General features: G+C 45.3%; 3 protein-coding genes across 3 annotated transcripts in view; 1 reads left to right on the forward strand and 2 right to left on the reverse strand.

Moving 5' to 3' along the window:
* Positions 1 to 247: 247 nt before the first annotated feature.
* LOC141197793 (uncharacterized) lies at positions 248 to 30,067 on the reverse strand. The gene is made up of 7 exons (XM_073662876.1): positions 30,054 to 30,067; positions 27,366 to 27,576; positions 27,057 to 27,236; positions 26,850 to 26,973; positions 26,669 to 26,766; positions 26,380 to 26,470; positions 248 to 594 (listed from the first exon to the last, which is right to left on the reverse strand). The coding sequence occupies exons 1-7, from the start codon at positions 30,065 to 30,067 to the stop codon at positions 536 to 538; spliced, it is 777 nt and encodes a 258-aa protein (XP_073518977.1). The 3' UTR covers positions 248 to 535.
* On the reverse strand, positions 13,911 to 18,545 carry LOC141197785 (uncharacterized). Its single transcript, XM_073662868.1, has 2 exons — positions 18,505 to 18,545; positions 13,911 to 15,488 (listed from the first exon to the last, which is right to left on the reverse strand). The coding sequence occupies exons 1-2, from the start codon at positions 18,543 to 18,545 to the stop codon at positions 14,255 to 14,257; spliced, it is 1,275 nt and encodes a 424-aa protein (XP_073518969.1). The 3' UTR covers positions 13,911 to 14,254.
* Positions 30,068 to 48,979: 18,912 nt separating the features above from the next.
* LOC141197794 (uncharacterized) overlaps positions 48,980 to 72,089 on the forward strand; it is a 25,165-nt gene continuing 2,055 nt past the window's right edge. The window contains exons 1-6 of the mRNA XM_073662877.1: positions 48,980 to 49,066; positions 52,908 to 53,042; positions 53,172 to 53,351; positions 53,442 to 53,565; positions 53,649 to 53,746; positions 53,945 to 54,035. Of these exons, the coding sequence (XP_073518978.1) occupies positions 52,965 to 53,042; positions 53,172 to 53,351; positions 53,442 to 53,565; positions 53,649 to 53,746; positions 53,945 to 54,035 (571 nt within the window). The 5' untranslated portion in view covers positions 48,980 to 49,066; positions 52,908 to 52,964. The remainder of the gene's footprint in view (positions 49,067 to 52,907; positions 53,043 to 53,171; positions 53,352 to 53,441; positions 53,566 to 53,648; positions 53,747 to 53,944; positions 54,036 to 72,089) is intronic.

The raw sequence follows: 72,089 nt of genomic DNA on the forward strand, positions 1-72,089 counted from the left end.
GCTCTTTTGTTTGGTGTTGACAAGGTGTCAAACAGACCCTTTCATGACCAAACCTAATTAAAGTAAAGTTAAATAAAACACACAGAGTAAACAGTTTATTTGAAATACAACAGACACGTTCTTTAATCATTTAAATTATATACTCACCCCAGTTCTCACGGTAATCTGTAAAAAATACTTATTTTCGTATAATTTTCTATCGAGGACTTCTTATTAGATGTGATTGATCAAAAACTATATCACAATATTATTATGAAAAAAATGTATTGATTTATTCTCGGATTCTCCATTAAAAAGAATGATTGAAATAGTTACAAAGTGATTGTCCATTTGTCCATAATTAGCTTAATTGTTGAGAGTCACCCATCTTTCCCTGGGATCCTGGATGGTAGATTGCGTCTGTCTGTGTCCAGCACAAGTGTCCGGATAACACCATGTGTCCGGGTAAAGAACGTGTCTCCTTAGGCCTACATCAGCAGCTGTTTTCTTCACACATAGATTCTTGTCCTGTGAAATGGCAAGATCCCCCCTCTCTCTAACATGGGCTTTTATAGCTGGTCATGTAACACCTGTTCTTCTGCATATGGCACTGAACTAAAAATACACAAATAGCACGTCATCTAGAAACCCTAGCACGATGGCTGATGGAATCTTATGCAGTATATGGTACAGAATTCAGAATAAAATGAATATCCGTAATTAATATTTAACAATTCCCCCTTTTAGAGGATGACAGACATCAACTGAAATCCTCAAAGTAGATAGGTTCATCATTAGGATAACAGGATCATTTTTCTTTTCTTCTTCCTTGGCAATATCATTTAATGTCCATAATAATAATATTAATATCAATATCAGTTTATTGTTATATGTATTCAATAGCATAATGATATGAATTCATGTTATGGTAAGCCATGACTAATATTCATTTAATATGTATAATTATACTTCCCTAAATTTAAATCGAAGCAATCACGGGTCCCATCGTCATCATCTGATGTCATCGGGTCGTCGTCTCGTCTTCTTCTTGGTTCTTTTATAACACAGTCTTTAGATGAAAACTCCTTTGAAATAAATTATAGCGTGTAGCTATTGTACAGTCCATAATTGTATTCATTATTGTGCAGTCTATAAACTGTTCTCTTTATTAGAAAGATCATGTGTCAATTGATAAGAAAACAAAGTCCATGGATGAAATGTAGCTTTAATATCTGTGCAGTGTCACCTGGACTTACGTTGGATTGTCTTTGGATAATTCTGGAATCCTCCGTGTCATCCGCACTGGTCTCGTGTCACTTTTGGAACAGATGTGACATCTTTGGTCAGCAAAGCAAGGGTTAGCTTGACACTTCCCAGCTTTATATAGCACCATAACCAGTACTCAGTCCTTAATGTACAGGACACATGTCAGGCTGGCAGCTTTCTGACACTCCTTCATTATTCAGCAGCTTTCATGTGATAGGAAACCACTGGAACGTGATGAAAACTTGAACACAACCCAGTTCATATAAAATCATCGTCCTCTGTAGTCGTGGTTATCAGTGGTGTGAATGCAGGGGCGTACATAGAAGTCATGGGGCCCCATAGCAGAAGCTCTAATTGGGCCCCCCCACCAAAAAAAAAAAATATTTGTCTGTGTCACAGAAGAGCAGATCTCATAACTTTCCAGCCTTTACATAGTAATTTTCCTCCTTTTGAAGTAGTAGATTCCTCTTTCATTGCCCCATAAAGTATGATGCCAACAAAAGTGCCCCCCAAACACAGTATGATACACCCATGGTGCATTCCTCCACATTAGCCTCCATACACTCTCATGGCCCCCACACAGCTCTCCAAACAGTATAATGGACCCCACACACACCTTCACACTGTATAATTGCTTTCATACAGTATAATGGCCCCCCCACATAGCCCTCAAATATTATAATGGCCCAACATAGCCTTCCATATAGTATAATACACCACCGATAATCGTCCATATAGTATAATGCGCCCCCATAATCCTCCATATAGTATAAGGCTCCCCCATAATCTTCCATATAGTATAATGCTCCCCCCATATAGTATAATGTGCCCCCCATAATCCTCCATATAGTATAATGCTCCCCCCATATAGTATAATGTGCCCCCCATAATCCTCCATATAGTATAATGAACTTCATATTGTCCTCCATAGAATATAATGCACTGCCCATAGTCCTCCATACAGTATATTACTCACCCCATAGGGTAAAATGCAGCCCATATAGTATAATGCCACAGTCCTGCATTATTATGGGCACCACGTACTCACTGATTTTAAAATACTGTATATTTTAAATAAGCCGACCCGAAAATAAGCCGAGGCCCCTAATTTTACCACATAAAAATGGGAAAACCTATTGACTTGAGTATAAGCCTAGGATGGGAAATGCAGCAGCTACTGGTAAATTTCCCCATCCTGGTATGTGTGGCCCCCTCAATCCCACAATCCCTGGTATGTGTGGCCCCCACAATCCCTGGTATGTGTGGCCTCCTCAATCCCCAATCCTGGTATGTGTGGCCTCCTCAATCCCCCAATCCTGGTAAGTGTGGCCTCCTCAATCCCCCAATCCTGGTAAGTGTGGCCTCCTCAATCCCCCAATCCTGGTAAGTGTGGCCTCCTCAATCCCCCAATCCTGGTATGTGTGGCCTCCTCAATGCAAGTATCCTGGTATGTGTGGCCTCCTCAGTCCCCAATCACTGCACACATAAAACAATAAACACTTATACTCACCTTCCTTCCTCACCTCTGCTCCATCGCTGAGTCCTGTCTGCAGCAGCTCATGTCGGCATCTGAGCAGCGCGCGCTCTCAGTTGCTGAGGTGAGCTGCTGCTGCTGCCGGCACATTCACTCCTCTCCACGCCGGGACTATGTGCGTGAAGAAGCGTGAATATGCTTCCTCTTTAGCAGCGGGCACTGACAGGAGCCGCGGCTCAGCGCTCCTCCATGCCCACTGCTGAAGAGGGAATATTCATGTTCCTTTAACAGCGGGCACATGTAGTAGCTGCGGAAGGGGCTACTGCGTGTGCCCTGCTCCTCCACTGCCGCAACCCACTCCTCTGCCGCCGCAACCTCCTACTCATCTATCCTCCTCGTTCCCAGGCTGCTTGGGGAACGCCACTGTGTGAATGTATTTGACACAGTCTATTATAACACTCAGCATTCACAACATCTTTAACTTCTGAGATTTCTGGATATCGGTTGCTTCTTCTTGTAACTTTTGAGAGTCTCTATGATTTTTAAATATGAAAGTCTTTATTAAGATAGAATTCATAATTGCGATGTCTTGATTGAAGTCTTCATTCCCTAATCTGATACCAAATCTGGCAATTTTCCTAACCTATAATATCACAGCGTACCATAGCAATCAATAATATCCATCTAATTATTATCAAAAGATTAAAATAAATTATGTTAGGAATAATAAATAATTCATTATTAATCAAGTTCTTAATGTGATAGAATATTTTTGTGCCATAGGTGTAATTACCTTTTCCAACCCATAGGTGTCAGTGTGTTTTGAAACAACAAGTGTTTATATCTTTATTAAACCAATAATACCAAAGAATGTATACTCATGAACCAAAATGAATAAATATAAGAATGAATGAATGCAAGAATGACTTGTGTTTACTCAGAAAATTGAAACATTTTTTCTTCTTATATTGGAACCATATCATTGTATTTAATGAAGCAATATTCTTGTACTAGGCATTACTTTATTAAATATTAATGTGCTTTCTCAATTGAGATATTGAGCTGAAATAAAATCAAAAAATGAGAATTAAAAATGAAAAATGGAAAAATAAGAAAGTAAGAATAAAATTTAACAATGAAGATTAAAATTAAGACTAAAAATAATAATAATAATAATGCCTTTTTATGTTACAAATGCAGAGTAATTATATTCTCCATAAAAATACTCTTATATTTCAATTATCTGGATGATTTCATATTTGTCATAACCTTGTATTACCAAAAATGATTAAATTATGCAGCTTTGCATAAAACCCCTTCTTTGTTATACCATTGTACCTTATTACTATTTTTCCTTTATTAAAAATTTGTGAGAAAAATAAGTATCGATCAAATGTGATTATGTAATCAGGATCAAAAACACATTCCCCCTTAATGCCAAAAAATATTATTTTAGAAAATAATTTATATATCAGAACCAAATTAAAAATAATTATTCTTCTATAAATATTTTTCATAAATTTCATATCAATGTGTAGCATATATTTGTCTGAAGAGATGTGTACATATTTAGGTAACCATTAAAAAATAATAACCTTGAATACTATAAAATTATCATTTGGAAAAATTATTGTAAATATAAATTTGCTTTATAAACCATTTTGATGTGTGGTTGCCCTTATCCACTATTAGCTAAATCAAGAAATAATAATTACCAAAGAAATATAGAAATGTATATATATATACAGTACAGACCAAAAGTTTGGACACACCTGCTCATTTAAAGATTTTTCTGTATTTTCATGACTATGAAAATTGTACTTTCACACTGAAGGCATCAAAACTATGAATTAACACATGTGGAATTATATACTTAACAAAAAAGTGTGAAACAACTGAAAATATGTCTTATATTCTAGGTTCTTCAAAGTAGCCACCTCTTGCTTTGATGACTGCTTTGCACACTCTTGGCATTCTCTTCATGAGATTCAAGAGGTAGTCACCGGAAATGGTTTTCACTTCACAGGTGTGCCCTGTCAGGTTTAATAAGTGGGATTTCTTGCCTTATAAATGGGGTTAGGACCATCAGTTGTGTTGAGCAGAAGTCTGGTGGATACACAGCTGATAGTCCTACTGAATAGACTGTTAGAATTTGTATTATGGTGAGAAAAAAAGCAGCTGTAGCGCTGGCGTCCCTGCCCTCTGCTAGGCAGGGACGCTGCTCCCCTCACCGCTCTGCTCCGTGCCCGGCGTCCTCTCCCCGCTCTGCTGTCAGAGCGCGCTCCTTCCCGGCGTCCTCCTCCCGCTCTGCTCTCAGCGCGCGCTCCTTCCCGGCCCCTGTGCTTAGGGCGCGCGCGCGCGCGCTCCCCTCCTCTTAAAGGGGCCGCGCGCGCCGTCCTAAGGAGTCCCCGGCCAATGGCCGGAGGACTTCATCATATATAAGGCACCTCCTCCAAAATGGAGGTGCCCGAGCAATGTTGTTTGCACCTGTGTCTCACCTGTGCTTCAGCCCTCAGGTCCCGTTGCCAGTTTCCTGCCAGTTTCCTGCCTGATTCCTGCCTGAATACTTGTTACCTGTCTGCCAGTCTGAGGTCCGACGGTCTGCCTTACTACTCCTGTCAGTCTGTCTAAAGGACCAGCCTGCCCGCTCACCTGGGAGCGCACATCAGCTACCTGCCTACTTTCCTGAGGTCCGACGGTCTGCCTTACAACTCCGGTCAGTCTGTCTATGGACCAGCTTGCCCGCTCACCTGGGAGCGCTTCTCCGTTACCTGCCTGCTTGCCAGCCCGGAGGCTCCGTTGTCACGTGCTGTGACCATCAGCTACTTCAGACTCTTGTCCGCTCACCTGGGAGCGCTTCTCCGTTACCTGCCTGCTTGCCAGCCCGAAGGCTCCGTTGTCACGTGCTGTGACCATCAGCTACTTCAGAGACTCTTGCCCGCTCACCTGGGAGCGCTTCTCCGTTACCTGCCTGCTTGCCAGCCCGGGGGTTCCGCCGTCACGTGCCGTGACCACCTGTTATTCCAGAGACTCTCGCTTGCTCACCTGGGAGCACACATCTACCATCTGCCTGCTAGCCTACCCGGAGGCTCTGCCATCACAGGTCGTACCTACCCTTTACCCAGAGACTGCCCTGATCACTTGCCGTATCTCCCTGTCCGTTCATCCAGAGACTGCCGCCCGCTCCCTTACAAGGGCCGCCCCCTTGTATAGTAGCTCAGAGGTTCCGCCTCCCAGACCCGTTACAGTTTGCTCGGGCCATGGAACCCGGTGGCACCCAAGCTCCCTCGCTCTCGGACCTCTGTCTTGAACTGTCCCGTCAGAGGTCCCAACAGGAGGCCATCCTGGGTCACCTGCGGAATGTTAATACTCGCCTGAACACTCTGTCTGATCCACCAACAACCTCCGCCAGTGCCATATCTTGCAATCCGGCAGCTCCGCTGCCCACTAATACTATGGTATCCTACCCCGGACCCCGGCTTTCTGCACCTCCTCGCTTCGGAGGCGACCCCGTCCAGGCTCGGGGCTTCTTAAATCAGTGCACCCTGCATTTTGAACTTTTGTCCTACCAGTTTAACTCCGACCGGGCCAAAATTGCCTTCATCATGTCCCATCTCACCGGGGAGGCACTGGTCTGGCTGAATCCTCTATGGGAGAGAGGAGACCCCCTGGTGTCCAACTTGCCTGCTTTTCTCACGGCTTTCCGGAAAGTCTTCGACGAACCCGGACGGAAGACCTCATCTGCATCATCGTTGCTACGCCTCCGTCAGGGGAGTCTCACCGTGGGCCAATATGCCATACGGTTCCGTACCCTTGCCTCGGAGCTGGCCTGGGATAACGACGCTCTGGTTTCCGTCTTCTGGGAGGGTCTGTCCGGCCGTATTAAAGATGAACTTGCCGGTCGGGACATTCCTACCACTCACGATGACTTAATAACTCTTGCCACCCGGATTGACCTACGGTTCCAGGAGCGTGCCAGAGAGGTCACCCGTGAGAGGAGGTTACCACGTCTAGCTCCTACTTTTCAGAAACCCGTCACTCCTTCTGTCTCTAACCAGGTACACCCTCCTGAGCCTATGCAGGTCGACCAGACCAAGATGGTCAAGACCCGTCAGGACTTACGCCGTGCCGAGGGGACCTGCTTCTACTGTGGCAGTAAGGAGCACCAGATCCGTGCCTGCCCGGAAAGGTCGGGAAACGCCTGTGTCTAGGTTCGCTCAGAGAGGTCCACCTAGACAAGAATAAATCCTCTCCATCCCTGCTGTTGTCAGTTTCAATCGTCTACGGGGAGAACCGTTATTTCGAACTAGCCCAACTGGACTCTGGAGCAGCCGGGAATCTTATTTCACAGTCCCTGGTAGAGAAATACCGCATCCCCACCAAACCTCTGGCTGTACCCTTGTCTGTGGCTGCCGTGGATGGGGGGCTCTTACCACGCCCCATCCAACTCATCACCGAATCCATTACTCTGCAGGTGGGAATGCTGCATTCTGAGAGTATCTCCTTTCATGTTCTGCCTGGACTCTCTCACGCCCTCTTGCTAGGTCTGCCTTGGCTCCAGAGACATGCACCCGTGCTTGACTGGCAAACCGGAGAAGTCCTTCGCTGGGGACAAGACTGTCATAAGACCTGCCTGGTTCCCGTCCATCCCGTCCGTCCCTCTCCTACCCCAGCTAATCTACCTGGACTTCCAATTCCTTATTGGTCTTTTGCTGATGTCTTTAATAAAAAGGAGGCAGAGACATTACCCCCTCATAGACCATACGACTGTCCCATCGACCTGTTACCCGGTACTACTCCTCCCCGTGGGCGTATTTATCCTTTATCCGCTGCTGAGACCCGGTCAATGTCCGAATATATTGAGGAGAATCTGGCCAGGGGATTCATCCGGAAATCTACCTCCCCGGCGGGAGCAGGCTTCTTTTTCGTTAAAAAGAAGGACGGCTCTCTCCGTCCCTGTATAGACTATAGAGGCCTAAACCAGATCACGGTGAAGAATAAGTACCCCCTTCCGCTCATTCCAGAATTATTTGATCGTCTGAGGGGGGCTAGAATCTTCACCAAACTAGACCTCCGTGGGGCGTACAACCTGGTTCGTATCCGTCAAGGGGATGAATGGAAGACGGCATTCAACACCCGGGACGGCCACTATGAATACCTGGTAATGCCCTTTGGTCTCTGTAACGCTCCTGCCGTCTTTCAAGAGTTGGTCAATGACATCTTCCGGGACCTTCTCTACTCCTGCGTAGTGGTGTACCTGGACGACATCTTGGTCTTCTCTCCGGATCTCCAGACTCACCGGAGGGACGTTCGTCAGGTCCTGCTCAGGCTCAGGCAGAATCACCTCTTCGCTAAATACGAGAAGTGCCTCTTTGAGCAGACCTCGCTTCCGTTTTTGGGCTACATTATTTCTCAGACCGGCCTACGAATGGATCCAGAGAAACTGTCTGCCATCGAGAAATGGCCTCGACCGGAGGGGCTGAAGGCCATTCAGCGGTTCCTGGGCTTCGCCAACTACTACCGCCTCTTCATACCACACTTCTCTTCCCGGACTGCCCCAATTTCCGCGCTCACCCGTAAGGGTACTAATCCCAAAGAGTGGCCGCCCGAAGCAGAAGAAGCCTTTCTTTCCTTAAAACAGGCCTTCTCTTCCGCCCCGGTGCTGCATCGCCCGGACGGCAACAAGCAGTTCTTCCTGGAAGTGGACGCCTCATCCTCTGGAGCTGGAGCGGTACTTACTCAAAAATCTTCTTCCGGGAGGATGGTAACTTGCGGCTTCTTCTCTAAACTCTTCTCCTCCTCAGAGCGCAATTATTCCATAGGAGATCGAGAGTTATTGGCCATCAAACTGGCATTGGAGGAGTGGCGTTACCTGCTTGAGGGGGCTCTTCACCCGGTAATAATTTACACTGACCACAAGAACTTGGCTTATCTCCAGCATGCCCAGAGACTTAACCCGCGCCAAGCCCGGTGGTCCTTGTTTTTTGCTCGTTTTGATTTTGTCCTTCATTTTCGCCCGGCTGACAAAAACGTCAAGGCGGACGCCTTGTCTCGATCCTTTCTGGTATCTGATCTCGAGGAAGATCCGAAACACATCATCGATCCCGCCAGAGTAATGCAGGTGGCTCCCGTGAGTCTAAATCGTCTTCCTCCCGGAAAGACGTTCGTATCAGTACCTGATCGGGAGAAGATCCTTCACTGGGGTCACTCGTCTAAACTGGCTGGCCACGCTGGTCAGAAGAAGACCCTCCAGCTTATTTCCCGGCACTACTGGTGGCCTACCCTGCACAAGGATGTAATAGACTTTGTTTCTGCCTGTGTGTCCTGCGCCCGCAACAAGGTTCCGAGACATCTGCCAGCCGGTCGCCTCCTTCCGCTCCCAGTACCTGCTGCCCCCTGGCAGCATATTGCAATGGACTTCATAACTGACCTCCCACTCTCTGCCGGTTGTACGGTCATTTGGGTGGTCGCTGACCGCTTCTCCAAGATGGCTCATTTCGTTCCCCTGCCAGGCCTCCCGTCTGCACCCGAGCTAGCTAGAGACTTTATTCGTCACATCTTCCGTTTTCATGGCCTGCCCCTCCACATCGTGTCGGATCGTGGGGTACAGTTCACCTCACGCTTCTGGAGAGCCACTTGTAAACTACTAGACGTCTCCCTGGACTTCTCTTCCGCTTACCACCCACAGTCCAATGGTCAAGTGGAGCGGATCAATCAGAACCTGACCAGTTACCTCCGGCACTTCGTTAATGCCCACCATTCTGACTGGGTGGATCTCCTACCATGGGCCGAGTTCTCTTACAATAATCACGAGAGCGAATCCTCCTCCAAATCCCCGTTTTTTGTAGTCTTTGGTCAGCATCCTCGGATTCCTTTTCCTGTCTCCACCTCGGTGGACAACCCGGCTGCGGAATCTCTCGTTAGCAAATTTTCCTCCATTTGGGAGAGTACCCGATCCGCACTCCTTCAGTCTTCCGAGCGTATGAAAAGACACGCTGACAAAAAACGTCTGGACCCTCCTCAATTCCGTCCTGGGGATAAAGTCTGGCTCTCGTCCAAATATGTCCGGCTCAAGATCCCTTCCTATAAGTTAGGGCCTCGGTTCATCGGCCCACTGGAGGTCATCAGTCAGATCAACCCGGTGGCCTATAAATTGAAACTCCCGGTCAACTTACGGATCCCTAACTCCTTCCATGTATCTCTCCTCAAACCTGTGGTACTTAACTCTTTTTCCAAGTCTACAGGTACGCCTCCTGCTCCGGTTTCTGCTGAGGACGAGTTTGAGGTAGAGAACATTCTTGCCACCAAAAGGGTAAGAGGAAAGACCTTTTTTCTGGTAGATTGGAAGGGGTTTGGTCCTGAGGAGAGAACGTGGGAGCCCCGGGAGAACATCCATGCCCCTCTCATCCTAGCTAAATTTCTGTCTGGCCTAAAAAAGGGGGGGCCTAAAGGGGGGGGTACTGTAGCGCTGGCGTCCCTGCCCTCTGCTAGGCAGGGACGCTGCTCCCCTCACCGCTCTGCTCCGTGCCCGGCGTCCTCTCCCCGCTCTGCTGTCAGCGCGCGCTCCTTCCCGGCGTCCTCCTCCCGCTCTGCTCTCAGCGCGCGCTCCTTCCCGGCCCCTGTGCTTAGGGCGCGCGCGCGCGCGCTCCCCTCCTCTTAAAGGGGCCGCGCGCGCCGTCCTAAGGAGTCCCCGGCCAATGGCCGGAGGACTTCATCATATATAAGGCACCTCCTCCAAAATGGAGGTGCCCGAGCAATGTTGTTTGCACCTGTGTCTCACCTGTGCTTCAGCACTCAGGTCCCGTTGCCAGTTTCCTGCCAGTTTCCTGCCTGATTCCTGCCTGATTCCTGCCTGAATACTTGTTACCTGTCTGCCAGTCTGAGGTCCGACGGTCTGCCTTACTACTCCTGTCAGTCTGTCTAAAGGACCAGCCTGCCCGCTCACCTGGGAGCGCACATCAGCTACCTGCCTACTTTCCTGAGGTCCGACGGTCTGCCTTACAACTCCGGTCAGTCTGTCTATGGACCAGCTTGCCCGTTCACCTGGGAGCGCTTCTCCGTTACCTGCCTGCTTGCCAGCCCGGAGGCTCCGTTGTCACGTGCTGTGACCATCAGCTACTTCAGACTCTTGTCCGCTCACCTGGGAGCGCTTCTCCGTTACCTGCCTGCTTGCCAGCCCGGAGGCTCCGTTGTCACGTGCTGTGACCATCAGCTACTTCAGACTCTTGCCCGCTCACCTGGGAGCGCTTCTCCGTTACCTGCCTGCTTGCCAGCCCGGGGGTTCCGCCGTCACGTGCCGTGACCACCTGTTATTCCAGAGACTCTCGCTTGCTCACCTGGGAGCACACATCTACCATCTGCCTGCTAGCCTACCCGGAGGCTCTGCCATCACAGGTCGTACCTACCCTTTACCCAGAGACTGCCCTGATCACTTGCCGTATCTCCCTGTCCGTTCATCCAGAGACTGCCGCCCGCTCCCTTACAAGGGCCGCCCCCTTGTATAGTAGCTCAGAGGTTCCGCCTCCCAGACCCGTTACAGCAGCTAACTAAAGAAAAACGAGTGGTCATCATTACTTTAAGAAATGAAGGTCAGTCAGTCCGAAAAATTGAGAAAACTTTGAGTGTCCCCAAGTGCAGTTGCAAAAACCATCAAGCACTACAAAGAAACTGTCTCACATGAGGACCGCCCCAGGAAAGGAAGACCAAGAGTCACCTCTGCTTCTAAGGATAAGTTTATCCGAGTCACCAGCCTCAGAAATCGCAGGTTAACAGCAGCTCAGATTAGAGACCAGGTCAATGCCACACAGAGTTCTAGCAGCAGATACATCTCTTCAACAACTGTTAAGAGGAGACTTTGTGCAGCAGGCCTTCATGGTAAAATAGCTGCTAGGAAACCACTGCTAAGGACAGGCAACAAGCAGAAGAGACTTGTTTGGGCTAAAGAACACAAGGAATGGACATTAGACCAGGGGAAATCTGTGCTTTGGTCTGATGAGTCCAAATTTGAGATCTTTGGTTCCAACCACCGTGTCTTTGTGCAACGCAGAAAAGGTGAACGGATGGACTCTACATGCCTGGTTCCCACCGTGAAGCATGGAGGAGGAGGTGTGATGGTGTGGGGGTGCTTTGCTGGTTACACTGTTGGGGATTTATTCAAAATTGAAGGCATACTGAACCAGCATGGCTACCACAGCATCTTGCAGCGGCATGCTATTCCATCCGGTTTGCGTTTAGTTGGACCATCATTTATTTTTCAACAGGACAATGACCCCAAACACACCTCCAGGCTGTGTAAGGGCTATTTGACCAAGAAGGAGAGTGCTGGGGTGCTACGCCAGATGACCTGGCCTCCACAGTCACCAGACCTGAACCCAATCGAGATGGTTTGGGGTGAGCTGGACCGCAGAGTGAAGGCAAAAGGGCCAACAAGTGCTAAGCATCTCTGGGAACTCCTTCAAGATTGTTGGAAGACCATTTCCGGTGACTACCTCTTGAAGCTCATCAAGAGAATGCCAAGAGTGTGCAAAGCAGTCATCAAAGCAAAAGGTGGCTACTTTGAAGAGCCTAGAATATAAGACATATTTTCAGTTGTTTCACACTTTTTTGTTAAGTATATAATTCCACATGTGTTAATTCATAGTTTTGATGCCTTCAGTGTGAATGTACAATTTTCATAGTCATGAAAATACAGAAAAATCTTTAAATGAGAAGGTGTGTCCAAACTTTTGGTCTGTACTGTATATTATATAGATAATACTTATTTATGTATCATAATTTTCTCAGAATTAAATATATTTGTGTACCTTCACATAAAGAAACATTTTTTTTCAAACATACATGAAATGAGGCCTCTGTCACACTTAGCAGATGAAGTAAATGAGCAGCTGCTATTTCACTCTGACATATTATTTGCTCAAAGTTCAAAGGCTGCAGCTGTCACACACGTCATGCTGTAAAGTTACTTTAGTTATAAAGCACAAATAATTCATGCACAAAAAATATTAGCAGCACAAAAGATCTAATTAATAAGTGTTACACATAATATAGTTCAACTAGTTATGTTATTATTTTAAAATGTTATACACATAAAATCATGCAATTTTTTCCAACTTCCTGTGTGAATAAAGAAATAAACCAATTTTAGAGTTGTTTGATCAAAATCCTGCTTTGGAATGAAAACTCTAAGGGTACATATAAGATAATATTAAATATCAAATTCATGCAGAAACATAATTATTTAAATATCTTATGCATATATTGATTCTAATGTAATCCAAAATATTGCCGCTTTAATTTATATATGACGTTCTAATTTATTAATTTATTTTTAATTATTACAATAAATATATATAAATACAATTATATACAATCTCTACTGTATACAAGTGTATATATATATATATATATATACAAAAATCTATATAACTTCACAATTTTACTGTATAAAATAATAAATAACTAATGATACATTGTAACACTTTTATACAACATATAATTACAGTTTTTCCTTAGCCACTCCCTAAACCAATTATGTCTCTTGTCAAAAATCTCCAGAAAAGCTCTATTTAGAAAAGACATTTTTCTATCTTTTAAAAGCTCAGATAATTGCCTGTTCTTCAGTCTACATTCCATGATGTCATTGTGATCTGGTCGTCTCACCTGCCTCTGTCTGTCTATTTCGGCCATTTTGTTTTTTTAGAGAGAAGTCATAGTTTTGAATTTTTAACTCTTTCTGAAGAAATTGACTTTTGAATCATCTGATATGGCTTGTAACATATATGAAATCTTCTACATATTTTATACATTTCATTTTGAGGATGAGTCATTGCACGCGGCACCCCCGCCGATCAGCTGTTATTGGTGCCGGCAGCGGCTACCGCCCTCCAGAAGTCCTTACCTGTGCCGCTTGGCCGTCCATCTGTAGTGGCCGCCGTGGGGTACTTCGCATCCGCCTTCCATTCAATTGAACGGGAGGCTGATGTGCAGTTACAAGCGGCGGCCACTACAACTTGACGGCCAAGCACTGCAGATAAGGACTTCCAGCCGGCAGCAGCCGCCACCTGCACAGATAACAGCTGATCGTCAGGGGAGGCACGTACGGGACCCCAACCAATAATACATTGATGCCCTATCCTTATGTGTGCCCCCGGAACGCAAGTTGTGGCACCAATGGAACAGTGCCAGATCGGGACCTGTATATGAGTGTTTTTATTTTAACAAGGCCAAACATGAGGAATGAGAAATAGTTGTCCTAGTAGTGGACAAACCCTTTAAGAAGATACAATTTTCGGTTAAAAATGAAAAAGGCTTCTCCCCTGTGTGAGTTCTCGGAAGTTTAATAAGAGTTGATTTCCGTGTAAAACATTTCCCACATTAAGAACATGAAAATGACTTCTCCCCTGTGTGAGTTCTCTGGTGACTAAGAAGTGATGATTTCTTCACAAAACATTTTCCACATTCTGAACACGAAAAAGGCTTCTCCTCTGAGTGAATTCTCTGGTGCTTAACCAAATCTGATTTCTGGCTAAAACAGTTTCAACATTCGAAACAGGAAAAAGACTTCTCCCCTGTGTGATTTCTCTGATGTCTGATAAAACGTGATTTCAATTTAAAACATTTTCCACATTCTGAACAAGAAAAAGGCTTCTCTCCTGTGTGGGTTGTCTGGTGGTTATCAAGATGCACTTTCTGTTTAAAACATTTTCCACATTCTGAACAAGAAAAAGGCTTCTCCCCTGTGTGACTTCTCTGGTGATTAACAAGATTTGTTTTCTGGTTATAACAATTTCCACATTCTGAACAGGAAAAAGGCTTCTCCCCTGTGTGGGTTCTCTGGTGACTAACCAAATCTGATTTCTGGATAAAACATTTTCCACATTCTGAACAGGAAAAAGGCTTCTCCCCTGTGTGAGTTCTCTGGTGATTAATCAAATCTGATTTCTGTTTAAAACATTTCCCACATTCTGAACAGGAAAAAGGCTTCTCTCCTGTGTGAGTTCTCTGGTGCTTAAGCAAATCTGATTTCTGGCTAAAACATTTCCCACATTCTGAACAGGAAAAAGGCTTCTCTCCTGTATGAGTTCTCTGGTGATTAACCAAAGCTGATTTCTGGATAAAACATTTTCCACATTCTGAACAGGAAAAATGCTTCTCCCCTGTGTGAGTCATCTGATGTCTAATAAAACTTGAATTATCTGTAAAACATTTTCCACATTCTGAACAAAAAAATGGCTTCTCTCCTGTGTGAGTTGTCTGATGGTTATCAAGATGCACTTTCTGTTTAAAACATTTCCCACATTCTGAACAGGAAAAAGGCTTCTCCCCTGTGTGAGTTCTCTGATGTCTGATTAAACTTGAATTATCTGTAAAACATTTCCCACATTCTGAGCATGAAAAAGGCTTCTCCCCTGTGTGAGTTCTCTGATGTCTGATTAAACTTGAATTATCTGTAAAACATTTTCCACATTCTGAACAAGAAAATGGCTTCTTCTGTGTGTGACTTCTCTGGTGATTAACAAGATTTGATTTCTGGTTAAAACATTTCCCACACTTGAAACAAAAAAATCTATTCTCTGCTGTGTGAATGTTTTGATGTGTAAGAAAAGACTTTTCAAGGAAAAAACTATTTCCATATTCTGAACAGAAAAATGGCTTCTTAGCTTTAGGAGCAGTTTGTTTAATACTTATTTCGTGACTTTGATTTTCCTTAGTAGTCGGTAATGAATCAGAAGACAGGACCTGTTTCAAAGTATCAGATGACTGATCTTTGCTGTGAAGGGATGATGGTGTATCTGGAGAAATGGCATTCACTTCAATTGTATCCTGTGTGATCTCAAGGTCATCTGACTTAAAAATTGAAGATGTCAGCTGTTCCTCTGATCTCCTGGTACAGTCATCTGCCAAGAAGAAAACCAAGAAAAAAATCAGCCTTACTAACACCAAATCAGATAACAAATGCACTAGCATTTTAGTGTTTCTTGCGTGTACTGGGGTGTCTGTCTATGTGGGGTGCACTTATATAGTGCTAGGCAGCCCTCCTGATCTAATAGTATGGGCAACATCACTAGTCACCCTCCACAAGGAGAAATGTTACCCCTTAGACCTCAGTCCAGAGCCTCTCATCTATCCAAATCAGTTCTCATACTTTGCACTGACGAGGGCCAACAGCCCGAAACTCCGCGTCTGCAAATTAAGATTCTGATTTGGCTTTTATCCTAAGTCATATTGCACGACTCGTTAAAGGGTTGATTGCGACTTGTAAGATTGCTGCTTCCAATAGGTGGCGCTATAGAGTTCAAGTCCTCTTTTTCTCTGAAGAGGCAATTTGCATATTAAATTTCCCATAAGAGCATTGCTTGGTGAATAAGCCTCCTTACCTTGACGTGCCAGAGCTGGTATCTCACTCTCTGCAAGGAGAAACATTACCCCTTAGACCTCAGTCCAGAGCCTCTCACCTAGCCAAATCAGTTCTCATACTTTGCACTGACGAGGGCCAACAGCCTGAAACACCATGTCTGCAAATTGAGATTCTGATTTGGCTTTTATCCTAAGTCATATTGCATGACGTGTTAAAGGGTTGATTGTGACTTGAAGGATTGCTGCTTTCAATAGGTGGCGCTATTGAGTCCTAGTCCTCTTTTTCTCTGAAGAGGCAATTTGCATATAGGCTAAGCCAGACACTGTGCATCAAACCTGCCTGTGTGACTGGCGTCCTATGCAAGCTTCATCTGTGTGCATCTTTAATACTAAGTAATCACCCTCTCCATGAATTGGTAGGTTTGTGAGTAGTTGCTCCATAAAGTATTTTGCACCTGTGCTGCCCCCCACACCCCTTTATCATGGGGGTCTGTGGCATCCTGCTAGTGCATCTGTTATATGATTTGGTGTTGGTAAGGCTGTATCTTTTTCTGTGATTTTTGTTATATTTTGCCTTATGTTAGCCGTCATTATTCACCAGGACAATAACAGTTCACAGTCTAATAGAAAACCTCATAAGATGAACCAGTAGAGCCGTGGTGTTCAACTGTTTGTTCATTCTGTCTCCCAAATATGGAATAAAAAGCCACCAAACAATGTTATGTAGGTGAAATAATATCAATAAAAACTTCTACTCATCTCACAAAAAACAAGTCCCCACTCAGGTCCATCATCTGTCAATGGAAAACCAGAGGTTTCCACATTATTAGTGGCTCAAAGGCTTTTGAAAAGCAACATGGCTTCCATAAACCAATCCAGCAATATCCGCTCTCCCAAAGTCAAATCTCCCCCTCGTTTCTGAGCCTTGCAGTGCGCCCAAACCACATTTAGCCTCCATGTATTTGGCATTTCTATAGTGAGAAGAACCCACTTAATTTATGGTGTGTGTCTCCTGGAGCACAATCTGGGCACTATGTGTTCGGTAATGAAATTATATATTTGTAATTTTCACTCTCCATCATCCACTGCGTGCTAATTTCCGGAAAGTGCCTGTGGAATCAAAATAGTCACTACTTCTATAGATTATTTCACTGAAGGTTATAATTTCCAAAATGGAGTCACTTTATGGGAATTTGTACTGTTCTGGTTTTCTGCAATTTGGTCACATTAGGGCTTCTGTAAATGGTGGGTCCCATCTCCTCTGGGATCTGCTGCTGCGACGTCAGCTTCTCTCACCAAGAGCTGTCTTATTCATCCTGCAGGCGGCGCTGGTCATGGAGGAGACGTCAGAACCAGAAGCTACTAGGCGGTACAGCTTCTGTCCAGCCACTAAGATTAGGGTATCTGGGACCTGTAGTACCATCCAGTCTGGCAGTATGGGTGTGTGTGCTGTCCAGCTGGAGTAATCTGCTCCGTGCTTTAGCCAATTGGAAAGCACCACACCCTGCTAAAGCTCAAAGCATATTGCCGGAAGCTAAAACACAGCCAAATAGGGCAGCAGTGTGTACATGCCCAGATCTTCAGAACTAAATGCACTACCAGGGTGCTGCAAACCCACATAAAGATGGCGGCTACACAGGTGCAGAATACTAATGAGACAATCACTCACAACCTACCATTTCATGGAGGGGGTGACTGCGTAGTATTTGAATTGCACAAGAAAAGGCTTGTATATGGAGCTGTTCACACTTGGATAATGCACAGTATCCGACTTACAGCCTATTAGTTACGGCCATACTATTAGATTAGGTGGGCTGCCCGGTACTATCCAAGTGCACTCCATGAGAACAGACACAGTTTACAATGCCCGCACTGATGGGCCTGGCTGCACCCTGGGATAAAAAAGTGCAAAAATGCATATATATAATATATGGATAGTACCGGGCAGCCCGCCTAATCTAATAGTATGGGCGTAACTAATAGGCTGTAAGCCGATACTGTGCACTACCCAAGTGTGAACAGCACCCTATACAAACCTTTTTGTGAGTAATTCAAATACTAAGCAGTCACCCCTCCATGAAATGGTAGGTTGTGAGTGATTGTAGGTTGGTTGTGAGTGATTGTAGGTTGGTTGTGAATGATTGTCTCATCAGTATTTTGCACCCGTGTAGCCGCCATCTGTATGTGGGTATACTGCACCCTGGTAGTGCATTTAGTTCTGAACATCTGGGCAGGTAAACATTGCTGCCCTTTTTTGCTGTGTTTCTTCCTGAATATTGGGGGAATTTTAATTCTTCTTAGTGTGGCTTTGCTTTTTGTGCATATTACCAGAAGCTGCCAGATACAGCCCTGTTCTCCTCTGGTTCAGTCCTCTGTGCTCAGCTCCCGGCTTGTGTATTTGCTTCCTGTTGTGACCTCGGCCCATTTACTGACTACTCTTGTGTGATTTTCTATTTTCATTGACCTCCATGTTGTGACCCGGTTAAGTGACTATTCTTCTTGCCATTTCACTCAATAGAACAGCAGGAAACACTGTGGCCCAAGCCTAGGGGTCTCTGTCTAAGTCCAAATCCATGTAGAGGGGTTAAAGGGTGATGAGCAAGGCAAACCCTGAGATCTGGAAAATGGAGTAGATGACGCCAAGCCTGTTTGTGGTAGCCATCTTTTGCGCTGCCAGGTGACCATGAACAGTGTCCCCAATATATTGTGTCTGCAAACTATTCGAGCAAGATCTATATTCAAATAGCTAAATGTCGCTCCTTCCCTTCTTAACCTGCCATGTGCCCAGACAGTAGTGTGCAACCGTATATAGGGGATTGTCGGATTCAAGAGAAGTTGGAAAATAATTTGTAAGGTCCATTTGTTTCCTATTATTCTTTGTGAAGAATTCCAAAGTTATCACCAGATAAAGTGACACATGTCAGATTTGAAAAATGGGCCCAGATAGGAACACAAAACTGGCTACAAGAAGGGGTTAAATCAGAGTATTTTGGGCACTAACTACTGTAGTCAAAACTGTGACTATAGACAATAACACATCTACTGAAATGATCAAACTCAACAGTCTCCATCAGTAAGTAGTGAGTAACTAGCGGTGAAACCTCTCTCTGGTAATTGGAGTATGGGGCTCGGTGGCTCTTGAGAATCTAAACTCTTGTAAGGGACATTATTTTCTGTCAGATGAGTTTCAAGAAGAAATATTAGACACTCAAAGAGAACTTTTTATAATAATGCAGAGCTGAGGCGTCTTAAATTTAGCTTAGAGATATATCATGGCACAGGTGTAATGTTTTTTTGCTTAGTTTGTCACAATCCTGTTTGAAGTTAGTTTTAAAAAAAATTGAAAAGTCAGGATAAAGGGAAACTCTGCTGTTATTGTACAGAAATTCACACTTGGCCTCACCGCACATTTAATGTTGTCGATCATAAAAGTGAAGTTTGGCCAGAAAGACTGGACCTGGTCTTGTAGGGACCATATGAGGACATTCATCAGCACAGAAGGGAGAGAAGGTAGATTCATCCAATAAGATATCAGGGTTCTAGGAAGCCAACAACATCATTACCCTCCGCTTTCTCTTACAGATCCATCATAATATTTTACTTCAAGTGATTTTCTAACTTGTCATCAGGTAACGGTCAGCATCTTCTAATCCCAGGGGGGAGGTGGATCCTCCAGGTTGTAAGTTCTATAGAAAAGGGCTTTCAGTGCCCAAAATCATCTGAACAGTTTTGGGTGGAGGAGAATGTTGTGGTCTAGAGGCAAAATGGTGATCACACGATTGTGATACAGCCGGACTATACCACCGATAAAGCAGCCACAGCCGGTGACTAAGAAGAATCTGTGACTTCTCTGCATTTAGTGTTTACTAGTGATGAGCGAGTACCGTAATATTCGTAATCGCTATACTCGCTATATATATAGTACTTTGTAATAATTGCGTATTCGTTCAGAATAGCGAGTACAATGTAAGTCAATGGGAAATGCGAATAATTTTCTGCTGGACCCTACAAAGGGGCCTGAGGAGAAGATGATGGGAAAGTGAAATGGATGGGAAAGTGATGAAACAGAATGGGAAGAGCCTGAATGTGCCTGAATGCATTTCTGACTCACATATGGTTTCTGGGGATAAGTTTGTCGCAGTGTTACACCACTTTTACAGACACACAAGAACAACTACCAAACTTAACCTAAATAAGGCTAAATAAATCAGAGAAACCAAAAAATACCCCTTTTAGCGTTTGTTCACACATACTGTTGTGGCTTTTTTTTTCGCCTTTTATAATTGGGAGGGCCCTGACTTATACATTTTGTAGGTCCGTCTGTCATACATCATCTTTAGTGCGCTATTCCCCAGCACTTTACAAGCACAGCTAGAAAGTATCAGTATGTATGTAGAAATTTGACCTGAGAGGCCTCAGGTGGCTCTGTAACATGCGTTTTGGAGGGACAGCTATTACTTAGACATTTGGGCGGTCCCTCCATCATTGACAATCAGATAGTGGAATACACATTCCATAGCAGTTTACAATATGTTCATTGCAGCATTGGGCTTGACCCTCCTCCTCCACCACCATGTGAGACTCGGGCACTAAATTCAAATGTTCAGATCGCCTGCAGTAAGCAGGAAAGCTGAGTTTTGTGAGAGCCCTTGTGTGGCCCTGTAACAAACATTTTGAAGTGCCCTCCTCTAGAAATTTTGGAGTTGCCTCTTGTGTACACTTGAGAGTGCCCTCACTTATTCATACTGTAGGGCCCTCATTATTATTTAACTAATTTAAGGGCAGAGACTACAGAGAAAATGGCCAAGATACATGGAGTACTAGAAGGTAGCAGTGAGTGCGGACTACGACCCTCAGGTATGGCTGAACTCAGTGAACCGTAAAAATAAAACTGCACTAGTCAACTCGATGACAAGCTCAAATATATCACTTGTGCAAGTCACTGGACAAAGTATTTATGGTGCCCCCCCTCCAGGATGGGTTGGTGAAGCTTCTTAGAGATTGGCTTAGAGATTTTGATTGTCAATATTCCCCAGATTATATAGCAGGAGAAGACTTATTGATACTGTACTACTTGGTCCAGTAGAATGTGCATCGTATTTCCAAAAATTACTCCTGGGGCTGGGGGCTGTGTCATAGGTGCAGGAAGATTGCATGACAAGGGCCTCCCTTGACAAACATTACCTACGATGGAGTATTGTAGTAGTTGTGATCCTCAATTTAAGTTTTCAGAGGGCCATCAGTCGGTCATCAACAATCAGTGTAAATTTCTATTGAATATGTATCCCCTATCTCACAATGTGACACAACCTGTGAGAAGGGCCTCCAATGACAAATATTAGTTTGGAAGGACTACTGTACATTCCAGATTTGTCCACTGCACAATGTGCATATGGTTTGTGAAAATTAGGCCTATTGGCTAAGTCATGGTTGACGCAGGAAGCCACCATCCCAAGGGCCTCCAATCACAAATAGTAGTTAGGTTGGAGTAGGAATACTGTCCTGGTTTGTCCACGGCACAATGTACATAGGATTTGTAAAAATTGGCCCTATTGGCTGTGTCCCGGTTGACTCATTATTTTGGCTGTGCCTTTGACAGCTAGCTTGGCTTGTGCCATCAACATCTGAAAATCTGTCAACAAAACCCAAAATGCCAAAAAAGCCTGTTGTTAAGGGACGTGGACGTGGTGTTGTCAGTGGTGCGCGAGAAGCCACTCAGTCTGTGTCAGGTCAGAAGAAGCTTGATGCATCCACAATGTTCCTGGAAAAAGTTCCCGGTCTGGAACGTAAACATGTGTGGAAGCCACAAGAGCGAGAGCAGATTCTGTCTTGGATAGCAGACAAGGCCTCTACGCATTTGTCAAGCAGCAACAAAACTTCCACGACCACACAGTCTACTGTGGATACACAGAAGGCTGGCCCTTCCAATCCTGAAGCTGGTTCTCCTTCCTCCCACCATTATCAGTCACAGGAGACATATGACCCCAAGCTTGGCCACTCCGAGGATCTGTTTGGTACGTATCCTTTGGTTGGCTCTGGCCTATCACCATGCAGCATTGAAGAGGGACAAGAGGTGGCGGCGTGCGTTGATGCTCAAGTATTTTAGGACCTACAACCAGAAGAAAGCCACTTGGAGGAACGTCATTTACTGTCTCCAGAGGCGGAGGCTGATGATGATGAGACACAGTTGCCATCAGGTCAGCCTACAATATCAACTGGGAAGGACGATGAGATAGAAGACGAGGTGGTCGATGATGAGTCCACTGATCCGACCTGGACCGTTGGCAGCAACACAGAGGAAGATGGACCAACACAGGCACCAAGGGGTCGTGGTTTGCCCAGAGTGAGTAAAAACTGGGTCAACTGTTCCCAAGAGCACCCCCGCTGTGCGCCAAGTCAGGGCAAGAGGGCGTTCAGCTGCTGTGTGGAATTTTTTTTTCTAAAAGTCCTTCAGAGAAAAACATTGTTGTCTGTAGCATCTGCAATACCAAGTTGAGCAGAGGCCAGGGCAAAGGCAACCTGAGCACAAAGAGTATGAGAAACCACATGGCAGCCAAGCAGCCGAGTAGGTGGACGGAACACCAAGGTACCAAATCTGCGTCTGCGGGTCAAACCAATAATAATAATACTCTTTATTTATATAGCAACAACCTATTCCGCAGCGCTTTACAATTCAGAGGTTCATATTCAACAGTCATAAGTAACATAGCTAAAGATAATATAATAATTAAAGGAAAAATAATGATGACCCTGCTCATAAGAGCTTACGATCTACAATGAGGTGGGGGGTGACACAAAGGACAGGGACTTATTTACAATGATGGTCCAGTCATCTTGAGGGGATGAGGGATAGACAAAGGTTGCATAAGCTGATCACCAGCCAGTATCTGTAGTGCTTTTGGGTTCCGTGGAAACTTATGCCATGTCGCCTGGGCTATGTCCTTCAGAATCTGCTGTTCAAGAAGTAGGCGCTCATACCTCCTGCCCACAAGCTGCAGTTGCTCACACGCAACAAACATCAACCACATCCACTTCCTTGTTCCAGCAAAGTGTCCAATTGTCCGTGCCTGAGAGCTTGGAAAGAATGCGTAAATGCCCAGCCACGCACCCACAGGTACAAATACTAAACTCGCACATTGCCAAATTGCTAGCTATGGAGATGTTGGGCTTGTGGGAACACAGTCTTCCATGATCTCTTGGCTGTGGCTGCCCCACGATACAGTGTTCCCAGCCGCCACTATTTTGCCCGATGTGTCGTCCCTGCGTTACACAAGCACGTGTTAAACAATCTGAACCATGCTCTCACCAACACCGTAACCGGGAAGGTCCACCTAATAACAGACACCTGGACAAATTATTGTGTACAGGGATGATACATTTCTGTCATGCCACACTGGGGGAACCTGGTGGAGGGTGGGACAAAGGCGCAAACTGGAACATCACACATCCCACCCACGCTAAGAATAGCGGTTCCAACTTCTGTCAGGGTCTCCACCTATTCAAATTCCACTTCCTCTCTCCCCTTCTCCTGCTCCTAATCCTCTGCTGAATTGTTCTCCCCATCACTGCCAAGCTGGGACCTGTGCAGTAGTGCATCGGCAAAGTGGCAAGACGCTCTGCTGAAGCTGATCTGTTTAGGTCAGAAAGCACACACTGCAACAGAGCTGCGACAAGCTGTAAAACAACAGACCAATCAGTGGCCTCCGGTCGTCTGCGATAATGGGCGTAACCTGGTGGCGGCTTTAAAGATCGGCAAGCTGGTACACGTGCCATGCATGGCTCACGTGCTGAACATAGTTGTTCAGAAATTTCTGAAAACTTTCCGTGACTTCCTGTACCTACTTGAGAAGGTGAGCCATATTAGCGCCCATTTCCGCCATTCCTCTACTGCTTTTGCTGCTTTTACAGTGCTGCATAAGCGGTTGAATTTGCCAAGTCACCGACTCATTTGCGGCCTGCCCACGCGGTGGAACTCCACCTATCTTAGGTTTGCGAGGATTAGTGAACAGCAGAGGGCAGTAGCTGAATACCAGCTTCAGTATACAGGTCAGACTGAGAGTCAGCCACGACACATAACATCTGTTGAGTGGGTGTGGATCGCTGACATTTGTGAGGTTGTTGAGAACTTTGAGTACTGCACCAGCCTTGTGAGCAGCGATCAGGCTATTATCAGCGTAACCATCCCGCTACTGTGTCTCTTGAAACAATCACTGCATAATCTCAAAGAGAAAGCTTTAAGTGCCCAGAATGTTGATATGGAGCCAGATTTCCCAATGGGTGATACTACCCAGCCCAGCCAATATTCTGAGGCAACATTTGGTGAAGAGGGGGAGGATGAGGAGGGAGAGGACTTGTTTTTCTGTGCTACCGAGGGGTAATGCTACAGAGGGGACACCCAACCCAAGCTTCATGTCTGCCCAGCCTGGATGGGCTGAAGAGGAGGAGGTGGTGGAGGAGGAGGAGGCGAGTCAGCGTGAGGAGAGGGTGGGTACTGTTTCTACTGTTGGGGACACAGAACATTTGCCTTTTTGCAGCTTGACCCACATGGCACAGTTCATGTATAAGTATCTGTGGCAAGACCCTCGCGTGATACACATTTTATCCAACAGTAATAATAATAATAATAATAATTTTTATTTATATAGACCAGCACAACAGTAAAGGCTATCTGTGCCTGTAACAATGCCAAAGAGGAATAAGTTGCAGAACATGGTCAAGGGGTACTTAAGTGACCATCCGTGCGTCCTTTCTGACACTTCAGTTCCCTTTAATTATTGGGTGTCTAAGCTAAACACTTGGCCGACCTCTCCTTATATGCCTTGGAGGTGCTGGCCTGCCCGGCTGCTAGTGTGGTGTCTGAGCGTGTTTTCAGTGCCGCTGGGGCAATCATCACTGATAGGCGCACACGCCTCACCACGGAGAATGCAGACAGACTTACTCTGATTAAATTCAAAAAGGACTGGATATCTCCACAGTTTGTAATCCCTCCAGATGAGAGCAAGCCAACCTAAATTCACCAAAAATGCAGATTCATGCTACTGCTGTTAACGTCAACCCCTTCCCATAAGAACCCGTTTCCTTCCTTCGTCAACCATGACTCAGCCCATAGGGCTAATTTTTACAAACTCTATGCAGATTGTGCAGTGGACAAACCAGGACAGTATTCCTACTCCAGCCTAACTACTATTTGTGATTGGAGGCCCTTGGGATGACGGCTTCCTGCGTCAACCATGATTCAGCCCATAGGGCTAATTTTTACAAACCCTATGCAGAATGTGCAGTGGACAAACCAGGACAGTATTCCTACTCCAGCCTAACTACTATTTGTGATTGGTGGCCCTTGGGATGGTGGCTTCCAAAATAGTGGTTAAAATGGCCTGGTGCGTGCTTTATAGCAGGCGGTAGGAAAAGTTTGGACTACTGCTTTGTGTAGGGCACAAAATGCTTTTTTAAGTGGACTAATATGGACAGAAGGCAGGCTGACACCCCAAAATAGCGGTTAAAATGGGCTGGTGCATGCTTCTTTTGTAGCAGGCAGTAGGAAATGTTTGGACTACTGCTTTGCGTAGGGCACAAAACACCTTTTTAAGTGGACTAATGTGGACTGCAGAAGCCAGGCTCTGACCCCTAAAACAGCAGGGAAAATAGACCGGTGCTAAAAAAAAAAGGCAGCACAAAATGCTAGTTCTGTGTGTGCTGGAAAAATATTGCTTTGCCTCTGACAAGAGCTGTTTTAAGATGGACACTGAAAGAACACTAGCTAATACACTCCCTACCTAATACACAATCTCTCCCTCCCTGTTCTCTGATTTTGTTGTGTGCCTTCAGCTCTGAAAAGAGCTATTTTTTGGTGGTATTATAGAGCTAGTGAGCGGCTTCTTTAAACACAAAACTAGTATACACTGCAGGTAGCCCTTAAAAGGGCTTTTGTTTTATCAAGAGGCCTAAACACTCTCCCTAGCAGCTCAGCGATCTTACCATAGGCTATTACAACATAGGCTCCAGATGCAATGTGCACAAAATGGCGGCGGTAGGGCTTAAATGGACCCCATGACGCTGGGCAGCCAGCCAATCACAGTAATGCCACAACCAAGATGTCTGCGGCATTATTGTGATTGGTTAAGAAGCCCAGCATGTTTAGTGGCAGCAGAGAAGGCGCCAAAACTGCAGGGCGGGACATCCGAATATAGCGAGGCGAGTACACAAATACTCGCAGAATAACGAGTAACCCGAATACCGTACTATCAGTGTGAAAAGCGAATATTAACAAATACACTCGCTCGTTACTAGTGGTTACTACTCACCTGGGTAGTCATATGTAGGAATCTCCTCCTTACACCACTCATCACCCCATACATATGTCTCTGTAGTATTAATATGGGTCTGATCTTCACCCTGAAACAAATATTGTAAAAGTCACAGACAGATGGAGAAGTCCCATCTATGATCAGCTCTAATCCTGCCATCTCCACCGTTCTCATTACACAAGTATAAAACGTATAATACTGGTGGATAAAACAAGACTGAACACAAGACCTTCAAAGCCATCTACACATCATAGGGGAGATCTCATGACACCTTCTCTCCATCTACCTGATGATCCTGAGGAACATTGGGATCTTCTTGTTTACAGGCATGTTGAAGAAGAGGACGGGGACATCTGTCTGGTGTTGTCCTCTTACTGGATAGATCTGGAGGAAACACATACAGGGACTGAATTAATTCTTTACATACAGATAATTATAGGCCGTGTGTATTTAGTCCTGTCTCTTACGTGGAGATGTGAGGGGCTGGGGAACCTCCATCATGATGTCTTTGTACAAATCTTTGTGTCCTTCTAAATACTCCCACTCCTCCATGGAGAAATAGACAGCGACATCCTGACATCTTATAGGAACCTGACACATACAATGCTACAGTCATCCCCCCGATCCCTTCATAGCGTTACTGTATAATGTCCCAGCATTCCCAGCTGTGTCACCTCTCCAGTCAGCAGCTCAATCATCTTGTAGGTGAGTTCTAGGATCTTCTGGTCATTGATGTCCTCATGTATCAGGGGGTGAGATGGAGCCCCGGTGATTGGGCTCTGTGGTCTTCCCCATCCCTCAGACACAGGGGCCTGACAGCGCCCACTAGAGGTCTTCTTCACTATTGTGTAATGCTGGTTATGGAGAGACAAATTATTAAATCTCACTACAGACATTTCCAGAGTCCTCACCTCTCAAGTTCTGTCCATCTGTAACTCCCATAGATAAGAATGAGGTAATGTGACGTCATCAGAATCTCTCACCTCTCCAGTAAGTCGGAAGAGGATCTCTAGGGTGAGGCACAATATCCTCTCCGCCATCTTGTCTCTGTCCATACCCATCTTTGATGGGTCCATAAGGAAAATTCTCTTAAATAGAAGATCTTCACTGAGAGCATCCGATATTGTAGGGACCTGAATGAGAAGATGATTAGCCAATGTAACATCATAAAAATACTGTGTAATTACACAATTACTGGAGATAATAAGGGAAAACATATGAGGAGATATATCATTTTACAGTATTTAGTTTTCTTCTTTACATCTAGTAATAAAACCTATATATTTTAGGCCACAGACAACAAGCAGTTTCTTCCTTGGAGTCTGTAGCTGAACTCGTTTCTCAAAGACTCATCTTCCATAATGCTAATTCTCATCTCATTTACCGACACTGCAGTCGGCATTAGCAATACTGCAGGAGATATTCATTACACGTGACATGAGAAATAATTACTTCATGAATAGGACGACATCTTCATCTTCTACTACGGCTGTAGAAAGATATTTGGCTAGAGTGCTTTACTGACTACATCTCCACCGGTCGTCTATATGAATGTTTTCCGTCTTCCCCGGACTGTAATCTTCTATCACGTTAGATCTCATGTCTGATTCACACACAGAAGTTTGAGGCTTTCACACATGGTAAGGTTTTTAATATTATACAGAGTAGGACTATCTCGAATGGGTGCACCTTGCTATGGTGGGATAGCTTTCATGCTATTTTTGATCAAAAACAGTGTTGATAAGAACCCTAATTTATTTAAATGCACTTTTGCTTTTTATTTATTTATTTACAGTAGGGTTTATGATAATTTTTCTTTATAGTTTTTTTCTGATTTATGGCCATAGTAAACATGCGTCTATGTGCTGCATGGATATCAATTTAAACCAAGCTCAAAATCTGTGTTTTTTCACGGGCACCATAGTGGCCGTATGGGCCGACGCTATGGATGATACACCCCCTAACTATCCAACTATCATTTGGTAAAAATCTCATAGGTCCTGGATTCATTAGTACCTGCACCAAGAATGGGGCTAAGTGAGTATTTATTAAAGGGAATCCACTTAAACGACTACCCCACGGCTGATTAAAGGGAATCTGTCACTCACTGGGACTTATCTGACCTCTAATGTGGGCATACAGGTGATAGAAATGTGAATCTATACTTACCTGTATGGCCCATATTAGAGGTCTGTTTGCTGTGAAAAGGCTTTTTATTCAGTGAAGATTCCGATGCTTGCGGGCCGGGAAGAAATGCCCTGTGACGTGTAGTCACCATGTCCAGGTCCCGCGCACTTCACTTCTTGCGGAAGGCACAGTGGTACTGTGTACTAGGCAATCATAGTGCTGCAGGGATCTTGTGCACAGGCACTGGCGAGTCATGGTGACTTCCCGGCGCCTGGGCACAAGATCCCTTCAGTACTATAACTGCTTAGTACACAGTACAAGTTCGTCACTACCGTAAAAAGCGCGCAGTCGTGGGATCTGGACATGGTGACTGCACGTCACAGGGCACTGTGACGTGCAGGGGAGGTGGGAAATATTTTAATTAACACAGTAGGCGGGGATTTCTTCCCGTCCCCCAGCCAGCAAGCATTGGAATCTTCACTGAATTAAGAGCCATGTCACAGCAAACAGACCTCTAATATGAGGCATAGATGTATAGATTCACATTGCTATCACCTGTATGCCCATAGTAGAGGTCAGATAAGTCCCAGGGGGTGACAGATTCCCTTTAATCAGCTGTGGGGTAGTCATAAAACCAGATACATATCAAGGTATTGTAAGGTGGCTAGTGGTCGCATAGTCGATGGGAGGCATGTGTCACAGAAATGGCTGGTCTCTGTGATGTAACCCGGAGTGTTTCTCTAGGGCACATAAGCACTAAGAGGATTGTTCGGTGCACCTGGGAGCTGGGTTACGGGTAGCTAGGAGAGAATGGGCGGGTCCAGCTACCCACATACCTCACCTCTGGGTGTGGTTAACAGCCTATAAAATGAAGGTTGTTGTTTGGCACATGGTCTGTGTGTTTGGAGGGAGAAGGCCTCCTGTGTATGTTTGTCTTCAGACCAAGCCAGGATACTAGAAGCTACCCCAGCTTGTGTGGCACACAGGCCTGGCTGAGCAGAGACCTGCTAAGGACATTTACTTTGTTTGCCTGATCTAAAGGCTATTTGCTTTTCTGTTTGGCTTCTGGGTTTATGAAGCAATAAACCCACATGAACTTTTAAAGGAACATGCCTCATATTTTCCTCCCGTCGCATACAAGTGAGTAAAACCCCTACTATATGTATAAAGAAAAGGGTATGGTACGCAGAAAATGTTTCAATAATCCACCTCAACGCATTTCCCCCAACAGGTTCATCAGGAGGCTTGATACTGGAATGATAATTCATGATGTTCAGCATAGTGTGTCTAATAGCCAGGTGTCCATGTTTAAATAGCCCAATTCATCCAAAACCCCTCCCAGACTAGGAGACCCATTCCCATTCCTAGAGGTGAATTGTCACAGGATATACAGAATGGAGTCTGTCTACAATAATGTACTGCACCTACGCTACTTCTCATGAGCTAGAGGACCGATAATGTCCATCCCCTAGTGTGCATGTTGGGAAGTGACGTGCTTTACACTGAAATGCCAGATAAACTGATTGCGGCCGCGCCACTCATACCTGTGACTGCGCATGGCCGTAGTTATAATTCCACACCGGAGTGCATCTAGGATCATTGTCCACGATTGCGCATGCCCAGATGTCTGCACTCCACACCGGAGCACATATGATATTGGATTGCATTCCACCAACAGAAAAATCCTATCTCTGAGATCAGCGTCATGGGAGACTAAAAACAAGTATTGCACATCCTCCCATCATGTAATAGGCATGTAGATCTACTTTATCACTACAGAAAATATGGGATGGTGGCCCACAGTAAATTCCTAAATGGTCAAATTTAACCCCCATTACATAATTAGACATACACAAGGATCACCACACTTATTAGTTACTTAATAGTATAAGTGGGATATAACTGATAAGAAATAATTCTGATATAGAAGCTCAGATCTCTTGATGAAGTAAAACAATATGTGAACCATATTCACAGGGACTTGAGTAGAAATGGGTAGAGTATAAAATCCAAAAATGTAATCCAGAATGGGTCTGTATTCATACAAAACAGGCATAGGAAATTTGTTCATTCAGTCCCTTAGGGGCTAGTGAATCCAGTCTGGAAATCCACTCACTTTCCTTTTTGACTATACATGTATTGTGATCACCTCCTCTCACATTGGGTTTAACCATCTCAATGATGCAAAAGGAGATGTCTCTTGTTTCACCTCAATGTGCACTGTTCATGTGTCTCACTAATGGGGTGTCCCAACCATGGTGTATTTTGCCCAAATGCCCCCCACCTTCCTCCTATACTAACTCTTGGTCGTGCATACATAATCTAGGGGACAGGTGCATGTGGCCACATATAAAAGTCCTGAGGTTTTACAGTTGGAATAATCCCTCTGGAGAAAGATTTTACCTGTAGAGGAACTCGAGAAATATTTACATGGTCTCATCCAATTACATATACAACTTTCTCGGGGTTCTTCTATCCAGCCAAGTCCACTTGGGTGCAGGTTTTTATCGAAAATATGCACTAAACAGTCCCTAATTGACCAACCCTTTCTGAAACTTATTGTGGGAGTAGATCCCACAGCACCCTCAGGTCCAGGTCGGCCAGGGTTTTCTGAGGATATTAAAGATATGGTCACTCTGATTCTTTTAAGTTCCTATTACTCGTGTTATCCCATCTTTTTCTTGCTCTCTTGGTTAGCTATAGAGGAATGTCTGTCTCTCCCGATTTTCTGCAAACAATGGTACGGAATCCAAAATGTACTGTTGGTACCCTTTTTTCATGAATCTGGTGTTCATGTCTATTGCCTGTATATTAAAATCTGTGACATTAGAGCAGTCTCTTCTCAACCGTAAAAATTGGCCCTTGGATATTGCTTTTTTTTAAGGAGGATGGGGTGGTGACTATCCCACTTCAATAGTTTATTAGTGCTTGCAGGTTTTTGATAGATGAGTGTCCCTATGGTCTTATCCCGTACTTTCTTGATTGGTACATTCAGGAAAGGCAACTGGTAATAGTTGAATTCTGATATAAATCTCAGGCCCACTCTATTGACGTTGAGTTCCCTAACAAATTCAATAAACTTTTCACTCGTCCCTGACCAGATTAGAAAAATTTTGTGAATATATCTATACCATACCCCAATATATGGATGCCACCACTTATGATCATCCCTGAATATTGTGGATTCCTCCCACCAGCACAGGAATAGATTAGCATACGAGGGGGCACAGGGGCTCCCCATCGCAGTACCCCTGAGCTGGTGGAAGTACTTCCTGTCAAAAAGAAAGAAGTTATGAGTAAGAGTGAATTTTAGAAGATCCTCCATGAAGTCATTATGTCTGCTACACTCTATTGATCTCGATTTCAAGAAACGTCTTGCTCCTCTGATACCATCCTCATGCGGTATATTACTGTACAAAGCCTCGATATCTAGTAAGGCCAGCTCCCCTACATGCCTGTATACATGCTCGAGGGTATACATGGAGGGGAGCAGGAAAAGGGAAAACCAACTCCAGAGGGATTATTCCACATGTAAAACCTCAGGTGGTACTGGGGGAACATTATACTGTGGGGGGCATCATACACACTGCATAAGGGGCATAATGGGGGCATTACACTGTGTGGGGCACCATACATACTGCATAAGGGGCATAATGGGGGCATTACACTGTGTGGGGCATCATACACACTGCATAAGGGGCATAATGGGGGCATTACACTGTGTGGGGCACCATACATACTGCATAAGGGGCATAATGGGGACATTACACTGTGTGGGGGCATCATACATACTGTATAAGTAGCATAATGGGGGCATTACACTTGTGGGGGCATCATACATCCTGCATAAGGGGCATAATGGGGGCATTACACTGTGGGGCCAGTAAAGGGGCCCTGTACTATGAGAACAATATGTTTCCTCCCTTCTTGTCTCCATAGTTGGGTCGTATGTATCTATTACAGGAAACAGAACAAAAACCTTATGATTCTTATAAAGGGGCAACACAAGACCCAAAAAGAGTCTCTGTGCTGAAGGTGTTAATGCCCCCTGCGCCCAATAATGGGGAATCTCCACATACCTCCACCTGCAGAGCCGCCACCACATATATGGCTGCTCTGTGCGCACAGGAGCTGTGATGAGGTCACAGGAGGGGAGGAGTCAGGGGTCACATGATCAGGGGCCTCAGTGGATGCAGGACTCTGCTGTGCTGGTTGTCATGGTGCTGGATGAGCTGAAGTTTATGTGTGGGGTCAGGAGGGGTTTACAGTGTGGATGTAGCAGAGCCGCGTGTGTACGAGGTGTACGGAGCAGAGTCGCGTGTGTAGGAGGTGTACGGAGCAGAGCCGCGTGTGTACGAGGTGTACGGAGCAGAGCCGTGTGTGTACGAGGTGTACGGAGCAGAGCCGCGTGTGTACGAGGTGTACGGAGCGGAGCCGTGTGTGTACGAGGTGTACGGAGCGGAGCCGCGTGTGTACGAGGTGTACGGAGCTGAGCCGCGTGTGTACGAGGTGTACGGAGCGGAGGCGCGTGTGTACGAGGTGTACGGAGCGGAGCCGCGTGTGTACGAGGTGTACGGAGCAGAGCCGCGTGTGTACGAGGCGTACGGAGCGGAGCCGTGTGTGTACGAGGTGTACGGAGCAGAGCCGCGTGTGTACGAGGTGTACGGAGTGGAGGCGCACGTGTACGGAGTGGAGGCGCGCTTGTACGAGGTGTGCGGAGCGGAGGCGCGCATGTACGAGGTGTGCGGAGCCATGTGTTTGAGGTGTATGGAGCGGAGCCGTGTGTACGGAGCGGAGCCGCGTGTGTACGATGTGTGAGGAGCTGCCCACTTACTAAAGACTATGATACTTTTCCATCACTGTTACAAATATAAGGCTTACATTGGAGTAAGAGTACAGTGAGGATAGGAAGGAAAGCAATATTGAATTGTGTGGATAAAACAAAAGCTTGTTTAAGGTTTATTCAAAAGTGGTTACAAAATAAGGAAAAAAATAGTTGATAGCACAGAAAGAAGTATCAGGTTATAAGAGAGAAAACAACATTCATAAGTTCTTAAGTATACAGCATGAGATGGTCCTTGGTGGAGATTCTCAAGGTATGAGACAGCTGCCCATTCATGTCTGGCTCTCCTTATATACCATCTCGCCTCATAGACATACATTGGAGATTATTTTTACAGTTTCATAACCCAATATGGCGGCTTTCAGGTATATTAGTAACTTCTACCATGTTAGAACAAAACTAGTAACTCATGGAATAAGCCTTTTGGCTACGTGCACAATTACTTTATGTTGGTATATTTTAAACATATGGCTAGTGACCTTTAAGGATCATTAGTTATCTCCAAATAACCCATATTGACAAGAGCCCTATAGGTTTGACATACAGAACAGGTGTCTCTGCCAAGATCTTCAAAATAACCCCTCAGTCTCGCTCTAAAAATGTTTAAAACTGAATATGGTTCGAACCAGAGCTTCAAAGTTTCTTATTATGTATTTATTTTATCATTAGAGATTAATATTTTACAGTCCCCCCTGATTATGATTTAAGAAATATCATAATCAATCCTAAACTCATTCTCTCACCATTCGTATCACATTCATTCTTTATTCTGAAAACCTTGTATCAACTCCTGTATTGAACGTCATCTGAGTTCCCAAAAACTTCTAAATTAAAAATAAAGACCATCTTCCTTTTTCATTTCTGTCTTTATCTTTTAATATATTTTCTTAATTTTACACATAAAAATCTGATAAAAAATGCACAGCAAGATCAAAATAAATATGATTATGATTGGATTTGTTAATACGCTTCCTGCAGCCATTTTTGCTGAAGACTGTGACCAACTAGTTACTGATCTTCCTAGATTTTTCCACCAAGATGAGCCTGACATACTTGTCCACTCATGTTCAATATCATTTAAATGACCTTGTTCATGTCTGAATACAATTTCAGCTTCTTTTAGTTGTTTTGTTAACAAATTTAACAAACCTTTGTCTTTATCTCATTTGTCCACATATCCCAAGGGAAATTATATACACTGCTCAAAAAAATAAAGGGAACACTCAAATAACACATCCTAGATCTGAATGAATGAAATATTCTCATTGAATACTTTGTTCTGTACAAAGTTGAAGGTGCTGACAACAAAATCACACAAAAATCATCAATGGAAATCAAATTTATTAACCAATGGAGGCCTGGATTTGGAGTCACCCCCAAAATTAAAGTAGTAAAACACACTACAGGCTGATCCAACTTTGATGTAACGACCTTAAAACAAGTCAAAATGAGGCTCAGTATTCTGTGTGGCCTCCACGTGCCTGTATGACCTCTCTACAACACGTGGGTATGCTCCTGATGAGGTTGCGGATGGTCTCCTGTGGGATCTCCTCCCAGATCTGGACTAAAGCATCCGCCAACTCCTGGACAGTCTGTGGTGCAACGTGACATTGGTGGATGGAGAGACATGATGTCCCAGATGTGCTCAATTGGATTCAGGTGTGGGGAACGGGCGGGCCAGTCCATAGCTTCAATGCCTTCATCTTGCAGGAACTGCTGAAACACTCCAGCCACATGAGGTCTGGCATTGTCCTGCATTAGGAGGAACCCAGGGCCAACCGCACCAGCATATGGTCTCACAAGGGGTCTGAGGATCTCATCTCGGTACCTAATGGCAGTCAGGCTACCTCTGGCGAGCACATGGAGGGCTGTAAGTCCTTCCAAAGAAATGCCATCCCACAGCATTACTGACCCACTGCCAAACCGGTCATGCTGAAGGATGTTGCAAGCAGCAGATCACTCTCTACAGCGTCTCCAGACTCTGTCACGTCTGTCACATGTGCTCAGTGTGAACCTGCTTTCATCTGTGAAGAGCACAGGGCGCCAGTTGATACTTTGCTAATCCTGGTGTTGTGTTCTGTGGCAAATGCCAAGCGTCCTGCACGGTGTTAGGCTGTGAGTGCAACACCCATCTGTGGACATCGGGCCCTCATACCACCCTCATGGAGTCGGTTTCTAACCGTTTTTGCAGACACATGCACATTTGTGGCCTGCTGGAGGTCATTTTGCAGGGTTCTGGCAGTGCTCCTCCTGTTCCTCCTTGCACAAAGGCGGAGGTAGCAGTCCTGCTGCTGGGTTGTTGCCCTCCTACGGCCCCTTCCACATCTCCTGGTGTACAGGCCTGTCTCCTGGTAGCGCCTCCAGCCTCTGGACATTAAGCTGACAGAGCAAACCTTCTTGCCACAGCTCGCATTGATGTGCCATCCTGGATGAGCTGCACTACCTGAGCAACTTCTGTGGATTGTAGAGTCCGTCTCGTGCTATCACGAGTGTGAAAGCACAACCAACATTCAAAAATGACCAAAACATCAGCCAGAAAGCATTGGTACTGAGATGTGGTCTGTGGTCCCCACCTGCAGAACCACTCCTTTATTGAGGGTGTCTTGATAATTGCCCATAATTTCCATCTATTGTCTATTCCATTTGCACAACAGCATGTGAAATTGATTGTCAATCAGTGTTGCTTCCTAAGTGGACAGTTTGATTTCACAGAAGTTTGATTTACTTGGAGTTATATTCTGTTGTTTAAGTGTTCCCTTTATTTTTTTGAGCAGTGTATTTGTGACAAACTGAACTGTATAGGAAGGATTTTCAGATTTCTTGTCCCTATTGACGTAATATTAATACTTCCTTCTTGGAGATAGGTTTATATTGTACGGAGGGAAGTGTGAAAACTATGGTCAGATTTTCAGCATGTACACAAGATGAGAAGAATACAGAAACAACTTCTTTTTCTGACATAACTTGGAAACAAATTTTGTTTGAGCTTATTGGAGTCACCAAGTCATGTATCGTGTGCACATTCTCAACCCTAGCGTGACATGAGGTATGATTATGGAAACACAAGTTATAAATGACTTTATCCTGTCCAGGTAGACACATTACCTTAGAAACAAAATGTAAGTATGAAGAAATGTCTAATTGTCCAGTGTTGGTACCATCAAATGCAAAATCTGTGTACTGTAATAGATAATATAGTAATTGTGTATTACCAACAGGAATGCCCAGAACAGTAATAGGAACCATGGTTTCTTCTCTTCCCGATATTGGGATTAGTGTTCCTATACAAATGTTCTGTTCACATCCTAACCACTTATTTACCCACAAATCTGTGTGATTTAACGCAAAATTATATTCTGTAGGCAAATTTCACATTATTCCTAAAGGTGTAATTCTACTTTGCAATGCCTGTGCAATCATTTTCAGATTGGTGGAGTATTCAATCTGAATTTCTAGACATGCTCCGGCCACTTGGGATTCCTGTTCACTTTCTATTAGAGCTAAAGTAGCATCTTGTAGATGTGACACTGAAGATCCCAACACAGCAGCAGTGTTCAAAACCATCTTCTCAAGGAGTTGATGCAAACTTTTCAAATTTTTTACTCCTTTGCCTCCAATATACCCAATATTTTCTAAATCTGATTTAAGTGTATGTATGTCGGATGTCCATAGTGTTAATTAAACTTCCCACTGTTCCTAATCCCCCCAAAATACCTTCTAATATCCCCCTCTTACTTCTAACCTGTGTTGACGTTCTTCTCCCAAACCATTGTTCTATTCCCATTTCCATGTTAATGAGATGTGATTGACACTGGGGATATCTGGATAAGATTTTCCAACTGGACATGTTAAAAGTCCAGACCATAGTCATCAACACTCCATCCCTTAATAGAGGTTTAGATTGGAATTGATTGATTTGGAAAGGAGTAGATGGTTGAAACCTTGTCTGTGTACATACATTATCTACTGCTGACCAAACATTTACATCTTTACATTGTTTGTAATTATTTTTACTTAAAACACAACATTGGTAAAGTCCCGAATCCTTAGGAGATGGATTATCTAGAGAAAAATCAAAATTCTTATGCAACCATCTCACATTCCCGTATTGACTTCTATGTATAACATTTGTTGGACCATTTGAAAAACTTCCCAAAAATATTTTGTTTCTGGTCCATGTTAACAAAGACTCGGGAGGTAACTCTAACCTTGTGTTGCATTTCAATAAAAGAGACGACATATTTTCTTGACTATGTACTGCTTGTGGTGCAACCCTTACTTCTGGAGCGATAGTATTTGTTACTGTAAAAACTACAGATACTTGTACTTGTACTGATTCTCTGGTTATCTGGAAATTCCATGTTTTTAACCAATCTTCATCTCCTTCTGTAATAGAAAGTAATGAAGGATAAAAAATTTCCCCAAAAGTTGTGTCTTTAACATAATCTCTGTTTCGGATGTTCTAACTTTCCCTTTTGTGATCATATCATTAGGAATATCACCCGACCACACAGCTTTCTCTTCACCTCTTATCTCTATATTCCAGTATAACACATCTGTAGGATTACATTCCCATATGCCTGTCATGCCATGTGATACATAATGTATCTAATAATGTATCTAATCTCCTTGTAATTGTTTAAATTTAGACTTAGATCCTATGGCGGCATGTAATATTAAGTGTCGTGTATGAAGTGTAGCTCAATTCAGCATTTTACATCATAACCCATGCAAATGTTCCCAGTAATATCTACTGAATCGTCTGGCTTATCTTCATCTATTAGATTTTGTATACTTGATCCTCTTGGTTTCCGTGAATGTAAAGTTCCTTTGATATGTCCATTCACTTCACTAGTATTTGTTCCATGATATAAAATGTCTTCTGTGTAGATCAGAATTGAAATAGTACAAAGTAGCAGAAATGTGGTTCCCATCAGATAGTAGCTTTTCCTGGGAAACCTTTTCTTTTCTTGAAGGATTGGTGTTGAATCCCTTCCATCAAGGACATGGTATTCCGTATTCCAGCTCTTATTGGAATCCATTTCTTCCTAAAAGAAATGCAGTATCATTATTTTGCAATATACAATTTGCATTGATCAACGTGTACCCACAATTTTTGTTGTCTGCGGATATTTTTAACCATGTTGGATGCTGGTTGCACTAGGATCATAACTTGTCCCATGGTGTCGATTATTTCAAAGGGACCCTCCCAGTTACTTTCCCAAGGTCCACTCTTCCTGAGAGATTTAATCATGACTAGAGCCCCTTTTTTGAATTTGGATTCATATGGTGGCTCCATCCTCTGCATTCATGTGGAAGAAAGGTTTTCAAGTTTTCCTGCAACAATTGCAACCATTTGGACCTTGGAACAGCATCTTTTTGAGGTGTGGACAAAAATGGTTCATGTGGGAAAATCAATGGCATTTTCCTTCCTGTCAATAGTTCAAAAGGAGTAAATGGAGTTGTGGAGGAAGTTGTTCCTCTAACACTCAACAGTACAAAAGGCATCCACCCAAGTATTACCTTTGTCCAATAACATTTTGGCAATTCTGGATTTTATTGTCCTATTCATCCTTTCCACAATACCAGCAGACTGTGGATGGTAAGGTACATGAAACTATTGTACCCCTAGAATAGTACAAACTGCTCGCATGATTCTTCCTGTGAAGTGACTTCCTCGATCAGAGGTAATCTTTCTTGGGATCCCCCAAGTACAAAAGACACGATTAACTAATGCTCTAGCTATAGACAAAGCATCATCTTTCTTGACAGGTAAAATTTCAACCCATTTAGAAAAAACATCTACTACAACCAATGCATACCTGAGACCATTTTTACCTGATGGTAATGAACCAATATAGTCTATTTGTAACGTAGACCATGGACCATCTGCAGGTGCGGTTCGCAGTATTGGCGATTTCTGTCCTTTTTGTCTTGGATTAATTTGGGCACAAATGAGGCATGATTGAATAATATTTCATACAGTCTCTTCCATCTTTTCCCAGTAAAATCTCTCTGAGAATGCCTAACAATTTCTGTTGGCCCAAATGACCCAAGCTGTCATGATTATATCTCGTGAACTCATCCTGTAGATGTTTTGGTACAACAGGATGCAAGTCCCCATTTAGGTCATGACACAAAACCCGGGAAGCAACAAGAGTTGTATCTTTTTCTTGTTCTTCCGCAAAAGAAGGGATATGCGTGTCTGTTCTTTGAACTGCTGAAACCTCGAGAGGTTCAGGCTCAAACACTTCTATCAGGGCTGCCTCTTTGGCTAACGTATCTGCAGTTGCATTTCCAACAGATCATCATCATCAGACTTTTTATGGGCATGAACTTTGACAATTGCAAAACCGTTAGGGGTTTTTGAAGCTATCTCAAAAATTGTTTTCAGTGTGTCACTATGTACAAGAGTCTTGTTAGAAGAATCTACATAGCCTCTTTTTTCCAAAACTGACAGGTAATCTGTCAATGATCTCACAACATAGGAGCTATCACTGTAGATTACAATGGGACACTGATCTTCAGCCTCATTCAGCTGTAGCACCATTTTTACTGCTTCTAGCTCTACCCTCTGAGCTGAAAATGACTCAGTAACTTTTGTTTTACCACCTGTCTTCTTGTGGGATAAAAAATGGCATATCCTGTATAATAGTGCCCATCTGAATAGAATCTGGAACCATCTACAAAGACTTCTTCATCTCTTACCTCGGCCTACCGTCTGAAAAGTGATAGAATCGGATCCTGAAAAGACTGGAGACAATCATGAATTTGCCCTTCATATTGCATCAACTGAGGAAGAACATATTTGGCCTTATAATCTACCTCAATTTGATTGGAAGACAATGACAGTAACCAATGGGCAAATCTCTGATGTGGGATACCTGGGATATTTTTCTCAAAGAGAAGCTTTAGTGTAGAATGAGGAGTTTGCAGAATGATTTGGTTGAAACCAACAATGTCTTCAGTTGCTTTGACTGCAAAGTAGACGCCTACCAAGTGTCTTGCACAAATTTCAAAACCTCTTTCTACAGATGAGAGAAGCTTAGAAAAATAGCCCAAAATTCTCCACTCTTCTCCCTACAATTGTAACAGAACAGCAGACACCGCTGTCTCTGATGTGTGAACTTGCAAAGCAAATGGAGCTGAAGGATCTACTGTGGACAAAGCAGGTGCATTATGTAAATTCATTTTCAATTGTTCAAATGAGGTTTGTTGTTCAACATCCCGAGGACCAAAGTAATCATTATTTTCACCTTTCAAAAGTTCATACAAAAGGCCTGGTCTTATCAGCAAAACCCTCAATGAAATCCCTAGAATAGTTTACAAGACCCAAAAAATGTCACAATGCCTTGTGTGTGGTTGGGATTGGGAGAGAAGCGATTGCCTCTATTCTTTCCAGCAATGGCTGTCTTTTTCCTGGACTCAACAACACTCCCAGAAACCTGAGCTCAGTCTGCATCAGTTTGACCTTTTTAGTGTTAAATTTCAACCCTGCGTCATACAACAGTTCAAACAATTCTGTCAAAAGAGAAACACATGACTCCTTATTCTCAGTAGACAACAGAATATCATCCACATATAGCAGTATGCAATCAGGCCTAGAAAATCTGGATAATACCTTTACCAACGCCCGATGAAAAACACTAGGTGACAAATGTGCTCCTTGATGTAACCTGCAAAACAGATATTGTTCATCCAAGAAAGTGAATGCAAACTTGTACTGACAGCTCTTTTCAAGAGGTATACTGAAAAAAACATTACTGATGTCTAGTACAGAGAAATATTTTGCCTTTGCATTTAGCCTTGCCATCATGTCATGAGTATCAGCAACAATGGGAGCAACATTGGGAGTATGTTTATTAAACATCCCCAAATCCAATATCATTCGATATCTACCATCTGATTTCAATACACCATAAAGGATTGCTACTTACAGAGTTAGCCTTAGGTATGACACCTTGAGCTAGCAATTCCTGTATGATCTTATACATAGAACCAATTGAATCTGGAGGCAATTTATACTGACGCTGTGGAGGAGGATCACGTCCTTCTACATTCACAATTACATCCTTCATTGTACCCACCTCATTCCTGAACTGAGCCTAAAGAGAAGGAAAACATTGTACAATTTCAGTCAGTCCCTCATCACCACCAGTTTCAGGCCACAAATGATCTGATGACACAAAACATCATTCAAGCAAATACTTCCAACATGGCTATATTCACTAGGGTCAATGACTACAGGTTTACGTCCATTAGAATCTTTCCAGATCACTTGATTCCCTAGATCAATTACCCATCCAAATTTCTGCATAAAATCTATGGCAAGTATATTTTCAGAATCACGACAATACCAAATGTCAATTCCTGTTTTGAAAGAACAAAGTATTTCCAACATAACATTGGGAACGAGCTTAGCTTTTGTTTTTCCTTTTCAGCTGAATCCGATAATATTACAACTTGGAGATTCTGGTTTTACCATCAACTCAAGGATAGTAACACTTAATTGTGCCCCTGTATCAATAAGAAACACAGCACTTTGTTCTGCCAAAATCACATTGAGAAATGGTCTTCCACATTCATCCAATGTAACACTAGTCACAAATTCCAATGGATGGGGTGTGGGAGCGTTCTTTGCTAGTCAGAGAGATGGAGATGGGAGCAGACCAGTGTGTCTTTTAAAAGCACTGCCCCTGCAATTTGACTCCTTCACTGTCATTTCTCTGATCTGTCTGATTAATGGAGCATACTGTGACTGTGTTTGTGTATTGTCAGTGTGAGGGGATGTGGGAGAATGGAATGGAGGGGCGGAAGGTTTGTTGGATGATTTTGGAATAAGTCAGTTTCCCCTTCCAAGCTTACCTGTTCCCGATGTACCTGCCTCTGATTCTGCTCTCAAAAATTTTCTGCATTGACACTTTAAGTGTCCAGGTATACCACAAAAATAACAATTAATATTGCTCCTCTGTGTGATATTTTTACCTCTATGTTCAGTTTAATCTCTGTTCCTAGATGTTAATGTGGGTTTAGGTTTTGGTTGAGTTTTTTCTGATGTCAGTTATCTATCTTTTTCCTCATGAACTACAGCTATTTTTGCCTTGACCTGGTTCCGCTTCATGGATCTCCTAATTTTGTCGATAAAAGTTGTTGCCTCCTGCAATGATGTCTGAACACTAGCCAAATGCACTGAAACAGGATCTAGGTACTTGAATTTTGTTACATACAATTTGATCATCAATGTTGGTTCCTCATTAGACCCAACAGGCATCACCATTCTATAGGCCTGTACAAATTTGACCAAAAAAGCAAACGGGTCATCATGGACACTCGCACTCAAATGATGCAAAATGTCAAGAGAGGGCATGTCTCCTGTGGTAAATAATAGCAATTGTCTAAGTCTGTCTTCTTTTGTAGTATGTATCAGTTCATTATCCTCATTTAATCTGTGTGTGGTCTGTAATCTTTTTGCCATATGTGAGGGTAACCATACTCTGAATGTCTTGTCTTTTTTGTTCATCATTAAGATTGAATTTATCTTTATTAGATTAAAAAATGTCGGCATTATCAAAATCATCCATCTTCTCATTGTACTTTGGAATGTCTTACAATTTTCATTAATGGATCGTGTATTTTAAGCCTGATTCGTGCTACTCTGTCATGTAATTTTTTCCTTTGTAATTCATTTCCCTGTAAAGCTTCTCCTGAAACATCTGGATTTTGTGTGTCTGGTACAAATGATGTGGAGGCATTATCTTCACTTTTACTATTGGATCTTGTATGAACAGAAACCTTTTTTATGTCTTGGTGTAATTTGGACAATAACTCTGTCCGAGTATCAATTTGATCCTCCAATTGTTCAATATGTTCTGCCAAAATCAAACAATTTGGACAATCAAAGTAATCCCCGTCAGCGTCTTGTGTCTCAGTATGACTGGTCTCTTGTGTGTCCACCTGTTTTTTCGAAGACTAAATTATTGTACACACGGACCATAAGCATCACATTTTGAAGTTTTCTCTAACTTTTTTACAGAGAGAAACCTTTTATCAATACTAAGATTCTCTGCTTTACATTGGCTATACAAATAGACCATAATTGTGCATCTGTATGACTATGAACAAACTTAAACTATATGTTACTTTTCTTAGAATAGTCAAGAATAAAATCCATTTCTCACCTATTGAATGGCTTTTCCCCTCCTGGATTGATTCAACCGTCAATGGATGGTCCTTTGTGGCTTTTCTGAGTTCCGCAGACCTCCACGTGGTTGTATGCTTTGGAAACACACTCCTCACCGTCCTGTAGATTCCATTTGATCTTTGTGAATATGTGGAATTCTTGATACTTGGACAACAGGTTTTTGGTGTTTTTTTTTAGCAAAAACTCTCCTCCCCCCATAGAAGTGACCCCGCTCAGTCCACTTCTATGGGAGCAGTGGTGTAAGATGTAACCCCGCTCAGTCCACTTCTATGGGAGCAGTGGTGTCATGTGTGACCCCGCTCTGTCCACTTCTATCTGAGCAGTGATGTCATGTGTGACCCCGCTCCGTCCACTTCTATGGGAGTAGTGGTGTCATGTGTGACCCCGCTCCGTCCACTTCTATGGGAGCAGTGGTGTAATGTGTGATCCCTCTCCGTCCACTTCTATGGGAGCAGTGGTGTAATGTGTGACCCCTCTCCTTCCACTTCTATGGGAGCAGTGGTGTAATGTGTGACCCCGCTCCGTCCACTTCTATAGGAGCAGTGGTGTAAGGTGTGGCCCTGCTCCATACATTACAAACTGTGTATCTAATCCCATCCTGTATGATACACTCTGCTGAGTTCAATATCTAATCCCATAATGTGATATACTACACTTAGTCCTGTATCTAATAGCAGCATGTGTTACTCTAAGCGTATCTAATCGTGCATGTGATGCAGTCCACATATCTAACCCCAGTTTATGATACAGCGAGCAGCACCATCTATCAGGATCAGCTCTGCCGGCCGTCCTCAGTGACACTGTACTTGTCAGTATCGCTGGCGGTCACCAACAAAATGTGCGATACTCCCCAGACCGGTGTATTTAATCTCGTCATCGTGTGCGCTATGCCCCGGACCGGGGTATCTAATTCCGTCATCGTGTGCGATACGCCCCGGACTGGTGTATCTAATTCCATCATGTGATACACTACACTGAGCCCTATATCTAGATATGTGTAGTGTATCATGTGCTGTGAATAATCCCAGTGTGTGTAACACTCCGCGTATTGTTATGGTAAATATTTATACTTTGCTTTGATTATTATTTTAGACAATTAAATCTATCTACCGTATTTTTCGGACTATAAGACGCACCAGAACATAAGAAGCACCCCATATTTTAGGGTGGAATATAGAAAAAAATATTTTTTATAAGATGGGGGTCCATCTTATAGTCTGAATAGGTATTGTATCTTACCTGGGGGGCAGTGGAGAGAGGGTCACAGGAGGCAGGGTCCCTCAGGAAGTCAACGGCTGCAGCAGAAGAGGTCAGATGCTGTGGAGCCGGTGCCGGGCCAGGGCCTGTGCCTGGCTGAGGCCCTTAGCCTGGCCGGTTCCTGTGCTGGGGCCTGTGGCTGAGGCCTCTGGCTGGGGCTGAGGCCTCTGGCTAGGGCTGATGCCTCTGGCTGGGGCTGAGGCCTCTATATGGGGCTGAGGCCTCTGGCTGGGGCCTCTATATGGGGCTGAGGCCTCTATAAGGGGCTGAGTCCTCTGGCTGAGTCTGAGGCCGGGGCCTCGGGTTGGGGCCTGTACCGGATTGAGCCCGGGGCCCTGGACTGGGGCCTGTACCATGCTGAGACCGGGACCTCTAGGTTTTTCAAAGTAGCCACCTTTTGCTTTGATGACTGCTTTGCACACTCTTGGCATTCTCTTGATGAGATTCAAGAGGTAGTCACCGGAAATGGTTTTCACTTCACAGGTGTGCCCTGTCAGGTTTAATAAGTGTGATTTCTTGCCTTATAAATGGGGTTGGGACCATCAGTTGTGTTGTGCAGAAGTCTGGTGGATACACAGCTGATAGTCCTACTGAATAGACTGTTAGAATTTGTATTATGGCAAGAAAAAATCAGCTAAGTAAAGAAAAACGAGTGGCCATCATTACTTTAAGAAATGAAGGTCAGTCAGTCCGAAAAATTGGGAAAACTTAGAAAGTGTTCCCAAGTGCAGTTGCAAAAACCATCAAGTGCTACAAAGAAACTGGCTCACATGAGGACCGCACCAGGAAAGGAAGACCAAGAGTCACCTCTGCTTCTGAGGATAAGTTTATCCGAGTCACCAGCCTCAGAAATCGCAGGTTAACAGCAGCTCAGATTAGAGACCAGGTCAATGCCACACAGAGTTCTAGCAGCAGACACATCTCTTCAACAACTGTTAAGAGGAGACTTTGTGAAGCAGGCCTTCATGGTAAAATAGCTGCTAGGAAACCACTGCTAAGGACAGGCAACAAGCAGAAGAGACTTGTTTGGGTTAAAGAACACAAGGAATGGACATTAGACCAGTGGAAATCTGTGCTTTGGTCTGATGAGTCCAAATTTGAGATCTTTGGTTCCAACCACCGTGTCTTTGTGCGATGCAGAAAAGGTGAACGGATGGACTCTACATGCCTGGTTCCCACCGTGAAGCATGGAGGAGGAGGTATGATGGTGTAGGGGTGCTTTGCTGGTGACACTATTGGGGATTTATTCATAATTGAAGGCATACTGAACCAGCATGGCTACCACATCATCTTGCAGCGGCATGCTATTCCATCCGGTTTGCGTTTAGTTGGACCATCATTTATTTTTCAACAGGACAATGACCCCAAACACACCTCCAGGCTGTGTGAGGGCTATTTGACCAAGAAAGAGAGTGATGGGGTGCTACGCCAGATGACCTGGCCTCCACAGTCACCAGACCTGAACCCAATCGAGATGGTTTGGGGTGGGCTGGACGGCAGAGTGAAGGCAAAAGGGCCAACAAGTGCTAAGCATCTCTGGGAACTCCTTCAAGATTGTTGGAAGACCATTTCCGGTGACTACCTCTTGAAGCTCATCAAGAGAATGCCAAGAGTGTGCAAAGCAGTCATCAAAGCAAAAGGTGGCTACTTTGAAGAACCTAGAATATAAGACATATTTTCAGTTGTTTCACACTTTTTTGTTAAGTATATAATTCCACATGTGTTAATTCATAGTTTTGATGCCTTCAGTGTGAATGTACAATTTTCATAGTCATGAAAATAACGAAAAATCTTTAAATGAGAAGGTGTGTCCAAACTATTGGTCTGTACTGTAGATATATAGTAAATTAGTGCCTCCCAATTTAGTTTGGCTATATAATTTACCATGCAAATAGAGAGTGTGTCTGAAACTCTTAACACGTCAGGATGACAATCAAAATGTCAGATATTAAAAGTAAAACACCCCTGTAGTTTGTGTTCTAAACAGGCATAATTTAAAATAATAATAATATTCCTAATGGGATTTGAACCATAATACTGCAGTTTCAGAGGCTGATGCCTTACCATTGAGCTATCCAGTCAAGTGATAGTAACTGGCAGCTTTACTTGTCTTATGAGATTCACCATGAAAATACTCACGGTAACAAAAAGTCATTGTGATTCTGATTTGAAGAAAATCACACATCAGACTCACACATCAAAATCAAACATCATTTGAATTTGGCTTGCTTGCAGTCTGTGCATAAGTCCCAATGAGTTTCATTATTATTACAGTTGTAAAAGTCACTTGTCAAAATCACTTGTCAGGATCACTTGTCAGACAGGGTATTTAGCCTCAAACTGACATCATTCTGAGGTTTGATTTTGATATCTGATCATGTCCTAAAATGGACACTGTACTACAGAGACCCCTGTACGGAAATATTAGGGCTCCAGCGACATCAAATCTATTATACAGAGAATAGCGCTATCTCCATAGCTCTGTACACAAGGACATAGAGACCAGACAAAGTCCTCATATTCAGGCAGCTTCTATTTTACTCCAACCCTCTTTATAAGAACAAGATCAGAATCTCATTATACCGAGCAGAGAAGCTCCAGGGACAAAGACCCCGTCTGCTCCTAACACGCTGGGGGTCTCATTTGTGGCCCCAGCGTTTCTTGTACAATAAATCCCTTTCTCATCCAGTCCTGTAGTAATGACTTTGTTATCAGGTTTTGTAGGAGGGTTCGTCTGACTCCATCATATGTTATCAATATCTGTGCGAGAAACAAGAGACGTCCAAGTGTCTCGCCCAGGGGAAGATATGGGGGAAACTCGGTACCCAGGCCTTTACCTTCTGTGGGATGTCACGGCAGTCGGCTCCCGGGCCCGTACCCTGGGGTCACTCTTTAAAAGGGGGAAGTTATTTATAGGGGAATTGGTGGTTTTTGGAATTTAGAGTTCGGGACGCCACCTGTGGTTCCTGGTAACGGATACCAGCACTGCCTCAGACCGCCGGGGGTGATGGGATGGCAGCTGAGTTGTTTCTGCTCCCCACAGGCGTAGCGGGTCCCCCGGGACAGGGTTAATGGAAGGGATGCAGGTGAGAGGTGGCCCAGTCAGGTCAGGGGAGAATGATCGACACGCACACAGGGGTTTGCTTCAGTACCTTTACTGGTGTAGACAGCAGGTATGGTCCAGGGTACTTGGTAGGAAGGGTTCACTTCTGGACTCTCCCCAGTGAGTGGGTATAAGGCCTCCTGATCCGTTTCTTCCTCTCTCTGAAGCTTCTGACCCGCCTGGAACTGGGCCTAGCTTCTGTACTGTTCACTCTTTCACCTGTCTGCTTGGTGGTAAGAACTTTCCTCCACTATCCCTGGACGCTGGGGCCTTCGTGGTTCCTAGTTCTTTAGATTTTTGTAGCTTCAGGTTGACCAGGGGTCTGGAACCCTCCTGGCATACCGGTTGTTCCTACTGGGCGTAGAGGACCCTGTAGGCACGGACCCAGTGTCTGGCTTGTATTCTGGGGTGAGCCTCAGATGCTCCTCTGCCCCCTTATCACTTCTCTCTCCTTGCCTCCGGCCACACTCGAGGCCCCAGGCTTCAGCACGTGCTTTGGGCCTTCACTTGCCCTCAGCACAGCAGCTGACAGAAGCTGCTTCTTCACTGAGCACAATCTCTGCTCACTAACTAACTAACTAACTAACTAACTCCACCCTCCAGTATATATCCCTAACAGGCTCCCTCTGGTGGTATGAGATGGAAGGGTGGAGGTGTCTGTGTGTAATGAGGGCCTCTTGTGGAGAGGTCCATCCATGCCCCTTTTGGGTCCTGTGGTACCTGTGAATAGCAGGGTGCCACACAAGCGCAGTTTTATTGAATGTCCAGTGTCAGTTCTTCTCCCGTCTAATAAAGAGCCGTGGTGTCTCCGCCCGAACCTGGGAGTATACAGCTGTATACAGCGTACACACACAACTCCATATATACACCGCTCTGTACACACACGGCTCCATACACACACGATCTGTACACACACGGCTCCGCTCCGTACACCTCGTACACACGCGGCTCTGCTACATCCACACTGTAAACCCCTCCTGACCCCACGCATAAACTTCAGCTCATCCAGCACCATGACAACCAGCACAGCAGAGTCCTGCATCCACTGAGGCCCCTGATCATGTGACCCCTGACTCCTCCCCTCCTGTGACCTCATCACAGGTCCTGTGCGCACAGAACAGCCATATATGTGGTGGCGGCTCTGCAGGTGGAGGTATGTGGAGACCCCCATTACTGAGCGCAGGGGGCATTAACCCCTTCAGCACGGAGATTCTTTTGGGGTCTCTGTGTGGTGTGAACAGTGAGGTAACAGCTGTGGACAGAATGCGGCTTAGCTGGTTCCCGTCCACATTAGATCCATTCAGACGACTGCAGGATGAAGGACAGAAGCCCAGAGAAGTCTATCAGGCACCCCCATTACTAATCCAGTAAACTAAAAGAAAGAAAACACCCAAAAATATTTTTTTTTAAAACAACTCCCCGACAGACAACAGAGGAATAAAGTTCAGAGAAGAAGCTTCATAGAAAGACATTAAAGTTACAGACGTCATTTAACTCTTTGGGAGAAAGTGATTCCAGGGAGTAAATCCAGAACACGTCTCTAGAAGTTTACAGCGTTGTGATTGTGAATCCGCTGCTGTCGTCTCTTCTAACACCGACCATCGGAGATCAAAACTTTTATCACCATCTCCGGGAAATGTCTGGCCACGGTGGTCTCCCCAAACTTCTGCTCTTCTTCATTCTTTTCTTGCAGCGGCCGCAGTGGATTTCATCCTAGACTCATAGAGCCGAACAGAGGAGTGTTGTTTCTTCAGTCTGATTGTAATTGATCGTGACGTTTGTCCAATGTCCACTTTAAAGAATTTGTCCACTACTTTATATGAACCCCCCAACGTACCCCCCCCCGGGGCCCAGAAATGTTTCTGTAAATACCTTGCGGTGCCTTTTCTGCCTCCTTGCGGCACTACCGCTGGCCACTCAGAGGCATCACGTGACCCGTCACTGATGTCACGTCAAGTGAGACTAACATCAGTGACGCGCTCCTCGCGGTGGATGCTGGGCTGTGGGCGGGGTTACCCCGTGCATCACACCCAGCATCCCCCGCTCGCTTTCCCAGTGAATGAGGAGAGGAAGAGCGTGCGGTGGATGCCGGGTGTGACGTGCTGGGTAACCCACGCCACAGCCCAGCGTCCACCGTGAAACGTAGAAGTGAGTACCACCTTCTGCAGCCGGAACTTGACGTGACATGAGTGGATGTCAGAGCTGGCTGCAGCCAGGGGTCACGTGATGCCTGTGAGCGGCCAGTGATAGCGCCACTCACAGGCAGAAAAGGCACCACAAAGTATTGAGAAACACTTATGGGCCCCGGGGGAATACATTGGGGGATCATATAAAGTAGTGGACAACCCCTTTAACACAAGGGCACTTTACCGAGTAAATCACACCAGAAATGTAGCAGGTAAAATCCACCAATATCCACAGGTGTCCCATCTAATTTGTGGGAAAACTATCATCTTTAATAATCCTCCAACAGTTCTTGAATGACAAACGCGGAAAAGTGCCCCTTTATGGATTTGAAAGAAAGTCTGTTTAGACACTTTAGCTTAATAATAAAATGGTTAGAAAGCGATTTATCCTGAAGATTCACAAATTGTGGGGTGGTTTTAAAAATGTTATGTTTAGGGTGTTTTTGTGAATGAATCATGTATTGCTCCCATAGTACAGTGCCCCTTTCTTGGCCCCCACACACAGTATACTGTTCCCCTAGTACTGCCATCCACCCACACACTGTATAATGTTCCCACAGTACCTCCATCCCCAATTTTATTTTTTGGGGGTGTTTTTCATATAATATATGGAAACCTACATGAAAATGCTAAAAAATTCCTATCCTATCCAGAGAAAAAAAATACATTGTATATGGAGAATTTGGCATCAAATACCTCTTGTGTTGGTGTTCTTACAAACAAGCTTTTATAATGTCTCAAACTTCTGTGTGTGAATAAGACATGAGATCTAACGTGTTAGAAGATGACAGTCCGGGGAAGACGGGAAACATTCATATAGACGGCCGGTAGTGATCTAGTGGGTGACAGGACTCTGGCCAAATATGTTTCTAGAGCCGTAGTTGAAGATCAAAATGTCATCCTCATCATGAAGTAGTTATTTCTCATGTCACGTGTAATGAATATCTCCTGCAGTATTGTTAATGCCGATTCCAGTGTCGATAAATGAGACGAGAATTAGCAATAAGGAAGATGAGTCTATGAGAAACGTGTTCAGCTACAGACTCCAAGGAAGAAACTGCTTGTTGTCTGTGGCCTAAAATATACAGTGCCTACAAGTAGTATTCAACCCCCTGCAGATTTAGCTGGTTGACACATGCGGAATTAACTTGGCATTGTGACATTTGTACTGTAGATCAGCCTGGAAGTGGGAAATGCACTGCAGCAAATTTTTTTTTTTTTTTTTTTAAACGTTAAAAGTTAATTCAGAGTGTCATTTATTATTCAACCCCTCAAACCACAAGAATTCTGTTTGGTCCCCCAAAAGTATTAAGAAGTAGTTCAGGCACCAAGAATAATGAGCTTCACATGTGTGGATTAAAGATCTCTTTTGCCAGCCTTTTCTGACTATTTAAGACCCTCCCCAAACTTGTGAACAGCACTCAGACATGGTCAACATGGGAAAGACAAAGGAGCAATCCAAGGCCATCAGAGACAAGATCGTGGAGGGTCACAAGGCTGGCAAGGGGTGCAAAACCCTTTCCAAGGAGTTGGGCCTACCTGTCTCCACTGTTGGGAGCATTATCCGTAAGTGGAAGGCTTATGGAACTACTGTTAGCCTTCCACGGCCAGGACAGCCTTTGAAAGTGTCCTCCCGTGCTGAGGCCAGGCTTGTCCGAAGAGTCAAGGCTAACCCAAGGACAACAAGGAAGGAGCTCCGGGAAGATCTCATGGCAGTGGGGACATTGGTTTCAGTCAATACCATAAGTAACGTACTCCACCGCAATGGTCTCCGTTCCAGACGAGCCCGTAAGGTACCTTTACTTTCAAAGCGTCATGTCAAGGCTCGTCTACAGTTTGCTCATGATCACTTGGAGGACTCTGAGACAGACTGGTTCAAGGTTCTATGGTCTGATGAGACCAAGATCGAGATCTTTGGTGCCAACCACACACGTGACGTTTGGAGACTGGATGACACTGCATACGACCCCAAAAGTACCATCCCTACAGTCAAGCATGGTGGTGGCAGCATCATGCTGTGGGGCTGTTTCTCTGCCAAGGGGCCTAGCCATCTGGTCCGCATCCATGGGAAGATGGATAGCACGGCCTACCTGGAGATTTTGGCCAAGAACCTCCGCTCCTCCATCAAGGATCTTAAGATGGGTCGTAATTTCATCTTCCAACAAGACAACGACCCAAAGCACACAGCCAAGAAAACCAAGGCCTGGTTCAAGAGGGAAAAAGTCAAGGTGTTGGAGTGGCCTAGTCAGTCTCCTGACCTTAACCCAATTGAAAACTTGTGGAAGGAGCTCAAGAATAAAGTCCACATGAGACACCCAAAGAACCTAGATAACTTGGAGAAGATCTGCATGGAGGAGTGGGCCAAGATAACTCCACAGACCTGTGCCGGCCTGATCAGGTCTTATAAAAGAAGATTATTAGCTGTAATTGCAAACAAGGGTTATTCCACAAAATATTAAACATAGGGGTTGTATAATAATTGACCCACACTTTTATGTTTAAAATTTAAAAAAATTCAACTGAGCAACATAACTTTTTGGTTTGTAAGATTTATGCTTCTGTTCATAAAACCTACTCTCGTTTGCAGTTTGAAGGCTCTAACTTATTTGCATCTTATCAAACCAGCTAAATCTGCAGGGGGTTGAATACTACTTGTAGGCACTGTATAGGTTTTATTACTAGATGTAAAGAAGAAAACTAAATAGTAGAAAATAGTAAATCTCATATGTTTCCCTTATTATCTCCAGTGATTGTATTATTACTCAGAATTTTTATGAATTTACATCGGCTCATGTTCTTCTCATTCAGGTCTCTACAATATCGGATCCCCTAAATAAGAAAATTTTTCTGATTCATTCATTAAGCATGGATATGGACAGGGACAAGATGGCGGAGAGGATATTACGCCTCACCCTAGAGATCCTCTTCCAGCTTACTGGAGAGGTGAGAGATTCTGATGATGTCACATTACATCATTCTTATCTATGGGAATAACAGATGGACAGAACTGGAGAGGTGAGGACTCTGGAAATGTCTGTAGTGAGATTTATTAATGTGTCTCTCCATAACTAGGGTTACACAGTAGTGAAGAAGACCTCTAGTGAGCGCTGTCAGGACCCTGTGTCTGAGGAATGGAGGAGACCCCTGAGCCCAATCACAGGGCCTCCACCTCACCCCCTGATACATGAGGACATCAATGATCAGAAGATCCTAGAACTCACCTACAAGATGATTGAGCTGCTGACTGGAGAGGTGACACTGCTGGGAATGAGGAATGCTGGGACATTATACAGTAACACTATGAAGGGATCGGGGGGATGACGGTATCATTTTCTGTGTCAGGTTCCTATAAGATGTCAGGATGTCGCTGTCTATTTCTCCATGGAGGAGTGGGAGTATTTAGAAGGACACAAAGATCTGTACAAGGACGTCATGATGGAGGTTCCCCAGCCCCTCACATCACCAGGTAATAGACAGGACTAAGTACACACGGCCTATAATTATCTGTATTTAAACAATGAATTCAGTCCCTCTATGTGTTTCCTCCAGATCTATCCAGTAAGAGGACAACACCAGAGAGATGTCCCCGTCCTCTTCTTCCACAGGACTGTAAACAAGAAGATCCCAATGTTCCTCAGGATCATCAGGTAGATGAAGAGAAGGTGTCATGAGATCTCCCCTATGATGTGTAGACAGCTGTGAAGGTCTTGTGCTCAGTCTTGTTTTATCCACCAGTATTATATGTTTTATACTTGTGTAATGAGAACAGTGGAGATGGCAGGATTAGAGCTGATCATAGATGGGACTTCTCCATCTGTCTGTGACTCTTACAATATTTGTTTCAGGGTGAAGATCTGACTCATATTAATACTACAGAGACATATGTGAGGGGTGATGAGCGGTGTAAAGAGGATATTCCTACATATGACTACCCAGGTGAGTAGAAACCACTAAATGCAGAGAAGTTACAGATTCATCTCAGATAATAGTGTAGAAAACCGCAGCACTGCTGGAATAGGTGAACAAGTAGGGTCAAAGCCATTCAAATAGCAAATGAATCTTGGCACTCAGACAGGCATAATTTTAATGTATTTAATTGCAGTCCAACACAGATACTATTGTTTTGGTCCTTAAAACCCTCATCAGTGTGTACTGCAGCATAAAGACAAAAAAAATTAAAAACTACATATATCAGACAAAAGCATAAAAAGTACCGTATTTTTCGGACTATAAGACTCACCGGACCATAAGACGCACTTAGGTTTTAGAAGAGGAAAATAAAAAAAAATGTAAGCAAAAAATGTGGCCATGATGCCCTGTTAAGTGGTGGTGAATATTCATTGCCTTTAATAGCGGTCACTCTGAGCGCAGCAGGAGCCGCGCTGCGGCTACAGTGTGCGCGCTATTAGGGAGAATGAATGGTCACTGCTCCCCACGCACACAGTCCCGGCGTGGGGAGCAGTGACTATTCAGGCACATAGCGTGACACAGCACTGGAGGAGAGAGGAGGTGAGTATGAAAGTTTATTTTTTTTTTGTGCCGCGTGAGGGGGATCAGGGGGTGCCAAGCATACCTGGATGAGGGGGCCATACATACAAGGATGAAGGGGGCCATGCATACCGGGATGAGAGAGGCCATACATACAGGGTGCCATACTTACCAGGAGCTGCAGGCACAGTGTGCCGGTTATTAAGGAAAATTTAATATTCACTGCTCCCCACGTCCATGGGCGTGGGGAGCCGTAAATATTAATTTTCTTTAGTAGTGGGCACAGTGTAGGCTGCAGAAGGCGGCAGTTGCCTCCTGCGCACCGCTACTCCGCCACTGTCACTTCCCCCACATCCCCCACCACCCACAGCCACAGTATTTTATGTATATCGGACTATAAGACGCACCCCCCCCTCCTCCAAAATTTTAGAGGAAAAAAGTGCGTCTTAAAGTCCGAAAAATATGGTAGTAGAAACAAACTGTCATAAGGTATTTCTGTAATTCATATAATCATCTGAAAATCAATAACATTACAATAGAGAGCTCATAATAATAATAAGTGTGACCTACTAGACTGCTAGGAATATAGTTAAAGGTGAAAGCAGGAAGGACACAGTGTCTCAGTGGAAAGACAGGATCTAGGGAGACAAACAGCTATAAGAACATCAGCCTCATAGGGAATAATCCAATCAGTACCTGCAGATATATGTAGAAACCTACCCAGTAGTGAGAGCAGGAAGTATGACAGGCGTGAAACGTGGCATCCGCCGCTGGTTCCAAAGGTCGCCATGTCAAGGGAGGAGAAAGCCTAGTATATGTGGTCAGAGGGCGGGACCTAATGTCCCAGGAGACCAATCAGAGTGAACCGCTGGTGTAACGTTCCTGGAAGTGGACTGAAGCGATAGGAGGCGGTGTCTGGATAGCAGTGACATCACCGGAAGTGACGCCGTGTCGAGTGCCGCTATCAATTGCCTGAAGGCATAGGAGGCGTGACTGGAGAAACTGAGGGCGAACGTGCGTCCACGGTGCAGGACGTGCATGTCAGAGGCTGCGTCCTGCGTTCCACAAGCAAGAAGACTGTGTACTGAGTGGGTAGAGTGCGTTACAGAACAGGGGAGTTTGCGTTCCACTGTGGGATGAGGGATGGACGCCGTGCAGGACTATAGGACAAAAGAATAATAAGCCTGGAAATATCACAGGAGGTGAACAGGTGTAAGTGGATCAGCCTGTGGGCCGTGGAGGATGATGATCAGTGCTTAAAATAAGGAGAAGCCGTTCTGCAACATAAAGAATACAAAATAAATACCATGATAATGAGAGAAAATTAATCTCTCTAAAATGACATGCAAATACTGTATCTCAAAACACATACAGTACAGACCAAAAGTTTGGACACACCTTCTCATTTAAAGATTTTTCTGTATTTTCATGACTATGAAAATTGTACATTCACACTGAAGGCATCAAAACTATGAATTAACACGTGGAATTATATACTTAACAAAAAAGTGTGAAACAACTGAAAATATGTCTTATATTCTAGGTTCTTCAAAGTAGCCACCTTTTGCTTTGATGACTGCTTTGCACACTCTTGGCATTCTCTTGATGAGCTTCAAGAGGTAGTCACTGGAAATGGTTTTCACTTCATAGGTGTGCCCTTTCAGGTTTAATAAGTGGCATTTCTTGCCTTATAAATGGGGTTGGGACCATCAGTTGTGTTGTGCAGAAGTCAGATGGATACACAGCTGATAGTCCTACTGAATAGACTGTTAGAATTTGTATCATGGCAAGAAAAAAGCAGCTAAGTAAAGAAAAACAAGTGGCCATCGCCCAAGCATGCTCGCTGAAAGGGTTAACAGAACATACTCGCTCATCACTAGTTCTAATTTATTAATTTGTCACCAGTAAGAGAAACTATATTCTCTTTTCCATGGTATCACCTATATTCATTGATAATGAACACGTCCACTAGAGGGCGTCTCCTACTAGTTCGACGTTGTCTCACTGCCAATAGTTCCCATATAATGAGGGACTAACCACGTTACTGGTAGCACAGAGGCTCTGGAAAAGTGAAAATGGCTCCTTGCTCCTCAAAAGAAATTCAGCAAATTCTGCTCTCCCAAATGCAAATGCTCCCCTTCCTTCTGAGCACCACAGTGTGCCCAAACCGCAGTTAGTGTCCATATGTTTGGCATTTGTGTAGCGATGAGAGTCGGCCTAATTAACGGGTGCATGTCTCCAGAAGCATGAGCTAGGCACAATATACAGGCACTACAACGTACTGGCCACTACAACGTACTGGTCACTACAAAGGTAGTTTGCAATTTTCACTCAGCAACATCCACTGTTGCTTGTTTCTGGAAAAAAAAAACATGGAGTGAAAATCTACACTACACCTGTAGATAAATTCCCAAAGGGGTATATTTTACAAAATGGGGTCACTTGAGGGGGGATTCTGCTCTTCTAGCACTTATGGGCTTTGTATATGGAGTCCTGCTCCGTCCTTCCCAAGTCTCGCTGTGTGGCTAAGCAGTAATGTACAGTCACATAAGGGGTATTTCTACATTGAGCAGAAATTGTGGGATAAATTTTGGTGCCATTTTTATCCATTTCCCAGTGTGAAAATGCAAAATCTAGGGCTAAAACAAAATTTTAGTGGGAAAAATGTTATTTTTTCTTCACTGTCCAATAGTATAAAATTCTGTGACCCCCCATGTGGTGTCAATATGATCACTGCTTCCCTAGATGAATTCATTGAGAGGTTTAGTTTGTAAAATAGGGTTTCTTATGGGGGAGGTTCTATTGTTCTGGCACCTCAGGGGCTCTGCCAATGTGATATGGCACCCTCAAGCCAGTCTAGCAAAATCTGAACTCCAATATGGCACTTTTTCCCTTCTGAGCTTTGCACTGTGCCTCAAAAGTAGTTTTCGTCCACATATGGGGTATCAGCATACTCAGGAGAAATTACGCAAGAAATTTTGGGGTCCATTTTATCCTGCTATCCTTGTGAAAATGAAAAAAATTAGGGCTAAAACAACATTTTTGTGGGAAAAATATCTTTTTTCATTTTCACAGATCAACGTTGTAAAATTCTGTGAAGCACCTGTGGTTTCAAGGTGCTCACCACACATCTAGATAAGTTCCCTGAGCGGTCAGGTTTCCAAAAAGAGGTCACTTGTTTAGGCAAATCAGGTGTTCTCCAAAAGCGACATGACACTCACAGACCTGAAAGGTCTTGGAATTACTGTTGCAGAAGGTCCTTCAGCTGCTTGGCTCCTGCAACCTCTGTTCTGTTGGTAAGCTTCCTCTCCTGCTCTTCACCGGTCACATAGATCAGTGCAGAGCAGAAGAATAGACAACAGCTCTTTCTGTGATTGGGGAGGATGCGGTATCCACTTTCTACTCCATCACAGGAAGCCGCCTCTGAACTATAAGACGCACACACTTTTAAACAAGAGTTTTTTTCTTGTTAAAAAATGCATTATATAGTCCACATAATATGGTAACTAAATTCCTTAAGGGGTATAGTTTCCAAAATGGGTTCACTTGTGGAGGTTTTCCTCTGTTCAGGCACATCAGGGGCTCTCCAAACACGACATGACACCCGCAGACCACTCCATCAAAGAAACGTCATTCCTTCCTTTCTGAGCTGTGTCGTACGCCCAAACAGTAGTTTCTCCCACATATGGGGCATCTGCGTACTCAGGAGAAATTGCAGAAGAAATTGTGTGGTGCAATTTTTCTTGTTACCCTTGTGAAGAAGCAAAATGTGTGGCAAAAAAACATTTTTGTGGGAAAAATTAGATTTTCTGTATTTTCACGGCTCAACATTATAAACTTCTGTGAAGAACATGGGGGTTCAAGGAGCTCACCATACTTCTAGATAAGTTCCTTGAGGGGTCTAGGTTCCAAAATGGTGTTACTTGTAGGGTGTTTCCACTGTTTAGGCACATCAGGGGCTCTCCAATCGCGACATGGCGTCCGCTAATTATTCCAGCAAATTTTACATTTAAAAAGTCAAATGGCGATCCTTTTCTTCGGAGCCCTGCCATGCACCCAAACTGTTGTTTTCCCCCACGTGGAGTATCAGCATGCACAACAAATTTTGGAGGAAGCCTAAAAATTTCCTTCCACATTCCATTAATTCCTGTGAAACACCTGGACGGTTACTAAACTTCTTGAATGTAGTTTTGAGCACCTTGAGGGGTGCAGTTTTTAGAATTTTGTCACTTTTGGGTATTTTCTGTCATATGCATATTGACAAATTACCGAGAGGGTAAAAAAAAACCCTGGTTGAGGGGTGTATAAAAAAATGTCTTTTATTACTGCTTTACTAAAATGTGGTAAAGAAGTAAATTAAAACTACACTAGTTTGTCTGTGCCCTTACTCTGATATTAAGTCTCTAGAAACTGTATAGTATTAGAATACATCTGATATCATGAGCTCATTATATTCATTATAGTTTTCCTTTATGTCTGCAGTTCATAGATTAGTTGATCACATTATTTACTAGGACATACACAGGTTCCCTAGTGCTACCGAAAATATATACATAGCCACCCCAACAAGTTTCGCCATGTCTGGCTTCCTCGGGGGGCTGGGGCTATTATTGGCTGGACAGAGCCAGCGCCACCCAGAGCTTGTTCTTCCGACGTCTCTTCCATCACCAGCACTGCTTGCAGAATGAATAAATGGTAATTACTTACCGGTAATTTTTTTTTCCTGAAACCCATGACAGCACCATACAAGAGAGTAGTATCCGCCCCTATTACTGGACAGGAAGCCATGAGCGAAAAATAAAAAGGCAACTCCCACTTCCTCCTTCAATGTGGTTTCCAGGAGTCAAGTAAGAGTCACCCAATTCATCATCATTTGTATTTATACATTCACTCAAGCACATTCTTCATTGTGAGAAGAGAAGACTAAGAACCATCAGCCAAAAGTCAGAGGGAGGGAAAATTAGGGTGCTGTCATGGGTTTCAGGAAAATCAAATTACCGGTGAGTAAATATCGTTTTTCCCTCCGCCATAACAGCAACATACGAGAGACCATAGCAACGGAGTCCTTCAATAGGGAGGGAGCACCCCTGTAGGATCTTACACCTGAAGAAAGATACCCAGAATATCCTAGTTTAACAGATAGTGCTTCAAGATTGAATGATATCTAAAAAATTCACAATCAACATAATGTCTATCGATTTGGAGCTTAAACCAAAAGCGCCAAAAGAGTAAACAGGATTTTTACAACACTCTGTCCTCTTTATCTCCCAGAGAAAGGTCTATATTTAGAGACCTCACTTATATACATGGTTGAATATCTTTTGATTTGATTAGATATTGATTTGATTTGATTTAGATTTGATTAGATATTCTGTTTTCATTAAATCAACTAACCAACAACTGAAGTATATAAGAACTGGTGCTAAGACTCGGCGTGTAATAGAAGCAGAAGTTAATTGATTCAGGGAACCTGGTAACCTTAACTAGGCTTTGACTAGGGTTTCTACCTTAATATTTTTGGCATTTTCAATTGAAGGCCCCACGTAAGGCCAAGATCTGGGCCATAAGAATCTTTTTTAGGGTCAATGATCACATAATCGTTCAAAACTACTCAACTCTATGCTATCAAGAGTAGATAGAGCATCCCAGATTGCCAAAATGGGGATTTCAAAACCAGCAGAAATATTTAGTACTCTATATCCCTTAAGGTGTAACGTTAAGTTCCCCTAAGAAATGTATTTAAGCTGAACGGACACTTATAGTTCGAGATTTCCATCCTGGGGAGTTTCTGGCTACCACAATCTAGCAAAGTACCTAGAAAGGGTAAGACACAAATCTAAGCTAGTCCAAAAGAAAAGTCACAATCCACCGTTCATGCAGGGATGATCGTATTTACGCTATTCTCCTATAATAGCATCAATTCAGCAACTTTATAATCCAACCATGGAGATTGTTAGATTAAAGTACTTCAAATGCCAAATAGTTTAGTTTTCAAGCAAAGAAACAAAGTAAACCGAGTGATAACCATCACCTCTGATACACTTTTTTTTTTTTTTCCAAAGCAACTCATTCAGAAAGAGATCTAGATCTCTTATGGTATTGGTCAAATCTCAGATGGTCTTAAGCTAAGGTATTAGCATCCCGTCCCGTTAAACATGTACCATAAGTACGTATCATCCTGTGCTTGAGTAATAATCAGAACGGTCTTACCTCAGTGTGAACGCATTTGTCTTAACTTGCAAAGATGCTTCTCCTTCACCACAGGAGTCTCACGGGTACGGGGACATTTTAACTCATCCACTGATTCCTCCTTTTATAGGTTTATTGCAGCGCTGCCGTCTTATCACTCCAAGAGCGCACTGACTGAATATTTAATCAACTCGCCACTTAGTTGAGTCTACCAGTTTATGACTTTAATCCCAAGAATACATAGTGTAATATGGCTCCATTGACTTAGTTTCCAATTAGTCCATCTGCACTTCTAACTGGGAGAATACACTGGTCTTGAAATAATTTTACCAGATCCGGTATAATCGTGTCTGTCGGGCAACTCCATTAGGAGGATGGACTGGGATATTTACCGGTTCGTCAGTCCCATAACGGCGAGTCCAACTCGTACCTCCCTTAGTAGGGCAGACCGGTAGTGCTGGCCAACTCAATACAATCAAGTTTATCTTACCATTCCGAATCAGGAGGGTAGATTGAGGCAATGTTTTGTTTATCAACCATCGATACCGGTGAGTCCAGCTCGCACTTCCCTTAGGAAGGCCGATCGGTATAGTGCTGCCTTACTTGGCACAATCAAGTTCATCTTACCATTCCATACTAGGAGGGTAGATTGAGGCAATTGGTGGTCTATCAACCAACTCATACCTCCCTTAAGAGGTCAGACCGGTATAGTGCCGCCCTCTTGGCACGATCAAGTTTCCTATCACTCTAAACCAGGAGGGTAGATTGGGGCAAATGTTGGATTTTCAGCCCCCCACCGGTGAGTACAACTCGCAGCTCCTCCTACCATTTCCTATTTGGTATAGAGAGTTTAATCACTTAACGTCCAAAAGGTCATTCGAAGACTCTAGGTAGGAGTTTTAAGTGGACTTATAGTGGTTTCTTTTAAGCTTAGCGCAGGAGGAGGGGGGGGACTGAGCTGTAGATGTTTATCAGCCAGTTCATCTAAAGAGATTGAGGCCTCTCATATGATGAGAGGTTGAAAAAGTTGAGCTTGTTTAGCTTAGAAAAACGACTCCTCAGAGGGGATCTCATTTACATCTATAAATATATGTGTGGTCAGTACAAAGGACTAGCACATGACTTATTCCCTCCAATAACCATACGAAGGACCAGGGGCACTCATTACGGGTGGAAGAAAGGCGATTCCAGCACCTAAAATAGGAAAGGGTTGAACTTTATGGACCTAGGTCTTTATTCAACCTATGTTACGTTACTAATGATCCTAGATTGTGAAGATCAACTGGACTTAAATTGTTATTATTCTTTTAGCGCCCCCATTCACACCTTTACCAAGAAGACCACTGGGACACAAATGTTAAATGCAGACTATTTCAATATGCTATCCAAGTATGAGGGATTGACTGAATCTGGACTCAGCAGCTATCCTTTGGACTGTATTTAATAGAATCACCCCAGACCGAGGGCATCGACCAGAAACCTTCCTTACCAATATCAGTAATATTGCTAGTAAAGGGTAGTGAAGCTTTGAGACCTTAGTAAAACAGATCTACAGGCCCCAAGTTGCCTGGCTAATCGGGCAACCCCCTGTGAGGCAGACAGCTGAGGAAAATTCTAGACCTAACGTGGCAGTTTTTTCCACAACTATGAAGCGGTCTGAAAAAACCTTCAGACAGGCCAACGTTAGACATAAACCCACACCTGAATTGGCATGAGGCCTAGCCCTGAGGCTCAATACGCAAGCCCTGAGGCTCAATACGCAAGTCCTGAGGCTCAATACGCAAGCCACGAGGCTCAATACGCAAGCCACGAGCCCTAGCCGTGAGGCTCAATACACAAGCCATGAGGCTCAATACGCAAGCCACGAGGCCTAGCCGTGAGGCTCAATACGCAAGCCCTGAGGCTCAATACGCAAACCCTAAGGCTCAATACGCAAGCCACGAGGCTCAATACGCAAGCCATCAGGCCTAGCCGTGAGGCTCAATACACAAGCCATGAGGCTCAATACGCAAGCCATGAGGCTCAATACGCAAGCCACGAGGCCTAGCCGTGAGGCTCAATACGCAAGCCATGAGGCCTAGCCGTAAGGCTCAATACGCAAGCCATGAGGCCTAGCCGTGAGGCTCAGTACGCAAGCCATGAGGCCTAGCCGTGAGGCTCAATACGTAAGCCATGAGGCCTAGCCGTGAGGCTCAATACGCAAGCCATGAGGCCTAGCCGTGAGGCTCAATACGCAAGCCATGAGGCATAGCCGTGAGGCTCAATACGCAAACCATGAGGCCTAGCCATGAGGCTCAATACGCAAGCCATGAGGCCTAGCCTTGAGGCTCAATACGCAAGCCATGAGGCCTAGCTTTGAGGCTCAATACGCAAGCCATGAGGCCTAGCCGTGAGGCTCAATACGCAAGCCATGAGGCCTAGCCGTGAGGCTCAATACGCAAGCCATGAGGCCTAGCCGTGAGGCTCAATACGCAAGCCATGAGGCCTAGCTGTGAGGCTCAATACGCAAGCCATGAGGCCTAGCCGTGAGGCTTAATACGCAAGCCACGAGGCCTAGTGACTTGCCCCCTGGGCCGTGGGGCACTCGGATCCGGACAATAGGGAAACGGTGGGAGTAGTAGTGGCAACCCGGTTCCGTGGCTCAGGGTGGTCAGGCCAGTGGTAGTCCGTTATGTGCTGTTGATATTATCCGACTACGCCACCCGTGGATTTGCGGTCATTAGGAACCGCCGCTGCAAGGCTAACCGCTGGGGCTGATGATGTATGCAGCTGGGATGGTGTGACTTCCCACGGGAAGAGTGCGGCCCCAGGGCAGTGTAGTGGATGTTGGGAGTGATGGTAGTGAGAGTCCCAGTGCTGATAGTGCTGGAGGAGCAAGGAGCACACAGACAACAGGTTGCAGTCCAGGGTCTTTACTAGAACAGGTAAATTGACCCACAAACAGTCCCGGCTAGGAGGGGACCTGGATGTCTTAGAGCAACGGGGAAATTGGCCCTGGTCAGGGTGAGGGTGTAGGCCTACCGTGCTTTCTGTGCTCCTTCTGGCTATCTCCTCCTCATAGGGTAACAGCCCACGTTTCCGAGCTCTCCGTGTATTCTCGCCTGTATGGCCTGCGACGTGGGTTCCTTTCTGCTCCCAGCCTTGTACGGCTTTGCTGGTCCCTTCTGTTGTGGCAGGGCCTCCAGGCTTCTTAGGCCAAGGAATATACAGTCCCCTGCGAACTGGTTATCTGCTGGGGGATGTGGAATCCTCCCAGCCTCAGACACCAAAGTCTGGTAGATTAAGTCCTCTATCTGCCAAGACAGGCTCACTTCGCCTCTTGTCTCTGGCTTGTGGCTCTCCTCCTGCCACACTTCCTCTTAGGTGCAATACAACTTTCTGTCCCTGCTCTGCTCTGGGACACTTCTCAGTCCTGAGACAGGTCATCCGGTTCTCCCTAACCCTGCCCCCAGTACCAGCTTTTATAGGGGCAGCCAGCTCCCCCTACTGGCCTGAGACAGGAGGCATTGCATGCTAATGTTCCCCTGACTAGAGAACCTCCCCCTTGCTCTCAGACACAGCTTTAATATATTTGTGGCATCCAGGCCAGGGTGACACATTCCCCCCTAGTGAAATTTAGTACTCCGGGACTAAACAATAAACAAAGACAATATGCATAACCATAAAACATTAACAGACAGACGACGCACAGATTGAGTTCTTAAGGTCACAGTGTGGCCTGTGACCGGGTGTCCATATCACCAGCACAACGGGGAGCCTTAACCAGGTGGGGGTCTGTCCTACCCCAAGTCCTTTACAGTCTTAGTTCATTCCTGGGCTAGGCTCCGAACGCAGTCCATACAAGGTCCCGGTTATAAAAAGTCCATAACCTTTGAGTCCTTACGGTAGCTGCAAGAAACTGAAACACAGAATTACCAAACATGCATGTAACTTTGCAAACAATTCAATATTTGGCAACAGGGTCATTTACAATCTTAGCGCGCTCTATATTTTCCAGCGAGCGGGTATCTGCCCCTTTGTGCTCCTGGTTGACCTACGTAGCCCACTGTCTGGTGGTGGACCAACCTGGCTTTCCCCACTAGCGTTAGGGGTACAGCTACCAGCTGGGTGTACAGGTAGGGCAGGCAGCTGTCTGCGGGTCCTTTGGCTTACCGCAGGCATGGCAGGCTCACTGTCAGCAGAGGGTTGACTCTCCTGGGCTGCTGGTACAGGCTCTTCTGCCTCTGGAACTGCATGCTCCTCTTCACCTTCCGGCTCTGGTGTTGGTTGTTGCTGTGCCGGTTGCAGGAAATGCAGGACGGGTAGCACTATGGCATCATTTATGCGAGTCCAGGACTGAGGGAACTCTCCGAGAACGGTGCTGATCATTTCTTCCTTGTCCTCTGCGGGTTCAAGGTCACTCTGATCCTCTTCTGCACTACGGAGTTGCTCGGGGCATCTTTTGAGGTGGTCCCTGGAGACAACACTAGTGGTTTCTCCTCCGTCCTTGGTGATTACGCACACCTTTGGGTTGTCATGGTCAGACTGCAGTACAGTGTAGGGTTCCCTTTCCCACTGGTCGTCCAACTTATGTAGCCTTCTCTTCCACTTCAGGACCTGCTCACCAGGTTCTAGGGGACCAGCAAGGGCGTGTTGGTTGAAGAGTCTTTCTTGCCTTTCTCTCACCTGGGCCAGGCTCCTCTCCACACTCTCCTGTACCTTCTTGTACAGCAGTTGCCTTTCTGTATCCCAGTCTGCATCCAGGGAGGTGTCCTCAGGCGTTAGGACTCCCATCTCCAGGTCTACGGGCAGCTTACCTGGTCTGGCTCGCATCAGGTAAGCCGGGGTGCAGTTTGTAGCATTCACAGGGATATTGTTGTATAGTTCTACTAGGTCCGGCAGTTTTTCTGGCCACAGGCATGCGTTCCTCCAGGGGCAACGTCTTCAGGAGATCAATGACTATATTGTTCATCTTCTCACACATCCCGTTGGTTTGGGGGTGGTAAGGCATTGTACAAATCTTCTTACAGCCATAGAGGTTGCAGAACTCTTGGAAGATTTCAGCGTCGAACGCTGGACCCTGGTCTCTCAGGACCTGTTCCGGATACCCGTGTGGACGACAGAAGTATTGCTGGAAGGCTCTGGCCGCTGTTTGGGCTGTCAAGTCTTTTACCGGGACCACCACGAGAAAACGGGAATAGTGGTCCACGATTGTCAGGGCGTAGATGTACCCTGACCGGCTTGGAGCCAACTTGACGTGGTCTAGAGCTACCAGCTCAAGAGGCTGCGTGGTGACGATGGGCCTCAAGGGTGTCTTCTGGCTGGTGCGGTCCTTCCTCCTTAGGTGACAAGGGCCACAGTCTCTGCACCACTTCTCCACAGCTCCTCTCATGCCGACCCAAAGGAACCGTCCTCTTAGCAGGAACTCCAGTTTCTTCCAACCGAAGTGCCCCGCTCTGTCATGGTAAGCCCCCAGGACCATAGCTGCATCCCGCCTTGGAACCACGACTTGCCAGGTCAGCTCGTGCGTCCGGTGGTTGACAATCCTTCTGCACAACTTGCCTTCGTAGAGGAACAGCTTGCTCTTCTCTTTCCATAGCTGCTTAGCTTCCTCTGGAGCATCCGGATCCATGCGGGCGTCTTCCTGGGTCAGCAGATCTTTCACCAGGCGGATGGCAGGGTCACTATCTTGGGTCTCAGCCCAGCTGTGGTGAGGTAGGGGATTGATCGTCACGGTTGTTAGATCCTCCTCCTTCACGCGGTGGGAGTATTGAGCGGCTCCATACCGGTGAAACGCGGGGAGTTCTATCTCCTCCAGCTCTTCTGGGTCTTCGTCACCTTCAGGTAAGTGAGGCTTCCTCGATAGGGCGTCAGCGTTGGCATTGGTTTTGCCGGCCCAGTACTTGATCACAAAGTCATAGTTGGAGAGACGGGCCATCCACCGCTGTTCTAGGGCACCCAGTCTTACATTGTCCAGGTGTGTCAACGGGTTGTTGTCCGTGTACACGGTGAACTTTGCGGAGGCCATGTAATGCTTGAAGCGTTCCGTTACGGCCCACACCACTGCCAAGAATTCTAGCTTGAAGGAACTGTAATTCTCCGGGTTCCTCTCGGTGGGCCTCAGCTTCCGGCTGGCGTACGCGATCACCCTTTATCTGCCCTGTTGGTTTTGGGACAGTACGGCTCCCAGTCCCACATTACTGGCGTCCGTGTGGAGAATAAAAGGCTGGCCATAATCAGGGTAGGCCAGGATCTCATCCCCCGTGAGGGCCATCTTCAACTGGCGGAAGGACTCCTCTTCCGGTTTATCCCACTTGAAGAGAGGCTTTTGGCTCCTGGACTTAGACTGTCCGATCAGGAGGTCCTGCATAGGAGCTGCCATCTTAGTGAACCCGGGGATGAACCTTCGGTAGTAGCCTACCAACCCGAGAAACTGTCTCACCTCTTTGATGTTCGAGGGGCTTGGCCAGCTCTTGATTGCCGTGACCTTGTCAGGGTCGGGGGCTACTCCTTCCGCACTTACCACGTGCCCTAGGTACTGGACCTTTGGTTTCAGCAGGTGACACTTCGATGGTTTCACCTTCAGGCCATAGCCTGCCAGGGCTTCGAACACCTCGGCCAGGTGCTTCAGATGGTCCTCGTAGGTCTTCGAATAGACGATCACGTCGTCCAGGTAAAGGAGGACCGTCTCGAAGTTTCGGTGCCCTAGACAGCATTCCATCAGCCTCTGGAAGGTCCCTGGTGCGTTGCAGAGCCCGAAGGGCATACAGTTGAACTCACTCAGTCCCATCGGGGTGGTGAAGGCGGTCTTCTCCTTGTCAGCCTCTGCCACAGGAACCTGCCAGTACCCGCTAGTAAGGTCCAAAGTAGAAAAGAAGTTAGCTGATTTTAGTGCGGCTAAAGACTCCTCTATTCAAGGCAGCGGGTATGCGTCTTTATGGGTGATACGGTTGATTTGTCTATAGTCTACGCACATTCTCATGGTGCCATCTTTCTTTTTCACCAGAACCAAGGGGGCTGCCCAGGGGCTACAGCTATCTGTAATGACCCCAGCTTCTTTCATTTCTCTTAGCATGCCCTTTGCGTTCTGATAATGTGCAGGGGGTACAGGTCTGTGTCTTTCTTTTATCGGTGGGTGGCTCCCTGTGGGGATGTGGTGTTCTATCCCCTTTACTCTGCCAAAGTCTAGCGGGTGTTTACTAAAGACTCTCTCGTACTCCTGTACCACCCGGTAGACTCCTTGTTTTTTGTGCAGGGGAGTGGAGTCAGCACCCACATGGAGTTTCTGGCACCAGTCCTCCTTTTGTTTCTGGGAGCCGTTACCCTCCACCTGTGGAGATGGAGGCAAGTGTTCCACGGCCCTGATAGCTTTGTGTTCGACAACAAACAGTTTGGCGAGTGTAGCGTACCTGGGTAAGTGTACTTCCCTCTCACCAATGTTGAGGATGCGGACGGGCACCCTCCCATGACGGACATCAACCACCCCCCGGGCTGTCAAAATGGTGGGCCTGCTGTCCGAGTATGCGGGTTCTACCATGGCTTGGTTGTCTCTACCTCTCAACCCGATTGCAGTCCGACACCAGATCATCATTTCACTTTTCGGAGGCATGGAAATGGGGAATGGGTCACTCAGTCTTACGCTACCGATCTCACCACCAGAAAGTTCTACCTGCTGCCGTCTCATCAGGGCTTTTATCTCCTTGTTGAGGACTCTCTGTTGGCTGGAACAAGCATTCACCGCCACCTGTTGTAGAATTACAATTACCTCTGAAAGACAATTTTCAATCACGTTAGTACCCACAGTTATTTTAGGGTGACTTTCACGACGGTCAATTTCCACAATAATCACTCCCTGTGCCGGTAGTTCAACTTTACCAATTTTAATGGTCATCTCCTTGAACCCCATCTGCGGCACGGGTAAGCCATTACTGGCGATGATGCTCAAGTTACTGTCTGGATACCGTGTGATATCAGCATCAGTCCAATACTGCTTAAAAAGTACATAAGGGATAGTGGTTACTTGTGACCCAGTATCCAGCAAGGCACTCATGGGGATACCGTCCAGCACCACGGGTAAAACCGGGCGCCCCCCAGCGTACTTATCACGCCAATTATAAGGGCCTGGTGATCTTATGCCTTGGGGTTGGCCCTCTGCCCCAGGTTGGACCCGTTTAAATTACAGTACCTGGAAATGTGTCCGGGCTGGTTGCATCGACGGCAAATGGGCTGTCCATCCTCTGCGTAGGGGTCTGTGGGCCTCCCTCGGAACGACGGGATCCTCCTCTGTCGACGCCACGGGACATCCTCCGGACTTGAAGCCAGCTCGATGGGTCTTGACGGGTCCACTTGCAACGCCTGGACGGTCCTGGTCAATGCCGCGACGCTCCTGGTCAGCTCCTGGACTTGGTGGTGCAGGTCTTTCGACGGGGCTTGGTTCAGGGCCTGTGCATCAGCCCCCATGGGGTCCATAGAGGAGGGCGCCCCTCCTGGTGGTAGGTGAGAGCAGGGGGCCGGGGGTTTATAGCGCCACTGGTTGCAGGTTCACGGAGCACCCTTATGGCCCTGTCCTTAAATTGGGCAAAGGTCAGATCAGGGTTCTGAAAGAATATGAGGCGCAGTTGGGCCCTGTGGGCGCTGGACAGCAGACCTTCTATGAATTGTTCTGTTAGTAGTCTATCCGTTTCCTGCACACTGCCAGGGTCAGTTTGTTGGATGGCCCTTAGGGCTTCCTGCAAATTTAGGGCATAGTCTCTGATGCTGTCCTGTGCCCGCTGCTTACATCCATAGAACCTCATTTTAATTTCAGCTTAGGTACGTGTGTCAAAGGTACCCCGCAGCCAGGCCAGAATACCCTTCACGGTTCTTTTCTCCTCAGCGGGCCATGACTTTACCTCCCTTTGGGCTGCGCCAGTTAACTGCCCTGTTAATATGCTAACCTTCTGTTCCTCTGTCAGGGGGTAAACCTGGAACAAACTGTACAGCCTTTCCTTAAAGTCAGTTAGGGCATGGGGCTCCCCTGAGTACTTGGGCAGCCAGGTCGCTCCAGGGATGTAGGGCAGGGAAAAGGGCATCACCGCTGCTGCAGCCGCGTTGGTGGTAATGGGTGCCTCTGTGTCCGACATCTTCCTCCCCCCTAGTTAAGCGTAGCCTACCTTCCGACGATCCTCTTCTGTAGGCCGCGGCTCCGCTGCTGCTGCTCTGGACGAGGACCTTGTGTCGCATCCTGATGACGTCAGCGTCGCTCTCTCTCCCTTCCAGGACCTTGCGCAACGTCGGTGCGTGGGGCGGAGCTTCGGATCTCGCGCGGTTTGGACGTCCACGCCCCTCTTCTTCCCGTGCGGCGTACAGAAGATGGCGTCCGATGGCGGGAAAACGGCTGAAGATGGTGGGAACCGATGGAAGATGGCGGGAGATGGCTGGAAATGGCGGGAAACGGCTCAGGACGGCGGGAAACCTCTTTTCAGGTAAGTGCAAAGTCTTTTTCAGGCACGCAATACCCGTTTGTGGCGGGTTGGTTGCAATCCTGCCGACTACGCCAAAGCTGACTCGCCCCCTGGGCCGTGGGGCACTCGGATCCGGACAATAGGGAAACGGTGGGAGTAGTAGTGGCAACTCGGTTCCGTGGCTCAGGGTGGTCAGGCCAGTGGTAGTCCGTTATGTGCTGTTGATATTATCCGACTACGCCACCCGTAGATTTGCGGTCATTAGGAACCGCCGCTGCAAGGCAGACCGCTGGGGCTGATGATGTATGCAGCTGGGATGGTGTGACTTCCCACGGGAAGAGTGCGGCCCCAGGGCAGTGTAGTGGATGTTGGGAGTGATGGTAGTGAGAGTCCCAGTGCTGATAGTGCTGGAGGAGCAAGGAGCACACAGACAACAGGTTGCAGTCCAGGGTCTTTACTAGAACAGGTAAATTGACCCACAAACAGTCCCGGCTAGGAGGGGACCTGGATGTCTGAGAGAAACGGGGAAATTGGCCCTGGTCAGGGTGAGGGTGTAGGCCTACCGTGCTTTCTGTGCTCCTTCTGGCTATCTCCTCCTTATAGGGTAACAGCCCACGTTTCTGAGCTCTCCGTGTATTCTCGCCTGTATGGCCTGCGACGTGGGTTCCTTTCTGCTCCCAGCCTTGTACGGCTTTGCTGGTCCCTTCTGTTGTGGCAGGGCCTCCAGGCTTCTTAGGCCAAGGAATATACAGTCCCCTGTGAACTGGTTATCTGCTGGGGATGTGGAATCCTCCCAGCCTCAGACACCAAAGTCTGGTAGATTACGTCCTCTATCTGCCAAGACAGGCTCACTTCTCCTCTTGTCTCTGGCTTGTGGCTCTCCTCCTGCCACACTTCCTCTTAGGTGCAATACAACTTTCTGTCCCTGCTCTGCTCTGGGACACGTCTCAGTCCTGAGACAGGTCATCCGGTTCTCCCTAACCCTGCCCCCAGTACCAGCTTTTATAGGGGCAGCCAGCTCCCCCTACTGGCCTGAGACAGGAGGCATTGCATGCTAATGTTCCCCTGACTAGAGAACCTCCCCCTTGCTCTCAGACACAGCTTTAATATATTTGTGGCATCCAGGCCAGGGTGACACACTAGCAGTGAGGCTCAATACGCAAGCCATGAGGCCTAGCCGTGAAGCTCAATACGCAAGCCATGAGGCCTAATCATGAGGCTCAATACACAAGCCATGAGGCCTAGGCCAAACAAACGTAGGTAGGTACGGAATCATTAAATTTAGATTCTTCCAAACTGATGTTATCATTTCAGCGCCCAACTGGGTCCCTGCTTATTGCCACTCACTAGAGGTTGCTATAGAACACAGCATGGTGTTTCATGATTCACTGGTGTTCCATGATTCACTGGTGTTCCATGATTCACAGCTGTTCCTGCCGTGAGCTCCAGGCTTCTACATCCTTGAGGATATGAAACCACATTGAAGGAGGAAGTGGGAGTTGCCTTTTTATTTTGTGCTCAGGGCTTCCTGTCGGGTAATAGGGGTGGATCCTACTCTCTCGTATGGTGCTGTCATGGGGCTCCCAAGGAAAAAGATGGCTCCTGGTGACAGAAGCACATGTTGCAGGAGCAGATCCCAGAGGAGATGGGACCCACCATTTGCAGAAGCCCTTATATGACAAAATGGCAGAAAACCAGAGCAGTAGAAATCACCATAAAGTGGCTCCATTTTGGAAATTATATTCCTCAGTGAATTAATCTATAGGACAAGTGACTATTTTGACTCCAAAGCCACTTTCCTGAAATTAGCGCGCAGTGGATGATGGAGAGTGAAAATTGCACATTTGTCATTTTATAACCCAACACACAGTGACCAGATTGTGCTCCAGGA

The sequence above is a fragment of the Phyllobates terribilis genome, unplaced genomic scaffold, assembly GCF_046119375.1.
Source record: "Phyllobates terribilis strain yellow unplaced genomic scaffold, ASM4611937v1 Scaffold_88__1_contigs__length_6355796, whole genome shotgun sequence".
NCBI lineage: Eukaryota > Metazoa > Chordata > Amphibia > Anura > Dendrobatidae > Phyllobates > Phyllobates terribilis.

Coding starts and splice junctions, on each gene's coding strand:
- LOC141197793 (XM_073662876.1), bottom strand. Junction 26,767..26,849: donor CCAGCCCCTCACATCTCCAC/GTAAGAGACAGG, acceptor TGTTTCCTCCAG/ATCTATCCAGTAAGAGGACA. Junction 26,471..26,668: donor ATGTTCCTCAGGATCATCAG/GTAGATGGAGAG, acceptor TATTTGTTTCAG/GGTGAAGATCAGACCCATAT.
- LOC141197785 (XM_073662868.1), bottom strand. CDS start 18,545: ATGGAGGTCAATGAAAATAGAAAATCACACAAGAGTAGTCA. Junction 15,489..18,504: donor AAATCACACAAGAGTAGTCA/GTAAATGGGCCG, acceptor ATCCCTTCACAG/CAAAGATCAGTCATCTGATA.